Genomic DNA, 60,948 nt, shown 5'->3' on the forward strand with positions numbered 1-60,948 from the left:
TTTTTTTTTCGAAACATCTTACAACAATGTTGAGAATTCAGATTGGGGACATTTCAATCTAAGAACTCCTGTAATATTTATTACTCAATATACGTCTTCCGCGGACTGACAATACAGTGTGGTGCTGTTGGCTGCGTGTACGTGACACTGAGATCACGGGTGTTGTGTGTGATGATTGTTGATGTTATAATGCTGTTGCACTGCTGAACTCATTGTTAATTTTTTTTTTTTTTTTTTGGGGGGGGGGGGGTGAACCCAGAGTATGACGTAATACAAAAATAAATAATTCAAAAAAATGGCGGATTTCTATTCGGTAGTCCTACTCCAAGGGGGCGAGGACCAAGATCCACATCATATGTGGAGAGGTGCTCATGACGACGCAGAAATGAAAGTTCGTTCTTTTATGGATGTACGCAAACCGGGACCAGATATCCACTCGAGTTTATCAAAGCAAGCGAAAGGGAGAAAAGACAAGGCAAGTGCCATAATGTGTCTCACCCGTTCGCGTACAAGAAAATGTATGCGAATGAGATATGACATATATAAAAAAAAGAGATATAACAGATAAAAAGATATAAAAGGGTAAAAATTTATGGCAAAATGGAAACGTGCCATAAAAATTAACATTGGGCCCTTAAAGTTCGTTGACCCCTGCCTCTGACCTTTGACCTTGTGGTGACCATCCACTCCCCAAGGGACATCTACCATCCAAGTTTGGTCACAAATGGAGTTATGGATCAAAAGTTATGACCCATATTAGAAATGCGCCATAAAAACTTAACACTTGGCTCTAAAAGTTCGTTGACCCCTGCTTGTGACCTTTGACCTTGTGGTGATCATCCACTCTCCAAGGGACATCTGCCATCCAAGTTTAGTCACAAATGGAGTTATGGATCAAAAGTTATGACCCATAATAGAAATGCGCCATAAAAACTAAACATTGGGCTCTAAAAGTTCATTGACCCCTGATTGTGACCTTTGACCTTATGGTGATCATTCACTCCCCAAGGGACATCTACCATCCAAGTTTAGTCACAATTGGAGTTATGGATCAAAAGTTATGACCCATAATAGAAACGCGCCATAAAAACTTAAAGTTGGGCTCTAAAAGTTTGTTGACCCCTGATTGTGAGCTTTGACCTTGAGGTGACCTTCATGTATGGTAAAATGTGAAACTTTGTATGACCCCTCTTCCCTCGAAGTTTGATTGCAATTGAAGCCCAGCGTAAAGAGTTATTGAAGTTTTTGTAGCGTTACGGACAGACGACGGACGGACGACGGATGGACGGACGACGGACGGACGACGGACGACGGACGGACAGACGCCGCAGGCGATCCCTTTCTCCCCTCACCTCCGATGGGCTCGACAGAAACCCGAACATTAATATGGACTGCTGTCCGCAAGTGACGTTTTAATAGGGAGCTTTAGATTTTAGACGCGCGGACGTTCAAAGGGAAAACTAGAAATGTCGCTATGGCGACTGATGCCTCCGCCATAATGCATGATTCTCCCAATAGGCGTATAGTACAATGTCTTCACAATGTGTGATCCATGACAGTTTCACATAACTGGCAAAATATTGAAATGACAGGTTTATCAGAAATGTCTTGTGGATTTGTTATAATTTTCTAAGAGTGCAGGCACACATATTTGGGGAATTGAGAATTTTTACTTGAATTCTGACGGACCCTTTTTGTAAGTTTATGCATTGGGTAATTTCCAAGGTATGAAGAAAGAGTGTAAATGACGGTACAAAATAGATTTTTTTTTTTTTTTTTTTTTGGGGGGGAGGGGCATTGAAACCTGGCCTTTGACCCTTAACCTTTGACCTACTGGCTCGAAATATCCCGGAGAATCTCCGTTAGGTAATGCATGTATCAAGTTTTGAAACTAATAATGCAAGCATTGCATATACTAGTATATGAGGGAAATAGTAACATTTTGAGGAGTTGACCGTGACCTTTGACCCCTGACTATTGACCCATGACCCCTAAATTCCCTAGATAATCCCTGCTAGTCAGTACATGCGTATGTACCAAGTTCCACGAAGATACATTGAACCATTTGCGAGAAAAGTGATATTGACATTTTCATCTAACCTTTGACCTTTTGACCTTTGACCTTACGACATGAAACTCTGTCTGGAGAATCTTTACGCAGTAGTACATGTCCACACCAAGTTTCAAGAAAATACCTTTGGGCATTGCATAGATATGGGGGAAATTGCAACATTTGTAGCATTTGACCTTGACCTTTTGACCTTTTGACCTCTTGCCAATGTCACTAAAATCTACTCAACTAATTGTCCCATCATACATCACCCTTGGACCAAGTTTGGTGAAAGCTGCTTCATCCAGTTTTGAGTTATCACATAAACAGATAAATTTTAGGATTTGACCTTGATCTTTGACCTTTGACCTCTGTCTGATTTCACTGAAAAACTAATCAAGTAATTTTCCTATCATACATCATCCTCCAACAAAGTCGGGTGAAATTTGCTCCATCCAGTCTTGAGTTATCGCGTAAACGAATACAATTTCATGATTTGACCTTGACCTTTGACCTTTGACCTTTAGCCGATTTCACCCCAAATCTAATCAAATAATTGCCCCATCATACTTCATACTTGGACCAAGTTTGGTAAAATTCCAGTAAATATTACTCAAGTTATCGCGTAAACGAAAGTGGACGGACGTACGTACGGACGTACGGACGTACAGACGTACGGACGTACGGACGTACGTACGGACGGACGGACGGACGGACAACCCGAAAACATAATGCCTCCGGCACCACTTCGTGGCAGAGGCATAAAAACATGTTCTGAGCGTGCGCAGTAGCGCACGTCAAGCTACTGCGCACGCTCAGACCATGTTTTTTTTTTTCCCTTTGAACGTCCGCGCGTCTAAAATCTAAAGCTCCCAAATATAAACCCTTGGGATAAGAGGGATTTAAGTGCTTTGAGAGGACAATACATGTACTGCATAGCAAAAACAAAACTAGAAATGTCGCTATGGCGACTGGTATGCCTCCGCCATAATGTATGATTCTCCTAATGGGTCTAGATAGTACATGTGGACAATGTGTGATTACATTTTCACAAAATTGGCAAAATATTAAAATGACAAGTTTGTCACAAATGTGTTGTATGTTCACCTTCATTGACCTAGGTTTAATTGGATGAATAGGAAAGCATGTAGGCCCTATTTGGAGATTTGAGGACTTTAACTTGACTTTGACCCATTCATACGTTTATGCATTGAGTAACTTTCAAGGTATGGAGAAAAAGTGCAATTTCTGTATTGAATTGTAAATTCTTACCATTTTTATCTGGCCTTTGACCCTAAAATTCATAAGATAATCACTGTCAGGCAGAACATGCATAAATATGTAGTAAGTTTAAAGATAACTTGAGCCACTTCCGAGATATGGAGGAAAAAGTCAGTTCAGCACTTTCACTTGATCTTTGACCTTTGGACCTTTGAGGTAAAAAGAAAAGAAAAAAAACATCTTTCCAGAAAATCTCTATTAGGTTATACATGCATACACCAAGTATAAAAAAAAAAAAAACTAATCCTGCTGGCATTGCATAAACATGACAGAAATAGTAAAATTTTGAAGTGTTGCCCTTGACCTCTGACCCCTGACCTTTGACCCCATGAACCCTAACTTGTCTAGATAATCACTGCCAGTCAGTACATGCATGTATATATACTATGTTCCATGAAGATACCTTGAACAATTTCCATGGTACGGAGAAAAAAAGTGAACTTTTGATATTTTTACTAGACCTTTTGACCTTTGACCTCATGACCCCAAACTTTCAACAGAGAACCTTAATTGGGTAATACATGTATACACTAAGTTTCAAGAAAATATATTCAGGCATTGCATAGATATCGTGTAAATAGTGAAATTTTATGTACCTGTATTAGACCTTGACCTTTTGACCTTTGACCTTGAGCATGTGCACCCAAAAGTTGATAGGCACAACTTTACCCCCTAATACACATAAATGCCAAGTTTCATCAGGAAACCTCAAAAGGTTTTTTAGTTACCCTGTCCACAAAATTAATTACAGACGGACGGAAGGATGGACAGACGGACGGATGGACGGACGGACGGATGGACGGACGGACAACCCGAGAACATAATGCCTCCGGAACCACTTCGTGGTGGAGGCATAAAAACAAACAAACATACAAAACAAATAGGATGACAGCTCTGCATTTTATTGTGAAATTGCGAGCAAGATTTTACAAGCTTCATAAAAGATCACTTCTGACATGCCTAACAAAAAATATTTAGTTCACTTCACCTCGAATTCAGAATGGAATTGTGAACACATGCACATGACATGTGAGAATAGTAAACCATCAAAGAATTGTGTCATCACTCCGCAGTACTGGAGTGTGGCGGCAGATGAAAGGACCGATGTGTCTGCAATGGAATCAATGAATATCTGCAAGCGCTAATTGAACCAAGAGGAATAAGGTCATGAATTCTCGCGTTTCAGACATATCACAAAAGAAGACACCAATGCAAGGTATGATGCCCCAATATCCATCCTTCTAGAACAGGAATTGGATCCCTAGAACCCTGCAGGACAAGCATAGGCCTAATTATGACGGTGCATCCAAATTAAGTGGCAGGAATAACGGCTTGCAGAAGAAAGTGCTTACCATTACCCCAAAGCAACCTACAATGTATGTACACTGTCGTATGTTCTCAATTTTGCTATTGCCATGGGTGCAGGAGCATGCACGAGTATCCCATCAATCAGAAATCTGCCTGTTAATATCAAAAAGACCACATTCACAAGCTTCATATCAAGAGATAGTGCGAAGAGAAAAGAAATCTTCAAGGAGACTCTGCGGGAACGAGAAAGCAAAGGTCATGACGATGAAGAAATGTTCAATCTGATCATACAACTGTAGATTCAGATATGACCGATGATAAGAGTGACAACTTCGCCTCTGAGATCAAGGCTGGAGGGATTACGACCGACTCGGTACATGCAGCTCTCGAGAATTATACGTATAGATACCTTATCAGCATTATACTTGCTAAGTACCCCGAAGTATTAGGAACACTTAGTATCACATACGGAGCAAATTGGCGAGTCTTAAGCTTCCGTTCGTTTGCTTGAAGACTTTGCAGTAATTGCAAGTCTGGTTATAATTGTCAATACATTTTGATCTGCACAGCGCCAGTGACCAAGAATCCCCAGGCCAAGGACTGTGAGAAAAGAGAGCCTTATGATGACGTCAAGCGGACACAGGAATGTTATCAGTGAGAAGCGAACCAAAGAGACATAGGACTGTGTTTAGAGGAAAGAAAGAATCGCGGAACACATCAACGTGTAGATGCGAAGCCATAGGCATTAAGATTTCAAAGATATTATAAAAATACAGATCACAGTGTAGAGCAATCAAACGCCGAGTATTGCTGAATTGATACAGTGTACTGTATATGCTATCCTTTCATTGACCATTTCCATTTTTGTGGTTGAGCTCGAAAACGAGGTTTCACGAGTCCAAGGAGGGGTTGCTTGCTGCCTAGTTCCAGCCTATCTGAACAAACTGGTTGAAGGAATCCCGCCCAGCAATTGCTTGCCTTTACAGAAATGATTGGACTAGATGCCGAACTGAGCAGATGGAAATATAACTATGCTTCGCAAACTCCTCAAGATTTACCAAACACTGCGAACCTTCCCCTTCGTGACCGCTGTGACCGCTTTGCGAGAGGTCATTTGGCTCAAGAAGACTTATAATGTGGACTTGAGCATCAGTGACTTTGGACCGTCTGAGCTGTTTGGCGATGCTGGTGAAACACATAAACAGTGAATTCATTCCAAGGCCGGAAGATGTGCATATAGGAAAAGAAGGATAATTGGCAAGTGGCATAGACAAGGCGGAGACACTGGAATCCTGTAAGTAATGTAAGTACCTTACAATCCTCAACATTATCTCAAAGAGATTATCTCCAAATATGCTCAAGAAAACAAAACTGCATTCCTCGACTCAAAAAGCAGATTCAATGAACGCTGCTTTTGCTGTCACCAGTCCCCGCTACACTGGCAGATTTTCTCGCAATCGTTTTAACAGGGAACATTCTGCTATTCAACTTACCAACAGTGGGCCGATATCGATGTAAGTGATGTAAGTAAAAAAAAAAAATAGTATGTGTATCTAGTACAACTTTCGGATGAACTGTATACCACACCACTTGCCAAATGTGCGTGCATGCGTACATCCATGTCTATATTAACAAGGATGGAGTAGGGTACAGTGTACAGTGTGTATATGATTGTTTGGTTTGTACATGTATGTTTATTTGTTTCTTTTTTGTTTAATTTTTCATCTAAGAAGATAGCTGGGTAGCCTTTTTTATCAGCTGCACTCGCTGGTCTTCCATGGCATGGGGGTCCAGTTGGATGTGAGTGAAGCGGAATCTTTTATGTCCATGAGTTGTGACTCTCTCAAACACGGGACCTACTTACTAGAAAGAACGGTATGATTACACACATCACTGCTCAGTTAGACTCGGGAATAGAGCCCAAGTCCTTTCGATCTGGAGGCAGACGCGCTGCCGACTAAATGAAATTATCACCCAATGGAATGGTATTGCGACAAGCGCACACGCACGCAACAATGTGGTGCGCGATTCTGCTGTTGTAAAGACGCTATCAAATGTACTATTTGTGGGAAAGAGGGGCACACCGGCTGCCCAGTCTCCTTCTCGGCGAAGCTGAAAGTTACCTCGGCATGGACTAATGTGAAAGGGGGCAGTGATAGCGATAGCGAAGGAGGAGAAGATGGAACAAGGAAAGAAGAACAGCGTGTCGGAAGCACGAATTCTGCCGAGGGAGTTAAACCCGAGGGGAAGGAGAGGGCGGATGAAGAGGACCCCAAACCCTCAACATCCGGCGAAGGGGGCTCCAATACCCCTCAAACCAGTGCCAGTGGGACATCGTCTACCCAGCAAAAAGAGCAGGGCCCAGGAAGAACTTCATCCGCTCGGGGTGGCTCAACGGAGACCAGTCCTAACTGCGAAGAAATCGCTGAATCATTGGAAAATGACACTGATGGGCATAAGTCAATTTTCGACGACGACAGCGGGAGTGGGAGCGACCCTGACGAAACGGACACGCAGGTGTCTAAACGGTCGTGGGCGGAGCAGGCAGCAGACGAGAGCGAAGGTAAGCATGAGCCCCGTTTATCTATCTCCCAGCCCGCTCTTTGGAGATATCGAGTTCCGGGAAGTTGAACATCGTCGCCCTGGACGTCGAGGCGTCAAGAGGCAGTTGACGTCGTTGTCTCCGAAGAGAAAAGAATGAACATTAACTATCCCCTTGAGTGCCCTTTCCATAAATGCCGATAAATACCTCCATAGCATTATTAAATGTTCGTGGTCTACGTGGCCCTGCAAAACTCGGGAAATTGATTTCTTGGGTAAAGATATCAAAAATTGACATTATTCTCTTGCAAGAAACATATGGTTTGCCCAGTTCTGATTATACATCGTTCCGGTCAATATGGAAAGGAGCAATATTCTTTTAACCATATATGTCTACTCACTCAGCAGGAGTGGCAATAGCTTTCTCAACAAATTTCGCATCCAAGGTTAAACTTGGGTGTAAACACGCGATCTACTTTGATTGACAGATATTAAAGTAGCTTTATCTTGTGATAACAAGCAAACCTGAATTAGTAACAGATGTAAGGGGTACACAATCAACGTATGGCTTCAATTGACTGCAGAGGGCGTGCTTAGAACAGAGTGCTTGCTAGGGCACCTCTCTGCTTGCAGTTAACGGCTTGGACGTGATGTGGATCGGAAGCTGGTTTGTCTTGACGTGTTGTGTGCCCTAGTCCCGTACGAGACTTGTAGAACCCATGTGCCTACCACATATCATCCAACAACACACACAACACCAACAACCCCAAAACCACCCCCTCATAACTGGCAACGAGGATGGGATCGCTGCAGATGACTGGACTGGAGGCGGTTGCTATGGGCTGGCGTGCACGTAGTTTTGTAGTTTCTTTTTAACTTGTACAAAAATGTACTAAAGATTCGTAAGTTTGGGTAGATTGAAGAACAAGGAAATGATTTTACTGTTTTTGAAGAGCAGTGGTGTATAAATGTGTGAAGTGTAGTACATGTATTACGGACTCAGTTTTGTAAACATTTTGTAATCAGGAATAAATCAATTATCTAGTATACTACATGTTTTTCCTTGTGATGGTTGAAGGGTACGACACAGTTGCGATATGACATTGTATGTGAAAGTGAGAGAATGAGAGGAGGTGAGCAAGTTCCCCTTGGTAGGTGAGGATGGAGATTTCAGCTTGGAGGTTCTCCGATACAAGCATCCTAGAGCTAAGGGGCTGCTTTGTGCGGGTGATGATGGAGAACAGGTGCTTAGGCCCTATTCCTGCCGTAGAGAGGAAGATTCACCCCATCGGGAAGTGGGTTGATGTGGAATATCGCCCCCTCATTGCACCAGTGGAAAGGAACCCAGAGAGTAACGGAGTCCATGCAATCTTGAAGGATCTCCTAGCTCGTCCTCAACCGCAGCTGGTTTTAGCAGCTGAGAAGAGGCTACCTACCTTTGCAGGACAAGTTGGAGAAGTTGCTGATGTCATCAGCGCCATGAGAAGTGCTTTTGTACACTATGCTGTCCCAGAAGACCAGTAAGGGCCATTACTCGTATCATAGACTACCTAAGGGATGGCGCCAAGTCGGAAGTGAAGTCCCTCATCAGGGTAGGCAAGACTACAGTGGAGATTCTCACTTTCTTGGAGACATCTTATACAGACCATGTACCAGTTGGAGAGCTGCAACGCCTTTTCTTCAAACGGAAACAGAGACGTAGAGAGACTGTCAGGGATTATGCTGTAGACTTGGAGAAGAGGTTCCAGCGACCTACCATGATGGATGCAAAGTTATATGTGAACCAAGAGGCTACCCTGGCGGAGCAGTTCCTCGAAGGCATTGATGACATGTATTTGCGAAACACCCTGAGGGACATGCGTGAGCTAAAGCCGTTAATCTCTTTCTGGGAGATTTGGGAGTTTGCAATTAAGAGAGAGCAGCAAGAAAAGGCGAGGTCAAAATCCAGCTCATCAGGTGCTGCCCACCAGGCTGTGGTTCAGATGAAAGTTCCGCCTGCTGATGCAAGTCTAGATGTTCTGAAGGCTGTTAGGGACATGGCAGACCAAGTTGTAGGAGCAGTAAATGGCCTTGCCCAATCATTTTTTCCACCCCCTGGCCAGCCAACACAACCGAGACGGCCACCTACCACTGGTAATCCGAACAGAAGGCCATGTTACCGCTGCGGAGTCTTCGGTCAACTCACACGTGAATGTCCACATAAGGGTCAGATTTGGAACCCAAGGAGCTTTGGAGGGGGCACCCAATGCAAGATATGAGGGGACAGGAATCTACTTAGGCCTATGCAGGGAATTTTTATCCCAATCCAAGTGCATCCCCAGGTCAGCAAGGTCAATCTGCCTACCCAGCAGGTCCTTCGTTACACCAACCAGGAAACACAGGAGATGGGTAATGGGAGGATTCTAGACCCAGGGGAATAGGGGGAACATCACAGATGGCACAAACCCCCCTCAATGCAGGCCCAAAAGGTCTTTGAGAAGCCTTGTTGGTGTGAGACAATATGTTCTGGTGAGACGCCATGGACTGAAGGGGAGGGTGAAGATTGTTGACCACTAAGAAGCAGAACCCTACATGGTCGTAAAGCAACCATTAGCTGAACAGCCAGTCTATGTGGTCCGCAGTTACCTTGGAAGAGAAAGGGTCCTTCATCATATGCAGCTCAAACACTGCCCTTGCTGCCAAAAGGAGCTGCAGAAGCCGTAGACAACACTTCAAGCGAAAATGGATCATCCTCTGATAGCTGCGTCCCCCATGGATATGTGCTGTGAGAGCCTTACACGAGTCTCAGATTGGTGATGGTGGAGAGCCCTTGGAAGCACATTCAGGGGAGGACTTTGGTAATAAGGACGAGTTACTCTCCGAAGAACAACTCCGCTCTTTGGGAGAACACGAGAGTTCCTCACAGGAAGGCCAGAGACAGTTCAGTCCTCCTGGATCTATGTCATCAGGAGACTCAGAGTTAGGGCCTCGGAGGTACCCTGTGAGACCCACTAGGGGCATACCTCCCAGGAGATATGCATATTCGTATCTCTATTCCTAGCTGTTTCTTAGGTGAGTTGATTCCCCTAAGAGGTTTTATTTGCTGGGAAGTTTATCCAGTTTGGATGGCATAACATTGGTTACTGTTCTATCGCCTAGTTAGGCTGTTGCGTTTGTTACTCATGAACTTTGTTGTGGCTGCTGATATCCAGTGTATTTATGTATGTAAACCTGCGTGCATTCAAATCACAGGATCACTGGTTTGCATGAAATAGGACTCAGTTTTGAAACCAGATGGATGTAGTTGCCATTGTGAAAGCCCAAGGATCAAGCATTTTGCTCATGTTCAGTTTGGCTTGATAATGTCTCTTTATTGTAGGAAGCAGCATTCTTCCTTGAAATGTTTTAATATTTGAGATACTTATTAGTAGAGAAACTTCGCAATTGTTATCCCATGAAATTGTATATGTACATAATAATAAGTGTACTTAGATATGTTATGGTCATCAGGGACAATGACCTCTAAGTGGGGAAGAGATGTAAGGGGTACACAATCAACATATGGCTTCAATTGACTGTAGAGGGCGTGCTTAGAGCAGAGTGCTTGCTAGGGCACCTCTCTGCTTGCTGTTAATGGCTTGGACGTGATGTGGATCGGTAGCTGGTTTGTCTTAACGTGTTGTGTACCCTAGTCCGGTGCGAGACCTGTGGAACCACGTGCCCTACCACATATCATCCAACAACACACACAACACCAATAACCGAAACCACCCCGTCACACAGATATCGAATGTGGTCCATCATTGGGGCGCAGTGACCGCTGTTGTCTTTTTTTTTTAAGTGGATTGTGAGAAACATGCTAGAATATTAGAACTGCCTGCTTGACTTCTCATCAACAAAGGTAACTTCAATGACATGAGATCAATGATGTCCGACATCGACTGGAACGATGTTCCCTCTGACAAGCAGTGTAATGATGCTTGACACGTCTGTACTATGCGTCTTCAGACCTGTGTGGAAGACTGTTTTGCAGTCATCCAGTCCTCCAACCACAAAATGAAGAAAAGTATACACAACAGAAGCATTAACAAAGACGAAACAGAGAGCATGGAGGCATTACAAAAGGACACTCAACCAAGAGTATTTTCAATGTTGTAGGGATGTCAGCAACACCCATTGGAGCTTCGAGGTCAAGTGTTAACTTTGAAAAGGACCTTGCCTCTAGTGTCAAGCATAACTCCAAAGATTTCTGGCATTATGTTAACACCAAAGTCAAGACAAGATGAACAATAAATGCTCTTGTGACTGAGAACAGAGAACAACTCACTACAAATGAAGAGATAGCTGAGGCTTTTAACTCTACCTTCTCTAGTGTGTTCACCAGTGAAGATATACGCAATAAACCAGAACCTCAGAGACAGTATGACGACCTAGCCTAATGGATGTCGAGATCATACAGGAAATGGTGGAGAAGCAGCTTAAGACACTTAATGTAAACAAGTCTGCTGGTCCTGATGGTTTTCATCCCAGAGTATTGCAGGAGCTGGCCAAAGAGATCAGTTAGCCCCCTCAGTCATCTTTCAAAGATCTCTGAACGAAGGAGTTCTACCAGTGGAATGGAAAATGGGTAACTTGATACCAATCCACAAGAAAGGTAAATAGACATCAAGTCAGTCACTATAGGCCTACAATAGCGTTTGTATAAGCCTAACTTCTATGATAGGGAAGGTCATGGAGTCTATCATAAGAAATGCTGTGATGGATCACATTACAGACAACAACCTACTTCATGATGCACAGCATGGCTTTACTCCTGGTCGATCATGCAATACCCAACTCATGAGACAGGTTGAAGACTGGACAAACCTCCTCGACCTGGGAAGACCTCTTGATGTATTCTAACTTGACGTTAAAGATCCAACACAACCCTGAGAAGAAATACTTTCAGTCAAAGAGTGGTCGACTCTTGAAACAGTCTCCCTTCATCAGTAATCTTGGCTCCTTCACTTAATGATTTTAAATCCAGGTTGGACAAGCACTGGTGCTCCCTACACCAATCTCTTCCCTAAAGAATGTATAGTCCATTCATCCACCGCGCATGTACATTAAGCTTTAGGTTGGACCACGTACAACTCGAAGGAACGACCAGAAGTCTTGACAGGACTACAAATGTACCTACTACTTCCATACACTGATGGTGATGCTGACGCTAATGCTGATTACATGTTGTCGATCTTTGTAGTGAAGATGGCAGAGATCATCATACCATCCAACAACGCCCTCTTGAATCCCTAATCTCTCTACCTTTAAGTTCTCAAAAGCTAGCCAACAAGTGAACATAGGGAAAGACAAGACTACGCGCATTGTGAAATCACGAAACAGTCGGTGAGAAGCAGAAAGTGAACTTGCTAAATGGTGCTCTGAAACTTTTGGCCAACTTTATTATCTTCTTTTGCTCATTCAAAGCAATCTGAGAACCAGAAATAAAGTGGAAGGCCTCAGCTTTCCCAGCAACAGTGTAGAAAGTCAGGAAACAATGAAATTAGCAACCACTCCTATGTTGATGATGGCAGTAGAAAAGCTGCAGATGCTTTGAGGTTTAATGTTCTTATGGTTCACTGACATGTCTACCTGTTTCTTGTTCTCACAAAGAATCCCGTTAATTGATCGCTTACCAACCATGTGTGACTATAGACAACTCCCATTAAAACGAAGTACTTGGGACCAGCAGTTTTCTTTTGTTGTATCAAAATTTCATTATAGCCGAACAGTAAGGTATATGAAGATATGTAGAGGAGTCCGATGACTTTGGGATCTAAATTTTTATATGTACTTCGTTGTTGCAAGAATTTGTTATAACAGTGTTCGTTATAACAGGAGTGAACTGTAACAAATAGATTCTTTACGCTTAACAATTGGGCAGCACTGTACAACTACTTGAGCAAATGTTGCAGGTAAAAGATCCCTGAATTTACTTCAACAAAGTCTGACTTTGATACATAAACAACTGAACTAAAAATCAGTGTTATCATTTGCATTACAACTTTCTCGTCGACAAAATGCTTTAGTGTCTAGATTTCACACTTCTTCATATGATGACACTGGCAGAAGATATAAAAGCTCACCACAACTTTCATGACAAATTTCTTCACGAGAATGGCAAGAACCCACATGAGATGGGAATGCACTGAAATGTTTGCAAAATAACAAATATGATAATACTGTGTAGACGTTCTAATTATGAACAAAACCACGTCTCAATAACCACTCATCACACTGTCAAATTGCTCCCGTTATTTTCATATGTCATAGCTCACATACAATATGTATGCCTCATATACCCAGGGTAACCAGCTAGAGGATTCTTCAGATATTTGGTACCAGTATTTTTTTTGCAGATAGTGTCAGTAGTACGATATATCACATTTTCTGATGATGTGTCATTGTCCAAACATCAAAAGTTTGAATGATGGTCTCTGTCAGGCTGCGGGGGACCAGGAAGAAGATTCACAGTCTCCTTCTGGCCTTTCTTGATCACCTGCAGCTTTAAGACCGACTGATGAGGCTCATGGGATGACACCCTGCCTCCTCCTCCTCCTCCTCCACCTTCTTTTCTGTTTGAATCTCTCCTGTTACCATGGTGACTGTCATCCACAGCAATGTGAAGCTGGCATCCTCTGGAGATGAGCTGCTTCTCCTGAGCAGCTGCTAGCTGGTTGACAATCCGACGCTCCACCTTCACAGGTACAAGAAAAATGAACGCAGGGTTGTTTGCAATTCATATTTTCTTTGAAGGAAAAGACAAACTACATGACAAATCAAGCTTATCTATGGACTTAAAATATAAAGTTCCCACACTATCATTTTGGAAATGCTTTGGATTCGATTCTGACACTTTCACAATAGAAAGCAAAGATTAAGTTCTTGAGCAGTGACTTGACTGACTCAATTTTCAGTGTGCCCAGCCACTTATTCATTAATATTCAATCATTGCAACTGATTGATAAATTGCCCTACATCGACATAAATAAGCACTGAATTGATCAGTGTTTAAGTAGTAGCCATGATAAAAAATCAAAAATCATGGGCGTACATACTCGAGCAGGATTCGAACCTACGACCTCCTGATCACCGGACAGGTGTCATCTCTACTAGACCACCGAGCTTTCGCCCGACAGCAAGTGTAGGTTCTAATCCTTATAGCATGCAGCGGGTACTGCTTTTATTATTCAAAGTAGTGAAATTCTTCCATCGAGATGTTTTTTCATTGCAACTGATTGATAAATTGCCCTACATCGACGTAAATAAGCACTGAATTGTTCAGTGTTCGGCCGTAATCTGGCAGAACTCCCGAAGTCGATTTTGGTCGATTTTCAGGTTTTGAGTGTTTTGTGTGTTTTTTCTCATGCTCTTTCAAGTGGGCCAAAAAATAAGTTGTGAATCGGTACAGAAAGTTATTTTTAGAAAGTAATTTTGGCAAAATTCCTGAGGAGAGAGGGCGATTAATCTGGCAGAACTGCGTAAGTCGAGATTCGAAATGAATTTTCCGATGTTAATCGGGCAGAACTGCGTAAGTCGACTTACGACAATGCTTGGACCAAGGTGTTCCTGCATCCCGCAGGGATATGGTATATCTTAACATGCGCGTGCGCGACCTTGGTAGTGACGAACGCGCTGCGTGTTCAGGCTAGCAGTGCCTAGCTAGCTAGCTAGACACGTCGTACGGCTACGTGTATTGTACACGACGACAGTCACGCTAAAGCAATAACCCTTGTTACTCTTGGGGGAAATTGCCACTTTCTTTCCCTTCATAGACTGGCAGGCTTCAAAACAGGTCAATATGCGGTATGCCTTACTATTAAGTTTTGCTACAATCTAGTGTTTTTTACGCCTAGAGCATTTCTAGATCTAACAAACGTTATAGTTTGCATCTTGTCTGACATCACGCTCCAGTCAACTTTAGGCCTACTTAGTACTGCTGCAGCACTTGTCCATTGTTAGTGTACGTGAAATCAATGTACTGTGCGGTAGCGTAGGTCACGCGAACAACAATAGGCCTATCTGTAATCCATTGACCATAGTTTCTTATTTTGTTTTTCATTGTAATAAGCGGTTAGTGGGCTTGGATCTATGGGATTGATCTCGAGAAGTTTAATGAATATCTGGGATACCGTCCATAACGATGGCATTTTCGATCCAATCCTACAGACGTCAGAAATTGACCAATACTAACACTTTTACAGTTTACTTTCTAATAGGCCTACAGGTACCGTACCGGTACTCTCAGTAGAGTTGTGCAGTAGGGGCCTACTAGACTACTGGGGCCTACAATCGCCGGTTATTCTGTCTTTACTCAGTTTTCTATTTTTCTAGATTTGATTCGGCCAGACATTCTTGAAGTCTGTAATATGAAGAATCTAGAATCTATAGGTTAAACGCTAAATTATAAACATTTAGCCCTAGAAATAGATCTGAAACTTAGATTTAGATCTGTGTTCTATACATTACTACTAGTACTACTAGACATTATAGGCTATAGACTTTATAGACTTACCGCTAGTCATTATAGATAGGCAGGTTAGGCTTTACGTTGTTCTTAGATCTACTATAACATTAGTACCTTCTAGGCCTAGATCCCCAATAAACAGTCTAGCTGTAGATTTAGCCCCTACCTGGATATAGAGTCTAGATCTAGAGTCTAGACTAGAAAATATAGTAACTAATATTCATTGATCTACTAGTCTGTTATAATGACACCCCAAAATAGACGTCTGGATGTTACATAGACCTAGACAATCGAGTAGACAGAGTTCGAGAGTTCTCGTACGTTTTTAATAGGCCTGCGTAGATAGTAACGGTTAGAACACTACTACCCTAACGTTAGTACTGTAGTGACAATAAGGCCTACAGTAGGAGTCGACACAAACGAGAACTAGGGTCTATTTTTTATTTTCTAATAAAGCTGTAAATAAACTTTTAGTCAGGCCTAGCTCCTAGTATTCTTTAGTTTATTTGAGTTTAGGCCTTCAGCCAAAAGGGTCTAGGCTTACTCTTACTTTGGGCACAGAGTAGGATTACTAGGATAATGATGAGATCAGTAGGCCTATCATATGCAGATTCCTACGTACCGCTCTACTAGTCTCTAGATGTCTAGTGTATCGTTAGGCCTGAATAGACTACGGTCTAGACGGTCTACAGTGCAGTACCTGTAGTCTTGATGAACAATATAGCTTAACATCTAGAACCTAGTCTAATATTATTCTTAATCCAAATGCAATGCTTCATGAGATCGACAATAACCCAAGCAGCAGCCAGTCTTTTGATGTAGCAGTACTTCTTGTGCCGCTAAATAATACTGAAACATGAACACAGACTGACAACATTTGGGGAAAGCAAGTTATTTTCCATATACAAATGAATGGATAAAATGAAATAAAATGTGAATCAATAATGATGACTTTATACAATACAAATATTTCAAAAAAAAATTGTACTCGATCTAAAATATTCATTGTTTTGACACTGCATCCGCTGAATAGTAAGAGGGTGGATAGTAAAATACGATAGACAACCCGCAGAAAATAGACCGAGATACGTAGTTCTGGTTGATAAACCACGTGTTTATCAGCCAGAACTGCGTATCTCTAGGAGATACGCAGTTCTGGCTGATAAGCACGTGGTTGACGACGAAAAGAGATACGTAGTTCTGCCTGATGAAACACGTGCTTATCAGGCAGAACTGCGCATCTCCTAGAGATACGCAGTTCTGCCTGAAAACCCCCCCCCCCCCCCCCCGCATGGCCAAAAACTTAGGCAGTTCTGGCTGATCAACCCGGGCACGTGACCAGAGATACGCAGTTCTGCCAGATTACGATCGCAAAAATTTGGCGACGATTAATCTGGCAGAACTGCGTAAGTTTTTTAAATTGGTGATTTTTACTACTTAAAAAGGTCAAATTGTCATTTTTTTGCTGGAAATAAATTCTTTAGACCAATTATGATCAAGAAAAAAGGAAAAATGCAACTCATCGTATCTCAGTTTAGAAAGGTGTAACATTGAATCTTTAAACCCGATTTCTGGCGTAATGTGTTAAAGGAGATACGCAGTTCTGCCAGATTACGGCCGTGTTTTAGTAGTAGCCATGATAAAAAATCATGGGCGTACATACTCAAGCAATCATGTTTGGTCTTCTGTTTAAATCATCCTCTACAACCGTCTGAGGTACTGAAAGTTTGACAAATTCAGTCAAGCATTGCTATGTGAAAGTCCTACTGAACAGCAATTTGATGCGAGTGGGAAAACATAAGATGACGAAATCCCTACTCACTGATAGTCTTAAGGTACTTGTATCTAAAGACCTGCCAGCAAATGTGCCCAACTAACAATCAAGAAGAGGAAGAGTTATGAAAGTTGCCCTTGTATTTCTTTTTCTTTTTCACTACTTTCTCCACAGCAAGAAGGGTCAAAGGTCAAAGGTTGGAGCAATTCCTCAAGCACACTGACCTCATGTTTGATAGACCTGGCTCCATAGTGGACATCGTAGCCATCAGCCAGGATTTCCAAGACCTCCACATCCCACGTCAAATCCATGTCATGTCTATCTTTTGCCTTGTAGGACAAGAAATGCAGATCGGATATAATACTAGTAAAGCATCCATACCAAGGTTGACTTTTGGCATGAACCTAATGAAGTATAGGAATTATTGTATGGAAGTCTGTATCAAACATATATCACACAGCTGGTTCAATGTACTGAAACTGTCATTATCAGTGGAATTGATAATGCAACGAGCAATCATTTACACAAGAGTAAATTCATTGATCAGCATTGGTGTGGGTGTGTAATTTAATGCAAGAGCCATGTAGCTATCTTTTTACATAGAACAATTCAAACTTTAAATTCATTTTTTTAATCAAATACCTAGACACTGAAACAGACTCACATATACATCTTCTGTTGCCTTACGAAAGTAATTTTGCAAAACCAAGAATCACCGACACTTAAACGCTACAACTTGTGAAAGGAAAGAGGTGTCTGGACATTCAAGTAAACCCATGTGGCTCCCCAATAATCAAGCAAATGGAGTCTAACCTACCCTCTTGGCCCAGAAGTTCAGCTCCTTAGTGACCAGCCGGATGAGCTCGGACCGGGAGAAGGGCAGGAAGTACACCATCTCGTTGATGCGGCCCAGGAACTCATCTCGCCGGAAGTGACGCTTGAGGATGGGCTGGACGACGTCCTCCTTGAAGTGCTTGGAGATAGTCACCTGCTCCATCATCTCAGCCACCACTGCCAATCAAATCAACAATTTGAAATTTGTGTGTCCCTTTTTACAATCCTGAAAATTGGATTCCTTTCACAGGGGCGGATCTAGCTTTTTATAAAGGAGGGGGTTGGGGCGGTATGCGAGGGAGCGTAGCGAGCGAGGGGGGGGGGAGGGTGTGGGAGGGGGTGTCCTCCCTCCCACAGTAGGGAGAATTTTTGAAAATCTGTGTGTGAAAATGGCGTTTTCTTGCATCTAAAACACCACTATTTTTGGTATAGAGGTCATTGCCATAAATAGAAAAAAATGAAATTACAAGTTTAAAAAAAAAGATAAGATAAAAAAAAATGGTACCCGGACTTTTTTTTTTTTTTTTTTGGGGGGGGGGGTTTGCAACCCCCCCACCCCCCCCCCTCTAGATCCGCTTCTGTTTCATAAGCAGGTAAATCCTAAAGGTAGGTACATGTATTGCTGACCTTTACTCCAAATAATAAAATTAGAAACTTCTTAATGATAGAGGAGGAAACAATAACATAGATTTCCAAGGAATTTGTTCGGACCCAAAAAGACTCCGTTATTTTTGGTACAAAAGGGTGTATTGTCATGTGACATGGGGTTAGTTTTTCATTTCTTTTCTTTTTTTTTTTAACTATATGGTGTATTACCGTAACATAACAGAATGAAGAACATTGCAGCAATCCTGAATGAATGTTGAAAATGACCAAAATCGTGATGTCCTAATTAATTCATACTGATACTGTTGAGAGAAAAAATAAGCAGTGTGTGGTCATGCTGATTTTGTGGTGAAACTACCTATACCTTTATCCTAATAAACAATATTCATTTGTGAACAGACATGCCACCGGACAAAGAAACCTAACAAGTGTGAAACTGTAATCTTACATACCCCAAATAAAAGATGAATAATATAAGAAACACAAGTATTCAAATTCATGAAATTCTCCCGTCAAGTTGTTTTTATTGCAACTGACTAACAAATTGTCCCACATCAATGTAAACAAGTGCTTACTTATGTCGATGTAGGGCAATTTCTTAATCAGTTGCAATACGCAAGTTTTGTTTTCACTGATCTCGGTCACAGAAATAATCATATCGTATCTCCTCGTCCATACTTTTCTCCTGCTCTGTGACCTGCCTCTGTTCCATCATGGCCTTGGCTTCTCTTCGCAGCTGGAGGGCGTGTCCAGCGATCTCATCACTGGCGATGTTGGAAGTCATGACAAAGATGGCGTCCTTGCACTCAATGGTCTTCCCTTTTCCATCAGTCAATCTGCCCTGTGATTGGTGAAGGCAGTGATAGAAAAGTTCACCGACTTTTGACCTTTTCTGACCTGTCAAAACTTCCCTTCATTCCTCCCTCCATGCTCTTTGTGGTTAACAACTAAAGTTGGACTGCTGAGTTTGTGGTGTGTGTGATGCTATGAAATTCTATGGAATCATCATCATGAATAAAACAAATCAAAACTTAACTAGAAATAACATCCCTCACTCATCCATTAGAGACAAAAAGCAAATCAAACACATGCACAACCACATAAACACACAAATACACACGCTAGGTGAATGCATACTGTATATGAATAGTACAGTGTATTCATTTTATGTCTTTATCCATTTCTATATTCAGCTATTCATTCAGTTATTCATACCTAATCATAAATATAAACAAACATGTGTACAGCCACTAGGTGAAAGTGAACTGACCTCATCAAATAGCTGGAGCATGATGGTCAAGACATCAGGATGGGCCTTGTCCACCTCGTCAAAGAGGACCACAGCGTTGGGGTTCTGCCTCAGTTTCTTGGTCAGCTGACCTCCTTGTTCGTGGCCCACATAACCCGGCGGGGAGCCGATGAACTTTGCCACCTCGTGCTTCTCCTGGTACTCTGACATGTCTAGCCTAATGAAGCCCTTCTTCACGTCCTTGTGCATGTACCTTGCTATTTGCTTGGCAAGCTCAGTCTTCCCTGTTATATATTAATTACACCAGTACAATTTTGGTCATAGATGGCAACTCATTACCGACTTCACACTCGTTGATAAAAAGCCTCCATTCCTTAGTGATTTGGCAGGACAGTGACAGTCTCTGCAGAAGAGTCGCTAACTCATATATTTGTATGTTCAGGTCGGTAGCACACAGTCGTAAAAAATGAGCCAAAAGTAAGCATGGACTGATTAACTGATAGAGGGATAGAGGAAACAAGGAAAAGTAGAAATTACGCGGCGCGTAATATATGTCCCCGCCGGAAGTAGCATTTAGTAGCAAAATGTACAATATAGGAAAAAACTCAAGGTCAAAGGTCAAAGAAGTCAAAGGTCAAAATTCTGTGTAGAAGTTTTGAAGCCCTCACCTAGTGTCATCACATAAAGCAAACGGAATCGAAATCGGGTTAGAAATGGCGAAGGAGTAGCATTTTGTAGCAAAATGTACAATACAGGACAAAAATCAAGGTCAAAGGTCAAAGAAGTCAAAGGTCAAAATTCTGTGTAGAAGTTTTGAAGCCCTCACCTAGTGTCATCACATAAAGCAAACGGAATCGAAATCGGGTTAGAAATGGCGAAGGAGTAGCATTTTGTAGCAAAATGTACAATATAGGTCAAAAATCAAGGTCAAAGGTCAAAGAAGTCAAAGGTCAAAAATTCTGTGTACAAGTTTTGAAGCCCTCACCTAGTGCCATCACATAAAGCAAACGGAATTGAAATCGGGTTAGAAATGGCGAAGGAGTAGCATTTTGTAGCCAATGTACAATATAGGTAAAAAATCAAGGTCAAAGGTCAAAGAAGTCAAAGGTCAAAATTCTGTGTACAAGTTTTGAAGCCCTCACCTAGTGCCATCACTGAAAGCAAACGGAATCGAAATCGGGTTAGAAATGGCGAAGGAGTAGCATTTTGAAGCAAAATGTACAATATAGGTCAAAGGTCACAACTGAAATTCTGTGTAGAAGTTTCAAAGCTCCCATGTAGTGCTATCATATAAAGCAAACAGAATCAAAATTGGCTAATAAATGACAGAGAAGTAGCAAATTGAACATTTTGATCACACACGGACGCACATACAGACGGACGGACGGACGGACACACGGAAACACACACGTACGGAGCCCGTTTCATAGTCCCCTGCTCGAACTCGTTAGGCGGGGACAATTAAGCTCTTTGCTTCCCTTTGCTCCATGATCATAGAATCAAAGAAATAACACTTGTATGTTTGGATGATGATTGCTTTTATCAAAGGACCCCAAGCTCTACTTCAGGTGCAACTGTCTGTGGATTCCCCACAGTAAGGCAAGAAAACATTTCACACACTAGGGGTCCTATACTTTTTCATACTGTCATCGGGATAGTGTCTTCCAGTGGTCTTCAGATAAGTAGCGGGTCGACACAATCATTTCGATTATCAACTTACGTGTTTTGAAAGAAGTTTATATGTATCAAGTTTTATGCTGTAATCACCACGTGATTTGTTATAGTAAGCCACATTTATCTTAACCTACATTTACAGAGGATTTTTTGTATCACAATGGCTTTACACTGTTGCAGCTACATAAATGAGAAACAGCCTTTTTACTGACATTAGACCATGATGACATGGGCCACAATTTTGTGAAGCGAGCCAAACAATCTGCATTTGAGCCTGTGGCTTTTAAGAAAACATGAAATACATTAAGTGTTAAAGGCACTGTACAGTACTGGTTGAGGTGCAGGATTCAGCTTTTAACGTTTTGCGAGATATTTAGAAACCACTCTATGAAATATTACAGAGCATACAATTCTAAGGGGAATCAAAAGTTTATTTAATGAAAATCGATTTTGAAATGACTGAGTTATCTAAAAGCAAGGTAAAACAAAGAGATCCTAATAAAAGTCATGGCCTGTCAATTTTATTAGGATCGCTTTTTTTTTTTTTTTTCGATATCTCTGCCATTTCAGGACCAATTTTCATCAATTAAACATTGAATCCTTCTTGAACTTACATGCTCTTTCATATTTTTTTTCATAATAGGTTTCTTATCTTACCAAAAAAAAAGTTATAAACTGGAATTCTCACCTCAACCAGTACTGTACAGTCCCTTTAAGCATTGATCAAAGAAAAACAAACACTGATAAACATTTCCAGTTCCAGCTTACCTATTCCTGATGATCCTAAAAAGAGGAAAACAAGAGGGTGGTCTTCATCCATCCATCCATTTTCTTTCCTCCTGACAGCTGGTAAAAGAAGAGAGCACATGACACAAAACAGATATCCTACCCTAAGTAATCTACCATGCACACATATATCATAAGCACACTTGTGTACACATACTTTACACACAGATCAAGTATTATCATGCCTAAAAAAAAAATAATAATAATAACAATAATACACACTGTAATAATAATAACAATATCATTACTATTATTATTGCTGTTATTATTATTATTATTATTATTATTGTTATTATTATTGTTGTTGTTGTTTTTATTTCCGAAACAATAAAATCATATACAAGATAAACAGTGTTGAACATGACATAACTGAAACATGAATCAAGATTGAAGTATCAAAATACAATGATAACAAGTAGACATGTGACAATGATGATAACATGTAACGGTGGATAGCCCATTTCAGATCTATCAACATGACAGATCTGTTCTTCCATGGGGTCCAAGATTCATAAACATATAATAACTAACATGTATTTAATTCATACCAAACAAAAAATCATATCACAAAACAATCCCTCAAACACCCCCTCCCCCCCCCCCCCCCCGACTCATCTTAGATCTCTGGTGACATAGGGTAATATACATGTAAATACATACAACATTTTTATATTCATCAATTCATTTTCAATAATTCTACTATTTTACGGTTCAAAATCTACATATACAACTTTTGATTTCTCTATTGAAATCAGTAAGGCTGCTGGACTGTCTAATAGACAAAGGTAGATCATTGTACAATGTACTACCACGATATAAAAATGTACATTTGCAATTTTGAGAATTTGGTTTCGGTATTATTATTATTATTATTATTATTATTATTGTTATTGTTATTATTATTATTATCATTTTTATTATTATTATTAGTATTATTATTATTATTATTGTTATTATTATTATTATTATTATTATTATTATTATTGTTATTATTATTATTATTATTATTATTATTATTATTATTATTATTATCATTATTATTATTATCATTATTATTATTATTATTATTATTGTTATTATTATTATTATTATTATTATTATTATTATTATTGTTATTATTATTATTATTATTATTATTATTATTATTATTATTATTATTATTATTATTATTATTATTATTATTATTATTATTATTATCATTGGCACAAACCTGCAGCCACTGTTGCTATGGCACCCTCCTGACCAATGATATGCTCCTTCAGTCTTTGCTCCAGGGGGTAGCGCCGCCTCTCTTCAGCTGCTCGTTCAGCCTGTATGCTCTTAAACTGCAATTTCAAGATGCAGATTATTCCTTCCAACATCTGAACTACCAGTTTGTTGAAAATGCAATTGTGCAAACTGAAATCATAACTACAGCTCAACTACTGATATGATACCATCAGAGAAAAGTTCATCACACAAACTTGGGAAATGAAAGTAGTCATGCTCAAAAAGACATAGTGAGATTAAAATGACAAGTTGAAGCATCATGTTCTATGAAAATCAAAATAACTTGAGTACGGTACTTTTAATTTCAATCAATAGATGTTCTTCTTTCATGAGCATGTTCTAAATTACTCTACAGCATTTTCTTTACAGGTGTCCTATGAGATAGATGAACTTACATATATTTCTCTCAAGGAATCTTTGAAAGAGTTTATGAAGTATTTCTTTAATACCTGGTCACTAACTAATTATGCACTTCATTAATAGCAAAATGTTGAATGTTTAATGATTGAGTTTGGGGTATGAGAATGCTTATTGATACTCTGATATTCAAACCATCACAACTCTGCTTGTAATCATTTCAGATCACTTTGATCCTTGTCTATTCCTAGGATTTTGGTAGTGTTTTTCAAGGTACAATAATCTATCGGATGCAAGCTTGGAAATTCATAAAGTGGAATGTAGTGTAGAGGTTCAAATGAAACAAACATACCTTGTCAGCATATTCCCTCAGAAGTTCTTTCGTGGCATTATCCTTGGCATATTGCACAGGTTTGTGACCATTTTCATTCTCTACCATTGGGTCAGCTCCTGTATGCGAGGAACAAAAAAAAAAATCATAAGGTGTAGCTGGGAGAAAATGGCTTTTAACCTTATAAAAAGAGCTTCAAATTGTCAAGAACCCAATCTACTGTATCAATGTCAATCATCCTTTGACATAAACAAATATCTGTATTATACAGTTGTGGCTGTTCAACCCGTTGAGGATGGGCTGATTTTGCTACAACACGCATTTCCCATAGACACCTGCCCGAGTATACTTGGTACTCGTCTTTAAAGAGGTTAAGCAACATCTTCATTTTTCTTCAGTTTAAAGGTAGACAATGAGGAATAAATTTTCTATATATGGTGATTACATCTAATATAATAGCAATATTTGCTACACGGGGTATGTAAAACTTATCATTAATAATAGTCAGAAGCTTAACTCTTCGAACATGTACAGTATGAATTGATTCTTGAACATGTATGTATGTATTATTTTTCGTCGATGGAAATTAAAAGAATTGAACTGAAAAAAAAACAACAACAACAACATAGTGTAACATGCATTAAATTCATGTTTGGATTTTATTGAACTAGCAGACAAATTTGCCACACCAGTTTATGCTTCCAATGGCTTCTTGTTTGTGTCTTTATTTACACATATGAAAAATCTCATATCTGCCATGGTACAGAGAAACGCACACAAATTGAAATTCTAAAGAAAAGTTTGATTTCAGTGAACATAAGTGATACCTGCTTCCAGAAGAATCCTGACTATGTTGATGTCATTGGAGAGAACAGCATAGTGGAGAGCTGTACAGCCTCGGAATGATGCCCTGTTGTTGAGCCTGTCACTGAAGTCATCTTCACGATCATACAGCACTGTCATAAAAGTTATTTTGTTTTAAAGGAAAAAAGAAGAGAACAAAACTGCTCTGTCATACTATGTGAGATGGGTCGATAGTGAGGTGTTTCTGTGAAATTAAATCATTAATGTTCTGCAGCTAAATTCAATACTACCTATTCATAAATGAGATAGCTTGTTTTTCTTGGATAATTGATCAGTATGTGATTTAGTCAGTTTGTCAGAGGACTGCAGAATGTTTCCATATTAAAGACATATATTTGCACATGGTTTTTCAGAACTTGATAAAAACAGTTTTTTTTTTTTTCAGATGAAACCTGTACTTTTTATTGTTATTGATATTCTCAAATATCAACCTTAGAACCTGGCAAATACAAACTGTTGAAGCACTGCATCATTTGGGTAAGTTTGCAACATGTAGGTAATATCAGGTGTAGCAACTTGCTATACGAAAATGTAAAGTGACTTCCATATTGCTCCATTCCCACCTTGTATAGAATTCAGCTTCTTTTCTTGTGCAGTCTGCCATACACTGCTGAATTCATCCCCAAGGTTTGGATCGGCACCAGCCTTCAGAAGAGTTCGGAGGGAACTTCCAAGGAAGAGGTGAGATTGAAGATGGAACAAAATAGATAAAAAGAAGAGAAAACTGACCAGCTTCAAATATAAAGGAGAGAAAAGAGTTATGACTGGTCACCACAGCATATCTTGCCCATTATGTGTTAATTCTGTGTTTGTATAAAGTTTGGCTAGAACAACGTATTATCCATCGTTGCAGAGCCACAAAACAGTACAAAAGTTTGAAATTTCAAGGGAAATTCGCTTAAATTATAAATGGAAGCATTGCAAGCGCTAAATGTTATCTCCATAGTGACTTTATGAAGCACTACAAGCTGAACTATTTCCAAGTCAATCATTTAAAATGGCAAATCAACCTGTTTCTAGTGGCCATCTGCCTGTAGTGATCCCTCAATCATCAACCTCTAAAGACAGGTTTGAGTGCAGTCCCCTCAGAAGCAATTCATTGCTTCAGAGGAGCTGTTCTGGCTCAGAGGAAAAGACCACGCACTATCAGTCATGAGGTTCCTAGTTCCAAGTCTCCAGGCTGCAGCAGCTTGTGCCCCTGGGCAAGGCACTTTATCCTAATTGTCTGGCCCTTAGGAGGGGACTTATACCCTTTTCATAAACTCATCCTCCAATTATCTGCCTAAGAATTATGCGGACATTTCATTAAAAAATGCGTTCACAAACTCTGAAGATTATCCGCACTCTTTTTTTACGAGCGCCCGTCCTGAAAAAGGTGGATAATCGTCATGGTGACTGCACACGTCCCTCCTGTGACCGCACCCCGGCAATTATCCGCATAACTTTGGATTTGCGTTCACAAACTCCAAATCTGGTCCCGATGCTGCTATTATGCGGATAATAGAAGCGTCGAAAAAAAGCGGATAATTCTTGCCCCACTCCGATTTTACGACCAAATTATGCGGAAATTATCCGCATAATTGAGTTTATGAAAGGGGTATTAAAGTCATGGATTCCTTAGTTACATCAGGGAGGTGGGAAACTATTTCCACCACCATGATTATATGTATGTATTCTTTGTTTCTTTGAAGTGTAGGGCCTATTCAAGTGTTTAATCTCACCAAGTAGAGTTCTGTTCTATGAAAGGAACAAAAAGCAGGATGTAAAACTCCAGGGCAACCGCAGTGAAGGAATTAAATCAGTTAAAGTTGGAATTTAGCACACTCTATTATTACATTCTATTCATGACTTACATACACTATTTTTCAAAGCAGTGGCATTATCTTTTCAAAAGTTATTAGAGTTGAAATGAAGAGAGTGTTACTTAGGGTTTTTAAGAATGAAAAGGGGCCTATAGGACATACCTAACTACACTATTCTTTAAAAAAAAAATAGATAAACAAAAAAAAAAAATAAAAAAACTGCAATTTCCAATTCATTTTATGATCCAAAACTTATGTAAAATGAAGATATAAATTGTTCCTATAGGGAAAAAAAACCCCCGAAAAACTGACTATGTTTATTGGCTTTAACATACTGTATTTGAGTCCACAAAAAAAAAAAAAAAAAAAAAATGTTGGCGTGCAACTTTTTGTTAGTTTGTGAAACTTTTTGTTAGTTTGTGATTAAAAGATCACATTGGCACTAGCCTAAGAACTATGTGGACCTACAAATGATCAAGACAACTTGAAAGATTTACCTTTCATGTTTGTTGACTGCAGCTACATGTAGAGCAGTCCATCCAAGAGAATGTCTCTGATTGACATCAAATCCAGACTTAAGTATTCTGAAGGACAAAATGAATGGAAAAACATGACAGGAAACCATGGAAGAACGAAAAAATCTAGATACCAACATCTTTTAAGTCTTGCTATCATGCATCAGAAAAAAAAAGAAGAATTATCTATTCTCAGTTTCATAACTATTATCGATCACTAACATCATCATCATCATTATCTACAATCAAGCAACAATCTAATCCATTGTAAAGCATGAGCTTAACCCGTTGAGGACGGTTTGATTTTGCTACAACACGCATTTCCCATAGACACCTGCCCGAGTATACTCGGGACTTGTCCTCAACGGGTTAATATTTTGATATAAATGCATAATCATCTCATTATTGGGAAAGTAAGTTACATGAAGCATCATGGAACATCTTTGTCACACAGTGAGGTTTACATTCATGACAGTGATAACTGGATTGGACCCACAAGGTGAACATTTTATTTGTTTTCTTTTGTTTTAATCTTACCTGCATAGTTCTGCTTCATCATTTTTCCTAGCTGCCTGGAACCAAAGATTTTTCACTGTAAGAAAACGGGGAAGATGGGGAGGCAAGGGCAAAATCTGAACATTACAATTCTAGGTATATGTTTTGATACATCATTAACACATTGCTTACGGGAGGCAAGTCATGTGCCATTTTTCATGCTTATGGAAAGTGCAGTTTCTAAGCAATTGCTAAGAGACTATGATAGGGGTCATAAGGCCAAGGTCAATCAGATGTTGTCAACCATGTTTACACGCGTATGCTTTAAGGTTTCATAGTACACAGACTGTATTAACACTAAAAATACAAAAATGGTCCTCTCATTCACACAGTCATTGTACTTCATGTATGATTATGAACTCTGATTTAACTTGATTCACGGTACCTTGAATTGGGCATAAGAAAATGGGACACTGGACCTAAACATGATTCACGTATTTCTAAATGGTACATAATTATATGACTCTGTTAAACTCAGGAACCGGTACCCTTGACAATGGCTAAAACTCAATGATCATACCACTGAATCCCTGGTCATTTGGTAGTAAGTTGGACCCCCTACCCGATGTTGAAGCTTACCCACATCTACTGCCTCGGCGCAGGCGGCTACTGCCCCGACAGCAGCAGCGATGCCTAGTCCCGCACGAGCAGCGCTAGCGGCTCTTGCACTCGCCGTCGAATTATCAGTCAGGACAGTTCGACATAAACGTCTGTTGCATGCATGATATGTTTTTCTTTGCACATGCAAGATTCTTGAGACAGGTGCAAGTGAAATTGTGGCACGACTTTGTTTAAAGTTCGTAAAATTCGAAGCCAAAGATCGCAATGTCCTCATGTTCGCACTGCTCATGGAGGCTGCCATCTTGATATGTTGAGTTTGAGACTTTAGAGAGTACAAAACGCAAATTACAAATTTCACAAATTCCCGTGGAAAATCTTTCATTTAAAAATAAAATTATACTGAATAAAGTATCTTTAATGAGAAAAAATAAATAAAATGCAAATGAACTGATATTCCTGGCAAGAAATATTAACAATTTATCATTCTTATAAGTACGTGTAGTAAGTGAGTCGCCTAATTAGGAATGCGAAGAATCTTGACCCACAACGCGTTGAGGTCATTAGCTTTCAGGCGAAAGCGAGGCGATGTACGGTATGTTATTGAATGGTGGGTGCAACCAGATTCGCTGACCATCATCAACGAGCTTCCACCCAGCGTAAGACGGGGTAATCCAATCGGGGGATACGGATCGGGAGGGAAGGATTCGAGCACGTCCAAAGCTGTAGTTTTCGTGGTGTACGTCGTTCTGTTGCTCCTTCATGCCCTGCTGAGTCAAACAATCCTGATAGCTAAAGTCTAACTCATCAACTTGTAATACTAGGCCTACTACATACAGTATTATTATTCTACAGGTACAAACCGTGAGTAAATTTAGATCATATGTAGATCTGTAACGTTTGTGTTAAAAACTCTCTTGTCTAACGCTACTCGCTAGGTTATAAATTAATTTTGATCATTTTTAAAATTACTTAGCTTTATTTTAGTTTGTACTTTCTTCAGATCCATGGTCCAGTATTGGTGAAGATAAGAATTGGGCTTTTTTTTTAAGAAAACACTTGACTTTGATATGTCTCTATGAAATAGCAAATAGTACAGAGCATACCATTTTAAGAGGAATTCAAAGTTTATTTGATGAAAATTGGGTTTGGAATGACTGAAACATCCAAAAACAAAGTATGGTAGCCCTACTACATATCGACCACCCTTTTTGAAACCGACCGCGTATACATTGGCGCACAGAATGCTTAGTACGCACTTCACTGCGCGCAGAGCACATAAAAATGGATTGGCTTTGACCGTTGATGAGGATGGTGTGGGAAAACGCGAAAATTCACTGTTCATTAATGGTTTTAATCAAGGACAAAATTTCGAAAGAATATTTTCACCGAATCGTAATGTAATGTCTATGGAAGTTTCTAAAAAGCTTCGTACAACACGGTGTTCAATACAACTTGGTTTGCGTGCATTGTCAATGCAAAAACAGCGGTCGATCTCAATAAGGAGCTTTACCGCGGGGAGCTGAAACGAGGCCACGCAAGTTCGACGGCGATATTTTTGCACTGAAACTTCGAATCGAAAAAGGAACAACGGCGTTTGATAGTGCTGGATTTTCTCAATCACGTACGTCAATTTTTTTTACGTGAATTTCAGTGTTAAATATTCTTATCAAGCAAATAAACATTAGGCGGTCAATGAGTAATAGGTCCAACCATAGCCCTACCGGTAAAACAAAGCGATCGTAATAAAGTGTGGGTCCCACACTTTATTAGAATTGCTCTGTTTTGGATATCTCAGCCATTTCAAAACCAATTTTCATCAAATAAATGTTGAATTCCTCATGGAATTACATACTCTCTCATATTTCATAAGAGGTTTCTCATTATCCCACCAAAAAATGTTAGAAACCTGAAATTAGGTCTCAACCAAAACTATACAATCCCTTTAACATGAAGACACTTCATTGTTACTTAGACTCCAGATAGTCTGTATAAGGGATTTAGTCTTAAAACTTAAGTAGACAAATCTTTAAAGATTTGTGGATTATTTTGTGGTCAATTTGCAGTTCAAAGTTTTTAAATAGCGAGTAAAGAACTTCACTAGGCATAGAGAAGTCACTCGATCAGCTCATGAAACTGTACATCGCATCGAAGCATCCCAATAAGTACTTAAATTGTCTGTGTAGGGAGATTGACTGAAGAAGCCCCCCTTTTTTTAGGTTTCACAATATTTCTTGTTGACTTTAATGCAGAAAGACCCATCGTCACGGAATAGAGTGTCTCTGACTCTGTTTATTGGAGTTGGACACGATGAGACCAAACTGAAAGCCTTTTCATCCACCATCATGACTGTGAGGTTGAGCGTCTGTTGATGAAACCAGTTCCTCTCTTTTACTCTCCAGCTGCTGGCTGGATGTATTGCCGATCCAGCTTAGCCGCTAGACAACTAGCAGCTGGCATCTAACTAGTGACTGGTTTGTTCTGTGCCTTCATGTGCTGGAATATTGATCAACAGTACAACACACACAACTTGGATTAGCTTCACTCATTCTGCCAACGAACTGCATGGATGACCTAACACATTCACTATTGGGTGACTAATCAAGGAAACATCCCACCCCCAAGCCCACGCTTCACTTGACTTACCGCAGAGCTTTTGTGAACTACACTCTGTGTTTGTTTATGTGATTGGCATTCACATACATTTGTTGTAAAATCAACTGTACACACAGAACATTTAATCACCTAACACTGCCAACTTTTTGCCGTTTGCTTGAAAGAGTTCTGCGCCCAAGATGGATGATATTTTCTCACAGATTCGGGATGGAAATGCTGTCTACGTCAGAGTCTGGCTTGATAAAGTGGAGAACGATCCCAATCAAGGGTAAGACAGTTTTGCTTTTTTGGGGGATGCTCTTTTTTCATTTTTTAAATTTTTTGAACTGCTGAAATCATTATGAGTGGCCCTACAGGGTAAGAAGTATTTAGTATAAGATGCACCCACTGTCAGAAAGATTACAGTGTACCGGCAGTGTACTTTGCGTATTCGTAGTATTTAATGTTGAGACAATATTTCAACATTACAAAATTTCACACTCAGGACAGAAATAGTTGGCAGTAGAAAATGGAGTGTGGACATTGTACGTACAGTGTATCATACATGTACATGTAGTATCCACAACTCAGTTGTATCCAGTTTCATGCATGTGTAATCACTTTGTAAGCTGACTAGGTGTGCACTTCATACATAATACTGCACAATGTGTACTGTAACCATAAAATGAGCCACTATTGTGTGGTTTGCATGTTTACTGAGTTAATAAACACAGTTTTGTTCAGGGAAGTACTGTGTATAAAGACAGGAAGTCTTGGCGGTTCTCTTTCCTTTGAGGAGCTGAAAACATGTTCATGATAGTACTCTGCTGTGCTATCATAGCTTCCGTAGGAAGTTGGTTGCAAGGTTTAAAAGATCAGATGCCCAGCTGAAAAATAATACTTCCCGTCTCCTCTACTATCAATGTTTTACATAGGAAGCCAAAAGAGTTTATGTCTGAAATACAGCAAAAAGAAAGTTCAGATAATTTGTTTGTTTGTTGCTGGTTGTTTTTTTTGTGACAGTGGATTCAGAAGATAAGGCATGGAAAGAGCAACACTTTGATTAGTTGTTTGACTCATGGATTGTACATGTACAATGAAATAATTACAAAAACACAGTGTTCATGTACCGTAGGCCCTACTTTGTCTTAATGGGTTAGTCAAATACTGGTTAGTGATTGGCTAAACACAGTCACGTGATGGAGGCACATTCGTTATGGTCGACCATGGGCGAACATTTTTGTTATGTTCTCCCATGGGAAAACATTATCACGTAACAAATGACAGAAGGCCTAGGACCGCGCTGCGCACGCGCACAGTGAATTTGGCTCTGCAACACGCGAGCGAGTGATCGAGTGTGTTGTGCTGGTGGGGTGGTTGACGTTGACATATTTGACTATGAACAGATGATGACTTTTGTTGTCGGGAACATGTACCAAACGTTCCACCCTCAGGGTTTGAAATGCTATTTTCAGGTGGCTATAAGTCCCTCGACTTCGTCTTGGGACTTACACGTACACTGTATAACCTCCCTCAATAGCATTTCAAACCCTTCGGGTGGAACATTCAGTATGTTCCCTCCCCCGCCAGTCATCATCTGGGATGTAGTCTGTTCACACTCACAGGTTCTTTTGATAAATCCATCCTTGTTGATCCTGAGGGCATGTCAACAAGCAACTGTACACAATGTACAATGTAGTTCTTCTTTTTGTGTAGTTTCAATTTATGGAAGGTGATTGAGTGTAATACCACCACAATTTAATCCAACTACCCTTAAACCTCCAGACATCAATGAAATTTACTTGTACAGACTGTACTGTACATTGTATGCTGTTCAAGGGTTGTTTTCACTGATAAGACTCTGTATGCAGTAAACTCAGAACTTTCAATTTTTTTTTTTTTTTTAAGTACACTGTAGAGATCTGTCCATGTGCACATTGCAATATTTCTGAGATTTCTTGCACTTTCGTTGTACATGGTGTAACAGTGTACAGATCTGGCGATGTGTACTCTGCGTCTTGCCACACTACTCTCCCTCTCAATGTTCACACTTTCTTTGGATCCTTCAGAAAGAGATGAAAGATACAATGTCTGTGAGAATCAGAAACCATGGGATCATACAATTTTTCTCCTGTAAACCAGACTTTCAATACATATGTATTTCTGATCTGCTGATATTACTGTACATTGTTATGCCATATCGTCGCTGGGGTGACCAGACCTTGTATCTGAAATTTTGGTGAAAATGACTTTTTGGATTAATGGTCAAATAATGGGTTAAGTGATGTCCTGGCCAAATCCCAACTGTCTGTACTCCAAAAATGAAGCCACCACGGCATGTCAAAGGGAAGGCTCTCCCGTTTGCTTTAGTACTTTGGCCGCCATGTTTTTTTGCTCTCCTGAACATTTTACATTTTGTAGGTAAGAGGTCTTGATGCCCCAGCGACGATCTATATTTCTTGGTATTTTCATCTCTCCGCATTTCTAAAAGTCATTTAAAAAAAGGAAGAAAATCCTGCTAAAATGCTTCTCCCTGTGACAGTTTAAAATGCATTACATCAATAATACAGTATGTAAATCCATGAAAATTGCTGTCTTTTCTTTCTTTCATTCTTTTTAAAGAGATCATACTAAAATTGTATTTGAATACGTACAGTACATTTCTCTTCCTGTTGCCCTGGTCCTTGGTCATGAATTCATCCAGGTGCTGGCAACATTTGCTTTCTCCATAATTGTGCAATGTTACACTCATGAAATACGTATAATATGATGTGTACCACATGGTACTAAATGTTCTGCTGTAATGGATGCTGATAGGTGCATGTATGTATGTGATTGTAATGGCTGTAACCCATTCTATGGTAATTCTTTTTTTTTTTTTTTTTTTGATTTATGATAGTACAATGTTTTGTAAGTCCTATTAGTGCTACGCTTGAAGTACATGTAGCTATTACTGTGAGTTTTCTTCTTTTTAGATAGTTTATTACAAACTTTAACCCGTTGAGGACGGTTTGATTTTGCTTCAACACGCATTTCCCATAGAAGCTTGCTCGAGTATACTCGGGACTTGTCTTCAACGGGTTAAGTACAAAATTGTATGTTGCCATATTGGCGATTGTGTACGGATTACAAACTGAATTATCCATGTAATTGCTAAAATTTGTTGTTTATCATTGATTTTACTGTTGGCCTTCTACTAGTATTTGTGCAAAGGCATTTAAAATGTACATTATAGCTATAGTTCCATAGTCTATCACTCTTTCTGTCCTAAACAATATTCTTGATAATGTTTTTACCTCTTACATATGGTACATTTGTACATGTTGTACTTTACCGTGTAGCTACTAATTTCTTTCATTTTTCCCCCCAAATCATGATTTTGGGTGTGTGCTCTGGGTTTTTTTTTCAAAACACTCTTTTTCAAATCAAAATCCGCAGTGAAGGTTCAAGTGAATGGCCCATTACCAAAAAAAAAAAAAAAAAAAAAATCAACTTTATTTCTAGAATAATGATTAATGTTTAACTGATCAAAGTTAGGAATACAATGTGTACTTCTGGAAGAGACTCTGTTTGTATTATTACAGCTGCTATCATATTTCGTTTTCAGTATGCTAAGTATTGTCCAGCTGTTCAAGTGATACCGTTCATGTCCAAGTTTTGCCTCGTCCAACACCTGGAATATCCATTAAACCTACAGCGTATGGTTGCCCCCCTTCCACCCACACACTTTACTGTCTGTCATTCTTTCTCCCTCTCCCTTCCCCCTTCTCTTCCTTCATCATCCTCTCCTCCCCCTCTCATTCTTCTCCTTTACTCTTCATCTCCATCTCTGGGATGTATCTCATCCTCTCCCTTCCCCCTTCTCTTCCTTCATCATCCTCTCCTCCCCCCTCTCATTCTTCTCCTTTACTCTTCATCTCCATCTCTGGGATGTATCTCATCCTCTCCTCCCCCCTCATTCTTCTCTTTTACTCTTCATCTCCATCTCTGGGATGTATCTCATCCTCTCCCTTCCCCCTTCTCTTCCTTCATCATCCTCCCCCCCCCCTCTCATTCTTCTCCTTTACTCTTCATCTCCATCTCTGGGATGTATCTCATCCTCTCCCTTCCCCCTTCTCTTCCTTCATCATCCTCCCCTCCCCCCCCCCCCTCTCATTCTTCTCCTTTACTCTTCATCTCCATCTCTGGGATGTATCTCATCCTCTCCCTTCCCCCTTCTCTTCCTTCATCATCCTCTCCTCCCCCTCTCATTCTTCTCCTTTACTCTTCATCTCCATCTCTGGGATGTATCTCATCCTCTCCCTTCCCCCTTCTCTTCCTTCACCATCCTCTCCTCCCCCTCTCATTCTTCTCCTTTACTCTTCATCTCCATCTCTGGGATGTATCTCATCCTCTCCCTTCCCCCTTCTCTTCCTTCATCGTCCTCCCCTCCCCCTCTCATTCTTCTCCTTTACTCTTCATCTCCATCTCTGGGATGTATCTCATCCTCTCCCTTCCCCCTTCTCTTCCTTCATCATCCTCTCCTCCCCCCCCCCCCTCTCATTCTTCTCCTTTACTCTTCATCTCCATCTCTGGGATGTATCTCATCCTCTCCCCTCCCCCTTCTCTTCCTTCATCATCCTCTCCTCCCCCTCTCATTCTTCTCCTTTACTCTTCATCTCCATCTCTGGGATGTATCTCATCCTCTCCCTTCCCCCTTCTCTTCCTTCACCATCCTCTCCTCCCCCTCTCATTCTTCTCCTTTACTCTTCATCTCCATCTCTGGGATGTATCTCATCCTCTCCCTTCCCCCTTCTCTTCCTTCATCGTCCTCCCCTCCCCCTCTCATTCTTCTCCTTCACTCTTCATCTCCATCTCTGGGATGTATCTCATCCTCTCCCTTCCCCCTTCTCTTCCTTCATCATCCTCTCCTCCCCCTCTCATTCTTCTCCTTTGCTCTTCATCTCCATCTCTGGGATGTATCTCATCCTCTCCCTTCCCCCTTCTCTTCCTTCACCATCCTCTCCTCCCCCTCTCATTCTTCTCCTTTACTCTTCATCTCCATCTCTGGGATGTATCTCATCCTCTCCCTTCCCCCTTCTCTTCCTTCATCATCCTCTCCTCCCCCTCTCATTCTTCTCCTTTACTCTTCATCTCCATCTCTGGGATGTATCTCATCCTCTCCCTTCCCCCTTCTCTTCCTTCATCATCCTCTCCTCCCCCTCTCATTCTTCTCCTTTGCTCTTCATCTCCATCTCTGGGATGTATCTCATCCTCTCCCTTCCCCCTTCTCTTCCTTCATCATCCTCCCCCCCCCCCCTCATTCTTCTCCTTCACTCTTCATCTCCATCTCTGGGATGTATCTCATCCTCTCCCCTCCCCCTTCTCTTCCTTCATCATCCTCCCCTCCCCCTCTCATTCTTCTCCTTTACTCTTCATCTCCATCTCTGGGATGTATCTCATCCTCTCCCTTCCCCCTTCTCTTCCTTCATCATCCTCTCCTCCCCCCCCCCTCATTCTTCTCCTTCACTCTTCATCTCCATCTCTGGGATGTATCTCATCCTCTCCCTTCCCCCTTCTCTTCCTTCATCATCCTCTCCTCCCCCTCTCATTCTTCTCCTTTGCTCTTCATCTCCATCTCTGAGATGTATCTCATCCTCTCCCTTCCCCCTTCTCTTCCTTCATCATCCTCCCCCCCCCCCCCCTCATTCTTCTCCTTCACTCTTCATCTCCATCTCTGGGATGTATCTCATCCTCTCCCCTCCCCCTTCTCTTCCTTCATCGTCCTCCCCTCCCCCTCTCATTCTTCTCCTTTACTCTTCATCTCCATCTCTGGGATGTATCTCATCCTCTCCCTTCCCCCTTCTCTTCCTTCATCATCCTCCCCTCCCCCTCTCATTCTTCTCCTTTGCTCTTCATCTCCATCTCTGGGATGTATCTCATCCTCTCCCTTCCCCCTTCTCTTCCTTCATCATCCTCTCCTCCCCCTCTCATTCTTCTCCTTTGCTCTTCATCTCCATCTCTGGGATGTATCTCATCCTCTCCCTTCCCCCTTCTCTTCCTTCATCATCCTCCCCCCCCCCCCCCTCATTCTTCTCCTTCACTCTTCATCTCCATCTCTGGGATGTATCTCATCCTCTCCCCTCCCCCTTCTCTTCCTTCATCATCCTCTCCTCCCCCTCTCATTCTTCTCCTTTACTCTTCATCTCCATCTCTGGGATGTATCTCATCCTCTCCCTTCCCCCTTCTCTTCCTTCATCATCCTCCCCTCCCCCTCTCATTCTTCTCCTTTGCTCTTCATCTCCATCTCTGGGATGTATCTCATCCTCTCCCTTCCCCCTTCTCTTCCTTCATCATCCTCTCCTCCCCCTCTCATTCTTCTCCTTTGCTCTTCATCTCCATCTCTGGGATGTATCTCATCCTCTCCCTTCCCCCTTCTCTTCCTTCATCATCCTCCCCCCCCCCCCCCTCATTCTTCTCCTTCACTCTTCATCTCCATCTCTGGGATGTATCTCATCCTCTCCCCTCCCCCTTCTCTTCCTTCATCATCCTCCCCTCCCCCTCTCATTCTTCTCCTTTACTCTTCATCTCCATCTCTGGGATGTATCTCATCCTCTCCCTTCCCCCTTCTCTTCCTTCATCATCCTCCCCTCCCCCTCTCATTCTTCTCCTTTGCTCTTCATCTCCATCTCTGGGATGTATCTCATCCTCTCCCTTCCCCCTTCTCTTCCTTCATCATCCTCTCCTCCCCCTCTCATTCTTCTCCTTTGCTCTTCATCTCCATCTCTGGGATGTATCTCATCCTCTCCCTTCCCCCTTCTCTTCCTTCATCATCCTCTCTTCCCCCTCTCATTCTTCTCCTTCACTCTTCATCTCCATCTCTGTGATGTATCTCATCCTCTCCCCTCCCCCTTCTCTTCCTTCATCATCCTCCCCTCCCCCTCTCATTCTTCTCCTTTACACTTCATCTCCATCTCTGGGATGTATCTCATCCTCTCCCTTCCCCCTTGTCTTCCTTCATCATCCTCCCCCCCCCCCCCCTCTCATTCTTCTCCTTTGCTCTTCATCTCCATCTCTGGGATGTATCTCATCCTCTCCCTTCCCCCTTCTCTTCCTTCATCATCCTCCCCCCCCCCCCCCCCCCTCATTCTTCTCCTTCACTCTTCATCTCCATCTCTGGGATGTATCTCATCCTCTCCCCTCCCCCTTCTCTTCCTTCATCATCCTCCCCTCCCCCTCTCATTCTTCTCCTTTACTCTTCATCTCCATCTCTGGGATGTATCTCATCCTCTCCCTTCCCCCTTCTCTTCCTTCATCATCCTCCCCTCCCCCTCTCATTCTTCTCCTTTGCTCTTCATCTCCATCTCTGGGATGTATCTCATCCTCTCCCTTCCCCCTTCTCTTCCTTCATCATCCTCTCCTCCCCCTCTCATTCTTCTCCTTCACTCTTCATCTCCATCTCTGGGATGTATCTCATCCTCTCCCCTCCCCCTTCTCTTCCTTCATCATCCTCCCCTCCCCCTCTCATTCTTCTCCTTTGCTCTTCATCTCCATCTCTGGGATGTATCTCATCCTCTCCCTTCCCCCTTCTCTTCCTTCATCATCCTCCCCTCCCCCTCTCATTCTTCTCCTTTGCTCTTCATCTCCATCTCTGGGATGTATCTCATCCTCTCCCTTCCCCCTTCTCTTCCTTCATCATCCTCCCCTCCCCCTCTCATTCTTCTCCTTTGCTCTTCATCTCCATCTCTGGGATGTATCTCATCCTCTCCCTTCCCCCTTCTCTTCCTTCATCATCCTCTCCTCCTTCTCTCATTCTTCTCCTTTAGTCTTCATCTCCATCTCTGGGATGTATCTCATCCTCTCCCTTCCCCCTTCTCTTCCTTCATTATCCTCTCCTCCCCCTCTCATTCTTCTCCTTTGCTCTTCATCTCCATCTCTGGGATGTATCTCATCCTCTCCCTTCCCCCTTCTCTTCCTTCATCATCCTCTCCTCCTTCTCTCATTCTTCTCCTTTAGTCTTCATCTCCATCTCTGGGATGTATCTCATCCTCTCCCTTCCCCCTTCTCTTCCTTCATTATCCTCTCTTCCCCCTCTCATTCTTCTCCTTCACTCTTCATCTCCATCTCTGGGATGTATCTCATCCTCTCCCTTCCCCCTTCTCTTCCTTCATCATCCTCTCCTCCCCCCCCCCCTCCTCTCATTCTTCTCCTTTACTCTTCATCTCCATCTCTGGGATGTATCTCATCCTCTCCCTTCCCCCTTCTCTTCCTTCATCATCCTCTCCTCCCCCCTCTCATTCTTCTCCTTCACTCTTCATCTCCATCTCTGGGATGTATCTCATCCTCTCCCTTCCCCCTTCTCTTCCTTCATCATCCTCTCTTCCCCCTCTCATTCTTCTCCTTCACTCTTCATCTCCATCTCTGGGATGTATCTCATCCTCTCCCTTCCCCCTTCTCTTCCTTCATCATCCTCTCCTCCCCCCCCCCCCCTCTCATTCTTCTCCTTTACTCTTCATCTCCATCTCTGGGATGTATCTCATCCTCTCCCTTCCCCCTTCTCTTCCTTCATCATCCTCTCCTCCCCCCCCCCCCCTCTCATTCTTCTCCTTTACTCTTCATCTCCATCTCTGGGATGTATCTCATCCTCTCCCTTCCCCCTTCTCTTCCTTCATCATCCTCTCCTCCCCCTCTCATTCTTTTCCTTTGCTCTTCATCTCCATCTCTGGGATGTATCTCATCCTCTCCCTTCCCCCTTCTCTTCCTTCATCATCCTCTCCTCCCCCCCCCCCCCCTCTCATTCTTCTCCTTTACTCTTCATCTCCATCTCTGGGATGTATCTCATCCTCTCCCTTCCCCCTTCTCTTCCTTCATCATCCTCCCCCCCCCTCTCATTCTTCTCCTTTACTCTTCATCTCCATCTCTGGGATGTATCTCATCCTCTCCCCTCCCCCTTCTCTTCCTTCATCATCCTCCCCTCCCCCTCTCATTCTTCTCCTTTGCTCTTCATCTCCATCTCTGGGATGTATCTCATCCTCTCCCTTCCCCCTTCTCTTCCTTCATCATCCTCCCCTCCCCCTCTCATTCTTCTCCTTTGCTCTTCATCTCCATCTCTGGGATGTATCTCATCCTCTCCCTTCCCCCTTCTCTTCCTTCATCATCCTCCCCTCCCCCTCTCATTCTTCTCCTTTGCTCTTCATCTCCATCTCTGGGATGTATCTCATCCTCTCCCTTCCCCCTTCTCTTCCTTCATCATCCTCTCCTCCTTCTCTCATTCTTCTCCTTTAGTCTTCATCTCCATCTCTGGGATGTATCTCATCCTCTCCCTTCCCCCTTCTCTTCCTTCATTATCCTCTCCTCCCCCTCTCATTCTTCTCCTTTGCTCTTCATCTCCATCTCTGGGATGTATCTCATCCTCTCCCTTCCCCCTTCTCTTCCTTCATCATCCTCTCCTCCTTCTCTCATTCTTCTCCTTTAGTCTTCATCTCCATCTCTGGGATGTATCTCATCCTCTCCCTTCCCCCTTCTCTTCCTTCATTATCCTCTCTTCCCCCTCTCATTCTTCTCCTTCACTCTTCATCTCCATCTCTGGGATGTATCTCATCCTCTCCCTTCCCCCTTCTCTTCCTTCATCATCCTCTCCTCCCCCCCCCCCCTCCTCTCATTCTTCTCCTTTACTCTTCATCTCCATCTCTGGGATGTATCTCATCCTCTCCCTTCCCCCTTCTCTTCCTTCATCATCCTCTCCTCCCCCCTCTCATTCTTCTCCTTCACTCTTCATCTCCATCTCTGGGATGTATCTCATCCTCTCCCTTCCCCCTTCTCTTCCTTCATCATCCTCTCTTCCCCCTCTCATTCTTCTCCTTCACTCTTCATCTCCATCTCTGGGATGTATCTCATCCTCTCCCTTCCCCCTTCTCTTCCTTCATCATCCTCTCCTCCCCCCCCCCCCTCTCATTCTTCTCCTTTACTCTTCATCTCCATCTCTGGGATGTATCTCATCCTCTCCCTTCCCCCTTCTCTTCCTTCATCATCCTCTCCTCCCCCCCCCCTCTCATTCTTCTCCTTTACTCTTCATCTCCATCTCTGGGATGTATCTCATCCTCTCCCTTCCCCCTTCTCTTCCTTCATCATCCTCTCCTCCCCCTCTCATTCTTTTCCTTTGCTCTTCATCTCCATCTCTGGGATGTATCTCATCCTCTCCCTTCCCCCTTCTCTTCCTTCATCATCCTCTCCTCCCCCCCCCCCTCTCATTCTTCTCCTTTACTCTTCATCTCCATCTCTGGGATGTATCTCATCCTCTCCCTTCCCCCTTCTCTTCCTTCATCATCCTCCCCCCCCCCCCCCCTCTCATTCTTCTCCTTTACTCTTCATCTCCATCTCTGGGATGTATCTCATCCTCTCCCTTCCCCCTTCTCTTCCTTCATCATCCTCCCCTCCCCCTCTCATTCTTCTCCTTTACTCTTCATCTCCATCTCTGGGATGTATCTCATCCTCTCCCTTCCCCCTTCTCTTCCTTCATCATCCTCCCCTCCCCCTCTCATTCTTCTCCTTTGCTCTTCATCTCCATCTCTGGGATGTATCTCATCCTCTCCCTTCCCCCTTCTCTTCCTTCATCATCCTCCCCTCCCCCTCTCATTCTTCTCCTTTGCTCTTCATCTCCATCTCTGGGATGTATCTCATCCTCTCCCTTCCCCCTTCTCTTCCTTCATCATCCTCCCCCCCCCCCCCTCTCATTCTTCTCCTTTGCTCTTCATCTCCATCTCTGGGATGTATCTCATCCTCTCCCTTCCCCCTTCTCTTCCTTCATCATCCTCTCCTCCTTCTCTCATTCTTCTCCTTTAGTCTTCATCTCCATCTCTGGGATGTATCTCATCCTCTCCCTTCCCCCTTCTCTTCCTTCATTATCCTCTCCTCCCCCTCTCATTCTTCTCCTTTGCTCTTCATCTCCATCTCTGGGATGTATCTCATCCTCTCCCTTCCCCCTTCTCTTCCTTCATCATCCTCCCCCCCCCCCCCCTCTCATTCTTCTCCTTTGCTCTTCATCTCCATCTCTGGGATGTATCTCATCCTCTCCCTTCCCCCTTCTCTTCCTTCATCATCCTCTCCTCCCCCCCCCCCCTCTCATTCTTCTCCTTTACTCTTCATCTCCATCTCTGGGATGTATCTCATCCTCTCCCTTCCCCCTTCTCTTCCTTCATCATCCTCTCCTCCCCCCCCCCCTCTCATTCTTCTCCTTTACTCTTCATCTCCATCTCTGGGATGTATCTCATCCTCTCCCTTCCCCCTTCTCTTCCTTCATCATCCTCTCCTCCCCCTCTCATTCTTCTCCTTTGCTCTTCATCTCCATCTCTGGGATGTATCTCATCCTCTCCCTTCCCCCTTCTCTTCCTTCATCATCCTCCCCCCCCCCCTCTCATTCTTCTCCTTTACTCTTCATCTCCATCTCTGGGATGTATCTCATCCTCTCCCTTCCCCCTTCTCTTCCTTCATCATCCTCTCCTCCCCCTCTCATTCTTCTCCTTTACTCTTCATCTCCATCTCTGGGATGTATCTCATCCTCTCCCTTCCCCCTTCTCTTCCTTCATCATCCTCTCCTCCCCCTCTCATTCTTCTCCTTTGCTCTTCATCTCCATCTCTGGGATGTATCTCATCCTCTCCCTTCCCCCTTCTCTTCCTTCATCATCCTCCCCCCCCCCCCCCTCTCATTCTTCTCCTTTACTCTTCATCTCCATCTCTGGGATGTATCTCATCCTCTCCCTTCCCCCTTCTCTTCCTTCATCATCCTCCCCTCCCCCTCTCATTCTTCTCCTTTACTCTTCATCTCCATCTCTGGGATGTATCTCATCCTCTCCCTTCCCCCTTCTCTTCCTTCATCATCCTCTCCTCCCCCTCTCATTCTTCTCCTTCACTCTTCATCTCCATCTTTATCTCATCCTCTCCTCCTGTTTTGAATACTGTACGTTGTACTCCCATTCCTCACTCCCCCCTCAGTGTGGATGACACATACTTTGCTATTTGTAGAGAGGGAGAGATGATAATTAAAGGGATGATCAACACCAGCAGACACTTCTAATCCTACAGTTTGATCAATGGTTTTAGCTTGAATATTGATGATCTGTCCGATTTTGTTTTGATACAGTGCAAATTTCTTTTAGGAAGCTTTTAATACCTGAATAATAGAATGTGCTACAATGTAACCTGTTAAACAGTGCACAGGCAAGTATGAGCAGATTTCTTTTTGGCCTTGCTGAAAAACACTTGGACAAGGGATGTTCTTGATGAAAGAGAAAATACTTGTATGTAGTGTGAATTTAGTGAAATTGAAAGAAATAATATGAGCCTTAGTCCCATGTTGCCAGGTATCATACATTGTATACATGTACAAGGTGTATGTTTTGAAATACAGTTGTACATACTGTACAAACGCTGTGTTACTGTTAGCTGAATTTATTAACCAGTAGTCAAAAGATAAATCTGATTACAAACCTCTATCTTAATTTGTGATCGATTAAATGGGAGATTGTATTTCTTTCATATCTTGCTGTGAAAAGTTGTGACAAGTTTGTATAACAGTGGGTACATGTACTAGGAGCACATTGTTGTAAATGATGACTACATACATACATCATCAAAATTGCTTTTTGATGTCATTTCCACATCTAGCAATTTAACAGATTAAAGGATCACTATTGTTTGTTTATCTGTGTCACTTGTATTGTCTTGCAAATGCAGTATTAATAATAAAAATGTTAAAAATAATAATGATAATAGTAGTAGTAGTAGTAGTAGCAGTAGTAGTAGTAGTAGTAGTAGTAGTAGTAGTAGTAGTAGTAGTAAGCGTAATAATAACAATAATATTCTGTAATACTAAACTACTCCTAATGTGTTGTTTATGTTGTACATTCCATCAATAGCGATGACCATGGCTTTAGTCCCATGCACTGGGCCTGCAAGGAAGGCAGAACAAACATTGTCGACATGCTACTTAGCCGGGGAGCCAAAATCAACGCTACCAACATGGGTGATGACACGGCACTGCACTTAGCAGCAGCTCATGGACACAGAGACATTGTCTTAAAGGTAAACATCACTCTATCTTTAATTTCTTTACTTTGATATACATGTATATTGCCCTTTTTAATGTTCATACCCAGCATGTTTGTTCATGTTGACAAACATAATCATATGTGGCGATTGTAAAACTCATTCAAGACTAGTTCTCAAAATTATCTACTGATCATGCAGATTCTTTAATTCATCAGCATTTCTACGTTCTTCAACTGATACGGAGACAATTGAAACAAACATACATATATGTACATATCGAGTCATTAATATTCCTTGTTAACCCTTACTATGCTTTGTTAACCAATTTTCACTGATCAGTGTCTTTAAACCAATGTCAATGAGTAGATATAAAGCTGATTACCCTAATCTTGAATGCTGTAACACCTTGGCCTTCCTGTTGAGCTGTGGCACATTGCTACTGTACTGTACGTCTGAGTGGGCTTGCTATATATTATTGTACATACATGTAGGTCCAGTTTGGATAGATTATTGAATGAGCACTGATGAAATACCGTTCAGCTTGGCAAATTTACTATTAAAGTGCCTACGTGTAGTCTTTAAAGAGCAATAAAAGTTACCAGAAATCCCTTTGACCAGAAGATACACGTATGCCATGTTTTACACTATGCATGCAAGAGGGGCACTTTGTCATGTTCTTCACAGTTTGTAGTGTAATATGAATACATGTTTTTTGTCTCCTGACATATATCTTGCAGCTGCTGCAGCACAGGGCAGATATCAATGCAATGAATGAACACGGCAACACACCTCTTCACTACGCCTGCTTCTGGAATTATGAACTGATTTGTGAGGTAAATGACAAGCTACACATTGTTTCAACCAGATCTTCCTACTGTATATGTCACAAATTATTGGACAATATATGTTGTTCCATCATTCTATGTCTTTGAAATTTCTTTTTTGCATTTTCAGAATTTGATTTTAGTATAATTACCCTTGAAAACAATCCATGTTGGGTTTATTTTTTTTTTTTAAGTTAGATGTAAGATATGTTCACATTCTTTTGCTTTATTTGTTTTTATATCATAAATTGTTGTTTTGTTTTGTTTTTGTCATATTCCATTTCTGTTTGTTTCATTCTGGGTTTTTTTTTTTGTTTCAAGATGAACAAAGTTGAAAGTTGAAAGCAGGATGTGGTTTGCAGAATAAGCCACTACAGTGTAGATCGTTGGTGCATTACAAGTGCTGTATTTTCTTAATACTACATTTGAAATTTATACACTGTATGTCCACTGATTTTAGATGTGTTCAGAGATGAGGATTCATTTGTGTTCACTTTGACACATTTTTGTTTCATTCAAAGCTGCATGCAAGCTGCATATGCGCGTGGGCGCCTCATTTGAAATGTCTACTTTCTCTCCCATTCCAGGACTTGATCAACAACGGAGCTATGGTAGCCTTAGGAAACAAAGATGATGACACACCATTGGACAAAGCCAAGGAAGATGTGGCCACCAAGCTGAGAGGTGGGTAGCACATGTCTGCTGATGGTTACTGTAAAAGTGGATATTTTCGCACCAGTAATTTTTCACGCTTGGCCGGATAAGAATGAATTTTGCCTGTTTTTAATTATGCGGAATCAGGACATTAACTTGAAACATATGGTATGCAGAAATATGCGTGCTTGTATTTTCACACCAGCTTCTGGTTGCGCGAAATGCACGAACATTTCTACATCATGAAAATTTCCACTTTTACAGTACTTGATAATGACGTGTGCTTCTGAACTTGTTGTGTACTTGAGTTTAAAAAGTGTTTAGTGAAGCAAACAAACAAACAAATGAAGGAAAGAAACTTCACAACATGGTATTCGTTCAAGCCTAGTATACTGCTGTTTATATGTGACCCGCTACAACAAAAGGATCCTAAAGTCACTGACAGATGAGCCGAGAAAATCGAGTTTGAAGCCAGATCACCAAAATCTGTCAAAACGTTTGGATTTCTGTTTTTAACATAATTTTGTAGTCTAATGTATCTTCTATCATCTGCCGAAATTTCGAAGCTAAATGATCAAAGGAGAGGCCTGAAAATAGCATTTTTCTGGGCCATGCTTGGCTCGCCCGTCAGCGACTTAAGGATCCTTTTGTTGTAGCGGGTTACATATTATTGTTAGCAGTCTCTGCCTGTAGAATTTGTCAACTGTGTTGTTACCACACCTTTTTCAGCTATTTTCCTTTCAGAAGCTTGCCTGGCTCACCTAATAGCCAAAATGACTGTCATTGTAATGTAATTCATACACAGTACCTCAGAGGACATTCTACCACAGATGGATTGAATATAAAGTATTAAAGGTCATTGAAACTATCTGCTTATGGCTGTATTTGAATGCAAGTACAGAGAGGTACACTTTCATTTACCGTCAGTGCGCTGCATTTAATTTCTCAAGTACTTCAGGAACCATGCTTCTAAATGGTGTTGTCTTAATACCCTCTGAATATGAAAACCAAGCCTATTATGTGTTTATCGGATATAAGGAAGACTGTCTGCAGGTACTGTAGCAACATAAACCTACACTGTATAAAGCCTTTATAATCTTCAAGGCCCACATCATATGATGGCGTACTATAATCTGTTCAACTCTGATTGCAGGAGAGTTATTCATACCATGAAAAAAAAAAAATGTAATTTCACCATACTTGATAGGGCCTATATGTGTGTAGATTGAGGACCCCTGATGGTTTAAGCCTTTATATAACCAGGCTCTTTTCTTTTCTTGTGACTCATTGCAGAAAGAGCAGCGAACATGGGACAAGATCTGAACAAGATTCAATACAGAAACAACTGGAGTGGCACAAAGACAAGAAGTCGTAAGTTGAGAAAACTTGTTCTCATGATCAAGTACTTGAGACCATAGTTTTTAAAGGGTAACCTCATTTCATATTCTTATAGATATGAATAGATACATATTATTTCTTTTTATACTCAAACAAGAATAAGAAAGATAATTTTTTTAATTGATTTTCTCCAGTGAAGTGTTATGAGTCACAATTGAATATTCAAATTAGATGAGTTGATGCCACAAATAATATAATGATTTATTCTGATTTCTTTCATTTCTTAATTAAGAGAATAATGAAGGTTTGTTTGTGTGATGATGGGAGATATTTATATCATTATCTCATTCAATTTGCAGAAGTGATTGTGGCTGATATCACTTGTAGTGACACAATCACTTTGATATGATTCTGATGATTCGGAAGTAATTCACGTGGCCATTTTCATGACTCTATGTGGATGTGATTTGCAGTGTTTTGGGAATAGAAAGTATAACCAGGAAACTACAAAAAAAAATCATATTTCTTACAGGAGAATGAATGATAAGAGAGTCCTTGCATTTTGTTGAAGAGGCATGAGATGACTTCAATTTCTTTTCAAGTGAGGAAATACATTTTATAAACACAAAACCCCCTTCTGTCTCATGTTTGCACATCATAATTGGTAGTTTATCAAGTAGTGCAAGACAATATCATGAAGGAATTTGAGAGTGCGATTCACCTGGCACATGTTGTTTAAACTGGAATACAATGAATTGTCACAACTCCCCAACCTTTCACATGAGCGGTGTGCCAGTTCAAAATATCTGGAGTAATGTTTGATTGTTCTATTTCTTATAACTACATGTAACCCTCATCTCTTTGTCACTCACCAAGGCGATGGAACGCTGTCAAGATTTGCTGGCATCGATCTGAAGCATGTCAAGCTGCAGAACAAGATTAACGCCAGCCCCACAGGAGATGTGAGTACTGATTACGGTTGACACCATGATGCAGAAAGGATGTATGTCCACAATTTGAACAATTTGAATTCAGTCCTTTCCAGTCGAGGCATTCTACGTTGCTGTTGCATTTACAAAACAAACATACACTCAGAGATCTCCTCTTTGCATTTTACCAATATTAAAACTTTGCACAATTTTTGACAAGTATAGAAATGAAAGTGTTTGTTTTGGTCTCTCTTTTTTTTTTTTTTTTTTTTTCTTTTTTTTTTTTTTTTGGGGGGGGGGGCTTATTTAATGAACACTATTCAAATATGAACATTATGTGTACCTCTTTTCCTAAAATGTCAAAATCAAATTTAGGGAATATATTTATTTCCTAACTGCAAAGCAGAAAAAAGCATAAAATCAAAATGTGTATCAAATCTCTTTCTTTATTAACTAAATACTAGCATCATATTTGATGTGACTAAAGTTCAGTCCTTTCTTTTCTTTTTTTGTTAAACAATTGTTGTAAACTGAGGAAAGGATAACTTTCATGACAGTTGAATGGAACCTGCTCTGGTCATTGATGTGACTAAATGTGCAAAATTATAGTTTGGGGCTTTTTTTTTCTTTTTTCTTTTTTTTTTTTTGGCAGTGGTGTTATTCACAAAATTGTGAGTGCATCAAGGGTTTTGTATACATGTTTTATGCATGTGTAAACGGAACTTCAGTGAGTATATGATCCTACAGATGTGAACAGTTCTTGTGCTTGTGTACTACACGTATGCATACATATCCGGGTATGTGTGCAAGCACTTCATCGTTCAGGGTGTGCTTTAATATGAGATGAAGCAGGAAATATAATCAAAACTTGGCACGACGAGACGTGATGAGCCCAGCCTTCAGTTGAGCGAAATCGACCCTGTGAGAACGTCGCTGACAGATTCACTTAAAGCACGTCACATGTCCTCTGAATTCTTCTGCCATGTGATAATATCCTTGTCCAAATCAGACTCCATGCTATAGTCTACCAAACTTGAGCAGTTTTGATTTGAAATAGATATAAACTAGTTGTGATTTAAAAGATAATGTAGATAGTGATAATGATGATGATGATATTATAATGATAGTACTTCTTATATTAGTAGTGATAATGATAATGATAATAATGAGAGTAATTATGATAATCAAGTAATAATGATAATAGGAATAATAGTAATCATCATCATCATCACCATGAGTGTGATAGTCAAAATGATACTAGATGATTATGAGACCATGTGTAACAAAGCTGTTAGTATCTATATACTGTAAAAGTGGATATTTTTGCACGAGTAATTTTTCTCCTGTTTTTAATTCTGCGGAATCAAAACACGAACCATTTGAACATATTGCGAGCAAAAATGGTCACGTGCTTTTACTTTGGAGCTGATTCCTTGTTGCGCAAAATGCGTGAAAATTTCAACACTGCGACAGTTTCCACTTTTACAGAAAGCCTGTGAATTTACAAGCTTTTTATTATAAAGCATTTTCTTTCCAAAAATTCCTTTCTCTCACTTCCTTTTTTTCTTCTTTTTGATTTTTCTCCCTCGTCCGCCCGAAGATGTGGAAGGGCATCTGGCAGGGGACGTCGGTCATGGCCAAAGTCCTGAAGGTCAACAACGTGACCTCGCGCATCTCCCGAGAGTTCGGAGAGGAGTTCCCCCGCCTGAGGATCTTTTCCCACCCCAACATCCACCCCGTGCTGGGCTGCGTCAACCAACCTCCAAACCTGGTGGTCCTCAGTGAGCACCTACAGCATGGCTCTCTCTTCCATGTCCTCCATGAAGCATCAGGTAGGTCTTTCTTTCACGCTCTCTCTCTCTCTTTCTCGCTCTCTCTCTCTCTCTTTCCTCTCCTAATGTTTTTTTATTGTTGATTATTTCCTTTGTATTCTGTAAGTGTTTTGAGATGTTATCACCATGTTGAAGGAAGTTCTCTCTTCAATGTCCACCTTGAAACAACAGATAGGCATGGTCTCCTTTCTGTCTCTCCCTCTCTTTCCTTTCTTAATATTCTTGCATTGTTTTTATTTGCTTTGTTTTCTTTCAATATCACCATGATGAAGGGAGTGTGTGGTGCACGTTAATAATGATCTCAAACAAATGTTAAGTTCATCTGGAGACATTGTAATGAAAATAATGTTGATATACAAATAATGCACAGGTGAGATGGCATTAGTGGAAATACACTCGAGGTTAATACTTGCACAACATTGTGAATAGCCAGAGTGAGCTGCATCTCCTCTAATGTCACAAAATTTAATCTGTGCATTATATGTTTTATGAAATGGTTCTATGAAAGATATATTTCAGTTGCCTTTATACAACTGTAGGCAAATACCTGATATTAACTATTTAGAACTTTCTTTTGAAAAAGCCAAGATGTGCGAAGAAATGTTCCAAACACACTGGTACTGAACTTGAACTCGTTTACAATATCAAATAAGTGATAGGAGCGCATGCTTGTAACTGCCCGAGTATGCATTGCTATAATATGCAATTGTCACATCAGTGAGTGTGAGTATGGCAAGCCACAGACATGCGCATAGAGGCTTGTAACAGAACTGTCATTAGTCCACAGACTATGGTAAACGCTTAACACTGTATACCCTGTGGGCATGTTTAATAGCTAGAAATCTGAAGACTGGTCACATGGTTGTTCTCAGCCAATCATTCAATAAGGATCCATATCACCATTCTATGATATTTTTTATTTGATAATGATATCCTTTTCAAAGGGAGAGATCGATGTACATTGTAATGGTGTAATTGCTGGCAATTGAATTGTAAAACTGTTTTAATAATATGGTTAGTTTGGGAGTGATACTGTAAGTATGGAAGTGTGTACAATCTGGAGCAGTATTTGTGTCCAAATAGATAAGCAGTGAATGTTATGTGAGCCATTATCAGTACAATGCACCTTTACATAGTCAATATAGATTAAAGAAAAGAAAGTATTCGTAAAAAAAATACTGCAAAGTATATCCTCTTTAATAGTTAAAATGAGACTTTATAAAAAAAAAAAAAAATTATTTGATGAGTACAATATAGTTTTGTTATTGTTGTCCTGTTATTTGTTTGGAGAAAGCTATATTGTAGGGAAAGGGAGAGGGATGTGTGAAGGGCTCATTGTTGCTTTTCACAATACAGTAAGAACCATTTTACTGAGACTAATATGCTGTACAGGCACTGTAATGGTGAAAAATTTGAAGCATTAAAGTATATTGCAGGCCTGAACGCTGTTTCCAACTGTCACTTGTATGATACAGCTGCTGTGAATGTACATGTAGTTCTAGCTTTATAGTACCCTGCTACATGAAGTTTGGTATTAGTTTTCAGAAAAGGAAGGAAAGGATGTGAGTAAAAAACTGAATACATTTTATGGGCATTTACCAGCATCAAATACAGATCCATTACAAATTTCTAGCAGACATGTTTCATAGCTGGTAGCTGGTAACTGCCACTGCTGTATGAAAGAACAAGATCAAAATAACAGGAAGTACTGTACAACAGTTAGGATGCTATAGTTTTCCAGTCAGGAATACCTGGTAGATCCAACCAAGGGCAAAAAACAGCACCCCTGTCTATGTAGATGGGTAGCTTTTGGTGTACATTTCATGAGTAGAAAGTATTGTTTTGTTTTTTGTTTTTTTTTTGTGTGTTTTTTTTTTCAATCCATGTATGGTCAATGAAGTAGCATGTAGACCCTCGTTAATTTTTTAAAGAGTAATATTTCACACATGCTCACACACACACAATACACACACACACACAACACACACACACACACGCACACACACACGCAAGGTGGATTCAGCAACTTCATACAGAAAAAAAAGTAACACCCTGTAGTGTAACACATTAGATAAGGTTTGTGGCAACTCATTCAAAAGTTGTGAATTTATTATGTTTCAAGTTGTTGCCATGCTGCACCCTTTCCAGGAAAAAAAAAAAAACAAGTATTTGCAGATGTCTGTATCATGAAGGAGGCTCAAAAATCACTGAAAATTTGAGTGGATTTGTATACAACCTGTAAACTAAAGTGTGTGTTGTTGTTATTTTTTACATGGCATATTTTATACTGTATACTTCGATCAATATCTTATAGAATACACTTCCTTTGAGAAAACCTAAAATTTATGATTTACAAACAAAAGGTATGAGCCGGTACAAAATAACACACTTGTAAAGAAAAACTCACATGTGACTGAACTCTTAAAGGACAAGTTCACCTTCATAGACATGTGGATTGAGTGTATGCAGCAATATTAGTAGAACACATCAGTGAGAGTTTGAGGAAAATTGGACAACCCGTTCAAAAGTTATGATGTTTTATAGTTTCTGCTGGGTCACTGCTGGATGAGAAGACTACTATAGCTTGTGATGTCACATGTGTACAACAATATAAAGAAAACATAAAGGAAATTTAACATATTTTCACTTTTCTCGCATAATAAAAGAACGCTTGACTTGCCTCTTTCAGAAGGCAGGGGGAATAATATTACCCTTAACATACATCAGTGACAGGCTGAGGAAATGTGCAATTTTTTCAAAAAATAAAATTTTGTGAAATTCTCTTTATATTTTCCTTATATCGTTGTACGCATGTGACATCATCAGCTGCAGTAGTCTTCTCATCCAGCAGTGACTGCACAGGAACTTTTAAAAATTCATAACTTTTGAACGGATTTTCGGATTTTCCCCGAACTTTCACTGATGTGTTCTACTAACATTGTTGCATTCTCTCAATCCTTATGTATATGAAGGTGGACTTGTCCTTTAAGTAAAACACTGAAAAATTTAATTAAATTTAATGCTTCCCTCTGCCCAAGAATCCATGTACACGTACATTATGTACAGTAGCTGCTATTGCAGTAAGGTACTCTTTATCATGAAAGCATTTTTTTTTTCTTTCTTTACTTTCCTTTGCCAATTATATTTAAACCACAAACAAGGGCTGAAAATCAGTATCTTCATCTACACTGTATTCTAGAGAGGATAAAATGTACTGTTTACCATTGGGAGCAGTGACTTAAAAAAAATGTTTGAGTTATCACATTTGATGCATATGTGTAGGTTAGTTGAATCACAAAACATTCTACCACATCAAAATTTTGCAACAAAGCCTATCATATGAGGAGATATCACTGTTTTTTTTCTCAGTAAACCATAACTGTAGATGGTTTATTCTAGAAGTAGAAACAATTTTTATTAAAACTATCACATTTTGTGTATTTACATGTACATGTAACAATACTAGATATTGATTAGACTGATTAACATTTTGTATCAGTCGTTTCTATCCCTCACTCACCTTTCATAAGTATTTTGAAGCACACAAGCTGGGTTTTTGTTTCATCTGCAAATGGTAAATAATGCCTTTAAAAGAAAAAAAAATAAACATATTAAAAGAGAGGAAAATGTGCCTATATTGGCCATGCTCAAGGTCTGGGCCCGTTTCATAAAAGATGTTAGGATGGCAACTCTTGCTGGTATGGCAACTTCCAATAGCAACAGCCAATCAGGAAGCTGGATTCTCATCGTTACCATGACGATTGCCATTCTAGCAAGAGTTGCTATCAAATCAACTTTTTATGAAACGGGGCCCTGGTGTCCCTTTTCCTACAATGTATCAAGCATTGAATGGGAGGTCACAAGGTCATCTGTGTCATTAGGGGTATGGCTAGGATAGGGTGTGATAGGGGAGGCCAAATTGATACTGACAGTAATGATGCTTGCCCTCATCTGCTGGGCGCACCAGCAAAATTGGAGAGGATACAGTCTGCTTTGATGTATTGATGTGAACAGCCTTCTTTGATGAGCAGTGTGTTTTTGTTGTTGCAGCTTGTATTATTGTTTGAATATAATCTTGTTGAAAAGGCAGAGAGGTGATTTTGCGAAATGTGGTGTTAATAGGGAGGGGAATGGGGTGTGCAGTTTTTGTAGTACAGGGACACTGCATGTATATAAACTAGTGTATAATTTTCAGATTTCCCTTACTCCAGAAAAAAGAAGAAGATGATTATGATAATCTTGATAGCTGTTTCTTAAGCTTCAAATAAAACATTGCCTGGCTTTTAATAGTGAACGTCTTATGGCGCATTTGATACAGTCACTGGGACAAATGAAAGGCATAATGTGTCACTACATTGGCTGTTGAACCCAGTCTGTGCTACGTGTAGTTTAAAGTCCTACAATTCAAGTGAAGTGCTAGGTATCACCGAAGTGATGTGTGACTCAAGCGAAATGTGTGCTTAAATGTACATGTATGTGTCATACACTATGTAATGAACATTAGAATATTGACTCATGAAGTAAGCACAGAACAATGTTCAATCAATGATGTGCCAGCATGAAACCCTGAGATTTGAGACTATTCGTTCTGAGCTGTGTGCATCAGATTTATGATTGTAGAGTTGATGTAATAATGATGATGATAATAATAATAATAATAATGATGATGATGATGATGATGATGATGATGATGATGATAATGATAATAATGATAATGATAATAATAATAATAATAATAAAAGACCAGGAGAGGAAATGTCAAAGGGCATACAATGTATATTGAACATTGAACTGGGTACACCGCTTTCTGTTTGAAGTACATGTATGAAAGTCATCATTTTTTTGTGTGTGTCTGTGCGTGTGTGTGTGTGTGTGTGTGTGTGTGTTTTATTATTGTACCATCGTGACATTTTAATGCAAAAATAATGTATAATACAATGTAGTGTAGATGAGTGGGGAGTGATCTAAAATCAATGGTACTAGCTACATATGTATGCTGTATTACTCAATTGTTTAACCCTGAGTAGGATATAATACACTGTTGACTAAAGTTCAAGTACAATCCATTAAGGGATACTGTGTAGTTGTGTTTTGATTCATCTGTTCTCTCTGAATGAAATACCACACTAGTCTCATATTGAATAATAGCAGTAGAGGGAAAGGAGAGAAATTGAAACCTGTTAACATGTCACTGTAATAGTACTTAGCTATGATGGATGCTTTATCTCCTGTTAGTATGATTCATAATCTTTGTTTAATTCACATCGATCAGTCAGTAATTGAAGACAAGTACAAATGTCATACTCTGAACAAGGCTGTATGCCGGCAGTTTTCTGTATAGAGAGGGTACAGATTGCTACTGTTCCAAAGGTATGGAATACAATTTTGGAGTATCACATTCTTTTATCCATTTTATCATTTTTTTTTTTCCTTTGGTACTATTCCAAAACACCATTAGTCACATTTTAACATAATTTCTAGCTATATGTAGCTGTATGCAATGGAAAAGGCAGCTTCGTACATTGTATATGAGTCTGAGAATATATCTCTCTTTCTATTGTGGTAATATACAATGGACATACATTCATGTATCAATTTATTTTGTTTGTTTTTATTTCGGGGGGGGGGGGATCAGGAGATGTACATGTACTGTAGAGTGTTACTACAACTGTACCTGCTGTAGAATGATACATTCAATTTCCCTTCACCATAACGTTTTTTCATACCAAGCATCCTTGATGGTGCTTTTACATGCACATTTGCAAGGAGCAAAGAAATTCTGTCCCCGGAATGAAATGTGAAAGAAAGTGTAGAAACGAACGTGTATGTTTCTGTATCATGCATGTCCAGGTATTGTTGTGGACCACGGCCAGATGGTCAGCTTTTCACTGGACATTGCTCGAGGGATGTCCTTCCTCCACGCCATGGACCCACTCATACCAAGATACTACCTCAACAGTAAAAACATTATGGTGAGTAGATCACACCATTGCATTCTAGCTCCGTGTAACTCCATGGCATTTGACTCTGCGCCTTGTGACCTTTTATGACCCGTATTAAAGGAGCTAGGGTGACAGTTGTCCAAGATGGACAAAATAATGGATGTACCAATGATGGTGTACGTGTACAATGTTCTGTACACATGCATTGTATGTGTGTGTCTTAATTATTTCAGTTGTTTGTGTGTGTACATGTAGGGTGTGTGATGTACAGTTGTGTGTACGTATGTGTGTCATAATGTGTATGGAGGGGTATGTTATTAAAACTTGTTTGTTTGTTTGTTTGTTTGTTTATGTGGGTATTGTATCCTTGTGTATTATTTTACCAGTAGGTATGCTGTTTATTGTGTATGAGTAAAATTTTGTTGTTTGTGTTTGGATGTATGTCTGAACATCCCTGTGGACACATATTGTGCTTGTGAATCAAATGTGATTTACTGGTACATTTGTATACATGTTCAAGTTGTATGTAGTGGAATATGGTTTATTTCTGTGTTAGTGGTCATGTTGTACAAATGTATGTTTGGTTTAATATGCAATGCCTGTAGCTGTCTCATACACACTGTATTTGTTTGAGTTATCATAGGTTTATGGGACATGCTTTATGCTCAGTGACATCTATCCTTTGCCCATATCGTGTGTATGTTTATAGGAATTCTTAGTACGTTGTATGTGTGGTTGTGTTGGTTGTGTGGTTATGTTCTTATGAGTGTATGTGTGTTGAATATTAAATGTCTGTCTGTGTTTGTTCATCTGTCTGTCTGTTGTACATGTGCATTTGTGTGTGTGTGTTTGTGTTAGGGTTTGAAAATGATGAATTATATTAATTATTGTCTTGTTTGTCTGTATTGCTTAGATTGATGAGGACCTGACTGCCAAGATCAACATGGGTGACACGAGGTTCTCATTCCAGAACCGTGCCAAGCTCTTCAACCCTGCCTGGATGGCTCCCGAAGGTAATACAAAGCCATTCAGCATCAAAACAAACAAAAAACAGAAACAAAGCAAAAAGATACCACGGTTCAGTGATGAATCTGACACCTGATACCTACTATTAAAGGTGATACTGACCCATCTTTTTGCCCTTCTGTGGTACAGGACTCTCTTTTAGTCAAATCTGTATGTGCAACTCACTTTACTTTTAGTAGTAGTCAGATTTCCTTGTAGATTATTACTTATGCTTTTTAGAAAATTTCTCTATCTCTGCCAGGAGTAGTGTTCACACTAGTGTCAAACTTCACAAGAGAAGTAAGACAGGATTTGGGGACTGGCTGTATCCCAGTATTTGCATCTAAACAAGGAGATTGCAATGCGTTATTCACAAGTTCTCTCTTGTCTGAGATATGAAAATACACTGTGAACACAATGTACATTGTTAACACATTTTTATTTACTTATTTATGTATTTAATTATCATCATTATTTTCTTTTTGCTAAAAATTCATGAATGTACAATAATGACTGAAGCAGCAAGCAATATACTGCAAGGTCTAATTGTTTTGAAATCAGGCAAGAATCTGTCAAATGAACATAGCTTTGAGTGAATCTGATGAGAAAATGCATCAACTGTCAATTCTGTGATGCTATAAAACATTTTCAATTTTTCAAATGGATAATACAACTGTATCTTCAGCAGGATTGAATGAATGATACCAATTAAAAGAAAAAGGAAAATGTGTGTGCATGGGGATAATTTCCAGTATCTATGTGGCACTATTAATGGTCGCCCATCTCTGGAACTGCTTGTCCCACAACAGCTCTGCAGCGCTCAGCAGAAAACATGAACAGCCGGTCAGCAGACATGTGGAGCTTTGCCATCCTGATCTGGGAACTGGTGACGCGTGAAGTGCCATTTGCTGGTCTCTCAGCCATGGAAATCGGCATGAAGGTATCAATTGAGGGCTTTTTCCAGTAACACATTTCAAGTTCTGTATGTGCCATATATTTAGCGAGTCTAAATTTTTCGCGATTCGGAACTTCCCAACGATTTGGCGAGTGTTACATTCGCGATTGTGGAGTTCTGTACCGAATGGAGAAATGTATACGGGTATGTCACATTCATACATTGTAGCTTGATCAGAGTCAATATTTTTGCTTGTCTTTAAAGGACAAGTTCACCTTCATAAACGTAAGGATTGAGAGAATGTAGCAATATTAGTAGAACACATCATTGAAAGTTTGAGGAAAATCGGACAATCCGTTCAAAAGTTATGAATTTTTGAAGTTTTTGTGCAGTAACCGCTGGATGAGAGGACTACTGCAGTGTATGAATAACTTAGATGTCACATGCGTACAACAATATAAGGAAAATACAAAGAGAATTTCACAAAATTTCATCTTTTGAAAAAAGTACATATTCCCTTGACTCGTTACTGACGTATGTTAGGGATAATATTATTCCCCCTGCCTTTAGAAAGAGGCAAGTCAAGCGCTCTTTTATTATGCGAAAAAAAAGTGAAAATATGTTGAATTTTCTTTACATTTTCTTTATACTGTTGTACGCATATGACTCTCAAGTTGTAGTAGTCTGCTCATCCAGCGGTTCCAACACAAAAATTTTAAAAATTCATAACTTTTGCATCGATTGTCCAATTTTCCTCAAACTTTCACTGATGTGTTCTACTAATATTGCAGCTGCATTCTTGCAATCCTTATGTTTATGAGGGTGAACTTGTCCTTTAATTTTGTTAGTAGCACCTGACTCACAAAATTATAACAAAAAATCACTTTTCCACTAATAATTTATATTCTTTCTGTTCAGTTTATTCTGTCTTTATTTGTTACAAAAATAAAAACCTCGCGAAATATTGGACGTATACAGTTTACTGATGAAGATCAAAACTGTCTGACATGCCAGTAGGAGACAATTATAATCGAGTCCAGTGTAAGACTGTTTTTACGAGTTACAAATTTGACATCTGAAGTTTGGAAAAGGATACAGAAAAATACACCACACAGGCATTCTACAAAGTCCTCCAGTTGGAAGTTCAGTGTTGATACCGATGTTTGGTTCTTCTTTGAAATTGGGTTGGGGTTGGTTTCCTCATCAAACATTTTTGCAAAGTAGACAGAAAATATTCTCAATCTATACTGCTGTCTTATAAATCCTTGGATCAGTTATGTGTTGCTGACACTGTGTATTTTATGGTGATCCAGTTCTTGTGAAATGTGCCACATTGATTTGATTTTCAGGAAATTAGAATGCCAGGATTTTGCGTTTTGATAACACAAATGCAAAGTACAATTATACATCATCTCTAAGATGTAAAATTGGGAAAAGGGGTTTATTCATTTCTTGTTTCATCTCTGCATTTCTTGACGGCAAATGTAACCACTCACAAAATTGTGTTTTGCAAAATGGCGATTTGTGAGATGTACACATGGCATAGTAGAATATTAGAACAACTCTTAGGCTGAAATGGTGCAGCACTGGCTGTTACCATCCGCAGCGTGAAAAATAACTTGCCGAATTTTGTCTTCCATCATCAGATTGCCTGTGAGGGATTGAGGGTGGAACTTCCCCCGGGCACGTCACCCCACATGGCCAAACTGATCAAGATCTGCATGAATGAGGACGCCACCAAGAGGCCACGCTTCGACATGATCCTGCCCATCTTGGACAAGATGCGCACTGTGTAGAGAGCCAGGCAGGTGGGAGTGAGTGTTCACCCTCAGCATGCAGGGAGATTTGGTCTGTGACAGCTTGGGAAAGGAGAGTGGAATCATACAGTCGATTGCGTTTGATTTTTCCTCTTTCTCAAAGGCCGTGAGAAGGATGGTGATAGGTGCATTATAGATGCAGAATTGGTCTCCTTTGTAGGGAGCCCCTATGACAAATGTACATCCAAGGTTTTAGAATGCATGGTAGTTAATGCTATTGAAAATGGATGTTAGAATTGTACCAAACTAGTGAAGCTGTAATAATTGGCCTGTAAGGCAACGTAAAGTGTTGTAGAAGAGAATAATAGCCAGCAAGAAAGATGAGTTATACAGTAAAGAGTTGGTTGGGTACAACAAAGGCTTATTGCCAAGGAGCAGTCAACTATAAAAAATGTGTCTATTACAGTTGATATAGGTATGACAAATTGCAATTAGGTGCAAAAAAAGAAGAAGAAAAAACTCAGTGAATGCACTGTGAATGTGAAAGTTTACAAACAGAAATTTGAGTGATTTTCCACAGGGAGAAAGCATTTTTATACATGTCTGGAAGCAGTGAAACAAGAGCACTGGACCAATGGTTGTTTTGAGCAGATTTTGTAACCATGAAAGAAAAATTGTGGCCTATTTGAAAATGACTGAATCATATATTTTCAAACATTGCATCAGTTGGGAAATTCACAATTGTATGAGAGCTTTCTTGGTCATATATGACTGTAATGCCATTTGTATGGGGCTTCAGCTATATTTTGTAACTTTTGTAACTGGTTTTTATTCCTTATTTGACACAAGTTTTGGAATTGTATTATCCCAAGACATTTTGTTCATGCACACAAAATCAAAGCAACAGTTATATTCCTAGAAGAAAAAAAAAATGAGGAAAATACACTTTACTTAAGCTTGAGATTTTGTGTATGAAGAGAGCACTGTATGTTAATATAAAGAGGAGTTTCAGGCAGTGTGGTCCCTAGCCCCATGGTATAGTCATAAAGGTTCTTAACTTTCATATAGGATGTCCCAGGTTCAAAGCCTACCATAATCCTGGGACTAGATGTTTTGCACACGTCCCTCTTGACCCAGGTGCATTGGTTGGTGGGCCTACCCAGCAAGGCCATAGTGATAAAAGGGACAGGGCCTTCTCTAAGACCAAGGCTACATGTAGAATGGAAGAGACTACCTTTTATAGCAAAATGCTTTCTTGAGTTACCCCTTGTATGGTATGTTACATAATACTGGTATTCAACCATTTTCAATA

General features: G+C 40.4%; 2 protein-coding genes across 2 annotated transcripts; one reads left to right on the forward strand and one right to left on the reverse strand.

Annotated features, from left to right (window-relative positions):
* Positions 1–12,583: 12,583 nt before the first annotated feature.
* Positions 12,584–29,122, reverse strand: LOC140234691 (mitochondrial disaggregase-like). Its single transcript, XM_072314726.1, has 13 exons — positions 28,861–29,122; positions 28,264–28,318; positions 27,709–27,795; positions 25,973–26,076; positions 25,373–25,501; positions 24,567–24,664; positions 23,799–23,913; positions 22,571–22,648; positions 20,150–20,412; positions 19,558–19,720; positions 18,257–18,450; positions 17,664–17,768; positions 12,584–13,895 (listed from the first exon to the last, which is right to left on the reverse strand). Exons 1-13 carry the CDS (start codon positions 29,114–29,116, stop codon positions 13,614–13,616), a joined length of 1,929 nt encoding a protein of 642 aa, XP_072170827.1. The 5' UTR covers positions 29,117–29,122; the 3' UTR covers positions 12,584–13,613.
* Positions 29,123–31,597: 2,475 nt separating this feature from the next.
* LOC140234570 (scaffold protein ILK-like) lies at positions 31,598–60,618 on the forward strand. The gene is made up of 11 exons (XM_072314587.1): positions 31,598–31,723; positions 44,328–44,493; positions 45,198–45,293; positions 45,872–45,968; positions 47,232–47,309; positions 48,153–48,238; positions 49,806–50,037; positions 55,888–56,009; positions 56,893–56,992; positions 57,794–57,924; positions 59,526–60,618. Exons 1-11 carry the CDS (start codon positions 31,635–31,637, stop codon positions 59,673–59,675), a joined length of 1,347 nt encoding a protein of 448 aa, XP_072170688.1. The 5' UTR covers positions 31,598–31,634; the 3' UTR covers positions 59,676–60,618.
* Positions 60,619–60,948: the final 330 nt, after the last annotated feature.

The sequence above is a fragment of the Diadema setosum genome, chromosome 11 (genome assembly GCF_964275005.1).
Source record: "Diadema setosum chromosome 11, eeDiaSeto1, whole genome shotgun sequence".
Lineage (NCBI taxonomy): Eukaryota > Metazoa > Echinodermata > Echinoidea > Diadematoida > Diadematidae > Diadema > Diadema setosum.

Bases quoted from the DNA above. Each gene is read 5' to 3' on its own strand.
- LOC140234691 (XM_072314726.1), bottom strand. From the start codon at position 29,116: ATGAGGACATTGCGATCTTTGGCTTCGAATTTTACGAACTTTAAACAA. The intron at 17,769-18,256 runs GTAGGTTAGACT...TTGTCCTACAAG, and splicing joins TGAACTTCTGGGCCAAGAGG to GCAAAAGATAGACATGACAT. The intron at 13,896-17,663 runs GTCAGTGTGCTT...GTACCTGTGAAG, and splicing joins CCAGGTCTATCAAACATGAG to GTGGAGCGTCGGATTGTCAA.
- LOC140234570 (XM_072314587.1), top strand. From the start codon at position 31,635: ATGGATGATATTTTCTCACAGATTCGGGATGGAAATGCTGTCTACGTC. The intron at 45,294-45,871 runs GTAAATGACAAG...CTCCCATTCCAG, and splicing joins ATTATGAACTGATTTGTGAG to GACTTGATCAACAACGGAGC. The intron at 47,310-48,152 runs GTAAGTTGAGAA...TCACTCACCAAG, and splicing joins TGGCACAAAGACAAGAAGTC to GCGATGGAACGCTGTCAAGA.